The 72,089-nt window shown below is 43.6% G+C and overlaps 1 protein-coding gene and 1 non-coding gene across 2 annotated transcripts; both read right to left on the bottom strand.

The window, feature by feature from the left end:
• Positions 1-40,073: 40,073 nt before the first annotated feature.
• LOC126481523 (serine protease persephone-like) lies at positions 40,074-49,288 on the bottom strand. The gene is made up of 7 exons (XM_050105329.1): positions 49,183-49,288; positions 47,433-47,663; positions 45,010-45,098; positions 43,145-43,260; positions 42,150-42,400; positions 41,302-41,453; positions 40,074-41,172 (listed from the first exon to the last, which is right to left on the bottom strand). Exons 1-7 carry the CDS (start codon positions 49,268-49,270, stop codon positions 41,014-41,016), a joined length of 1,086 nt encoding a protein of 361 aa, XP_049961286.1. The 5' UTR covers positions 49,271-49,288; the 3' UTR covers positions 40,074-41,013.
• A 13,809-nt stretch (positions 49,289-63,097) lies between these two features.
• On the bottom strand, positions 63,098-63,172 carry Trnas-cga (transfer RNA serine (anticodon CGA)). Its single transcript has one exon. It is a non-coding gene; the product is annotated as a tRNA-Ser (tRNA).
• Between the last annotated feature and the right edge of the window lie 8,917 nt (positions 63,173-72,089).

The following is a 72,089-nucleotide window of genomic DNA, read 5'->3' as shown; positions in this document are numbered from 1 at the left end:
GGAGTGGAACGGTCAAGAAATAGTCTGAAAGTCATTAAATGAGTCCTCTGTCAGGGAATTAAATGTGGATTGCAGAGCAGTCATTTAGATGTAACACAAATTTCTGAATCGTAGAAATCAAACTAGCTTGCGTCTTCGGAGCTATCGGAGCTGGTCCTCAATAGCTTGCCAAGGATTTCGACGCAGTTTCTTATACATTTCAAGTTCACTTCGATTAACTCCCGTTTCTGCCAAGATAACTCCAGCTATGGCTAGACCTTATAGGTCCCATAAGATTTCACACACAATGATCAATGCTAGACCTTATGTGCATCTACATCTACATCTACATGATTACTCTGCACTTCACATTTAAGTGCTTGGCAGAGGGTTCATCGAACCACAATCATACCATCTCCCTACCATTCCACTCCCGAACAGCGCGTAGGAAAAACGAACACCTAAACCTTTCTGTTCGAGCTCTGATTTCTCTTATTTTATTTTGATGATCATTCCTACCTATGTAGGTTGGGGTCAACAAAATATTTTCGCATTCGGAAGAGAAAGTTGGTGACTGAATTTTCGTAAATAGACGAAAAAGTCTTTGCTTTAATGACTTCCATCCCAATTCGCGTATCATATCTGCCACACTCTCTCCCCTATTACGCGATAATACAAAACGAGCTGCCCTTTTTTGAACCCTTACGATGTCCTCCGTCAATCCCACCTGGTAAGGATCCCACACCGCGCAGCAATATTCTAACACAGGACGAACGAGTGTAGTGTAAGCTGTCTCTTTAGTGGACTTGTTGCATCTTCTAAGTGTCCTGCCAATGAAACGCAACCTTTGGCTCGCCTTCCCCACAATATTATCTATGTGGTCTTTCCAACTGAAGTTGTTCGTAATTTTAACACCCAGGTACTTAGTTGAATTGACAGCCTTGAGAATTGTATTATTTATCGAGTAATCGAATTCCAACGGATTTCTTTTGGAACTCATGTGGATCACCTCACACTTTTCATTATTTAGCGTCAACTGTCACCTACCACACCATACAGCAATCTTTTCTAAATCGCTTTGCAACTGATACTGGTCTTCGGACGACCTTACATGACGGTAAAGTACAGCATCATCTACGAACAACCTAAGAGAAGTGCTCAGATTGTCACCCAGGTCATTTATATAGATCAGGAACAGCAGAGGTCCCAGGACGCTTCCTTGGGGAACGCCTGGTATCACTTCAGTTTTACTGGATGATTTGCCGTCTATTACTCCGAACTGCGACCTTCCTGACAGGAAATCACGAATCCAGTCGCGCAACTGAGTCGAAAATAACAAAAACAGAGAAAATTTTGCTCTTTTCTTTTCTTTTTTTTTTTTTTTTTTTTTTTTTTTTTTTTTTTTAAGTATTACAATTTTGAGATCACAGCAGCAAGATAGCTGAGATTTTACAGAAAATACATACAAAAGTATTTAGATAACTATTTTCCTGTGTTACAGTAACGGTGTTACGCCTCGTTCTGCCCAGCCAACTGAGATTCAATGCTCATAAGAATTTCTTCTAGCGAAATTCACAGACAGTCAATTTACCAAACAGCTGTGTCCACTAAAAGCAATGAATTCTATTAGTGCGAGTAGTAACAAGTGATTTTGTTGATGTATAATTGTTTTAGCTAGCACACATGTCCCCTTATCCCCTCAACACTTGCTACGAAAACGCAGAGAACAAGACTTATAACGGTTTCAATTAGGAATTAAAAAAAGAACAGCAACAGCTCAGGAAAATACACAAATGTTGCGTATGCCGTTAGCATATCACTGTCGCTCGGAACCGAGACGTAGAAATGAGCGACGACCAAATTCCTTTACGTCGTCTACACATGACCGACGAGGCAGGCGGTACGGGGAGGGTGAGAGGGAACACCTGGGACAGCTTGGTAGAATGACGAGTGCCTGTTGCAGCCATTTATTAATATCAATCGCAAGGAAGGAGGCCATTTCTCCATCTCCTCAAGCGTTTGTCTTGCTGGAAACATTCGAAACGTGATATCATAGCCTGTTATAACCATAAGGTATCCTGAAAATATCATGTGTCTGAAACGGATATTCTCACAACTCGTCACAGTAGCCGGCGTTTGGTGTAACCACCCTTCCACTGTGTAAAACAAAGTTATTTGTACTTACGTATTACTGCTATTTAAACTCAGTCTTTTGTTATGGTATCGTCTTGAAATGCACAAGACGTGAACACCATTTCAAAAACAGAGAAAAGGTTTGCAAACAATAATAACTGAAAACAATAAACCGACTCTTTTCGAAAATGCGTTTAAAGCTCTACGGATGGTTATTCTGCCTTCTGACAACACTTCCCAATCCATTACACACGTTAAGGAAACTGTTGGTAATTATTACATTAACAGCGTCTTATTTGATTCTGGAACAAAACTCAGATTTAAATTTACCGTGAAAAAATGAAAAAGAAACTGTAAATATTATTTTGTAGCAGGTAATCAACCTGTACAATAAACTGCCCATATGTCATATTTGTGTTTTATTTATTTTTTTTTTTTGATGAAGTTACTAAGGGCACAAATATTTTATTCACTGCAGTATTTTCATGGCTGTGCCAGACCTGTTAATATTTTATTTTGTAGATGAGTACGAATATTTTCTCTAGCATGTTTACAGTAATATTTATATAACCTGAAGAATGCAGTTATGCTAGTGTCTGATATTACTGGCTTGTTTGTTTCTTCTGAGCAAGCCACCATGCTCCCACAGTAGCTTTTACGCACTCCAGCAGTGTGGGGCCCGGGAAGACCTCACGGTGCCTTAGGTGTGCCGTTTGCCCACTGCACCATCGGAGGGTTAAGTGTGGTGTACGTAAAAGTGATTAAGTACGAGAGACGTATTTGAACATTTGCTAAACGCTGCTGAGTGATGTAATTACATTAATAAGAATCAAACAGTTTAGATCACGGTTACACTATTTAGAAATATAAAGTCACTAAAAACTTTATTCGAAACCGCTTACTTCAGTGTCTAATCGACATGATGTAACCTATCTCATACGCCCAACTAATGATTGTGCGTCATTACGTGGGCATACACGTAACTACTTCACTCAACAGTTAAAAGTATACTTCCAAGTTCTCCGGACAACGTAAAAATGATAGGAGTGTGGCAGTGTTATAGTTACCTATTTTGGCAGAGGATTAACAAAGTGTTGTGTTACAGCTTCCATAGAAGCTTCTGTATTAAATGACATAATAGTGAGCTTATTTGGTGAGTCAGCAAACGACTTTATCTTTAAACTAGCTTACTATCTTTACCTATCACGGATGTTCTACGTATGCTGACAGCATGGACAACTATTCGTTTAAACTAGAGATACAGTTCTTCTTCTACGTGATCCTTCGTCTAGGCGGTTATTTCCCACTCCCTCCTTGAGTGCTAATTAAGTTTCAGATTATTTATTACCATTCTGGCAGAAGGGCTTAACCGTAAAAAACCCGTAAGCTGTTAAGTGGCTTTTGGTGATCGTTTCGCATCAGAAAACATAGCAATCTGAATGAGGGGTCATTTGCTGAAGGCGAAAACTCTCAACAACCACAGCACCGTGTCGCTCAGTTACGTCTGGCTTGATTCTAGAATGGTTTTAATAATGGGCTTTTTATCCTAGCAGGAGGCCTATTTCTGAACTCCGTTTGTTAGAAAGGATAATGGAAAAGGAATGGACTGTTTTTTTCTACATACTTATCGTCATCAATTCTTAAAGACGGGTTTGAATGTTTAGTAAATTGTCAATCTGTTACCACAGCTTCCCTTCGTTGCGTACCTTTCGTCCTTTTTGTTTTCGTTACTTATTTTAATATGAGGTTTGAACGATGATGTCTTTCTTGATGTTCAGTTTTGCTCTGTTTCTGTCTGAATGTGTACGGGAACATTACTGAAAGCAACAGTAAGAGTAAGTGCTATCGGCAATCACACTGAGACGCTAGTACTCCTATAGGGTTCTCAGTAACTCTGACTACACTCACCTCGCTGCTTCTGTTCAAGTGGTACGCACACTTCGGTAGCTCACCACAATAAAACCACATGATTCTCAAGTCCAATTGTTCTTCTCTTTTTCAGTAACACTAAGAAAAACTTTCTCCCGCGGTGATGTTTGAGCAAATGAATTAGTACAGCGCTAATATCAAGTGACCGCTAATCTGACAGAATACTATAAAGATATGGTGGATAATCACAAATCTGGTGCCTGGCAGCCAGAACTGAAGTGCAAACACAAACAGTTCTCTGCAATAAATTAAACCTCTGCACCTCATCGACACAGCAGCTACCGCAAATACTCTGTACTGAGTGAGTGTTTTTCGTCAAGAATCGATCCCAGATTGCTACTAAACACTATTCCAAACCATTGTGCCGTGGTGGTACAGCAAGCTTCTATTGTGATTAGTGTTAAAAGACAGTCCTAGATTGCAGAATGGCCTTTATTGGGAAAAAAGACGCATTTCACCCGGGTATGCAATCATCAGGTTATCTCTGAACTGTTGTTAATGGGATCAGACGTGCCAGTCAGCAGTGATTAGCCACTGGATTCCTGAAGTTATCAGCAGGAAAGAGCGGGACAATGAAGGTCTGTATTGCTCTTTGGAGCATAGCTGGTTGCAGAACATGCTGGCAGTGCTAGAGACCTGTACTGAACTCCAAATGTGATAAAACTTCAGTGCACCGCGAGTTGTGTTAGTCAAGTAATGGACTGGCGTTAATATCGCCCCATTCGGTTATTCATAATTTACTCTGCTTTGCTTCATACAGTCTGTATCCTTTTAGCAGAGGCGTGCATACACTATGTGTTCAAAAGTATCCGGACCCCTGACTGAAAATGACTTACAAGTTCTTGGTGCCCTCCATCGGCAATGCTGGAATTCGATATGGTGTTGGCCCTCCCTTAACCTTAATGACAGCTTCCACTCTCGCAGGCATATGTTCAATCAGGTGTTGGAAGGTTTCTTGGGGAATGTCAGCCCATTCTTCACGGAGTGCTGCACTGAGGAGACGTATCGATGTCGGTGGGTGAGTCCTGGCACGAAGTCGGCGTTCCAAAGGTGTTCTGTAGGGTTCATGTCAGGACTCTGTGCAGGCCAGTCAAATACAGGGGTGTTATTGTCGTGTAACCACTCCGCCACAGGCGGTGTATTATAAACATGTGCTCGATCGTGTTGAAAGATGCAATCGCCATCCCGGAATTGCTCATTCATAGTGGGAAACAAGAAGGTGGTTAAAACATCAATGTATGACTGTGCTGTGATTGCGCCACGCAAAACAACAAGGGGTACAAGCCCCCTCCATGAAAAACACGACCTCACCATAACACCACCGCCTCCGATGACATTGACCGGGCATTCGCCATACCCACACCCTGCCATCGGATCGCCACATTGTGTACCGTGAATCGTTACTCCAAACAACGTTTTCCCACTGTTCAATAGTCCAACGTTTACGCTCCTTACACCAAGGGAGGCGTCGTTTGGCATTTACCGGCGTGATGTGGAGCTTATGAGAAGTCAAGTTTTCTCACCTCCCACCTAAATGTCATAGTACTTGCAGTGGATCGGGATGCGGTTTGGAATTCCTGTGTGATGGTCTGGATATTTGTCGGCCTATTACACATTAAGGGCCTCTTCAACTGCTGGTGGTTTCTGTCAGTCAACAGACGAGGTCGGCTTGTACGCTTTTGTGCTGTACGTGTCCCTTGACGTTTCCACTTCACTATCACATCAGATACAGTGGACCTAGGGATGTTTAGAGTGTGGAAATATCGTGTACAGACGTTTGACACAAGTGACACCCATATCACCTGGCCACGTTCGAAGTCTGTGAGTTTCGCAGAGCACCACATTCTGCACTCTCATGATGTCTAATGACTACTGAATTCGCTGAAATGGAGTACATGGCAGTAGGTGGCACACAATGCACCTAAAAAACCTATGTTATTGGCGGTGTCCGTATATTTTTGATCACATAGTGCATATGTACGGGTTTACTTACGCTATATATGTACAATTGGCATTATGAGCTGGCTCTTATCCGATGTACTGACAATTAAGTCAGCTAATCACCCCCCCCCCCCCATGAACCATGGACCTTGCCGTTGGTGGGGAGGCTTGCGTGCCTCAGCGATACAGATGGCCGTACCATAGGTGCAACCACAACGGAGGGGTATCTGTTGAGAGGCCAGACAAATATGTGGTTCCTGAAGAGGGGCAGCAGCCTTTTCAGTAGTTGCAAGGGCAACAGTCTGGATGATTGACTGATCTGGTCTTGTAACATTAACCAAAACGGCCTTGCTGTGCTGGTACTGCGAACGGCTGAAAGCAAGGGGAAACTACGGCCGTAATTTTTCCCGAGGGCATGCAACTCTGCTGTATGGATAAATGATGATGGCGTCCTCTTGGGTAAAATATTCCGGAGGTAAAATAGTCCCCCATTCGGATCTCCGGGCGGGGACCACTCAAGAGGACGTCGTTATCAGGAGAAAGAAAACTGGCGTTCTACGGATCGGAGCGTTGAATGTCAGATCCCTCAATCGGGCAGGTAGGTTAGAAAATTTAAAAAGGGAAATGGATAGGTTAAAGTTAGATATAGTGGGAATTAGTGAAGTTCGGTGGCAGGAGGAACAAGACTTTTGACCAGGTGATTACAGGGTTATAAATACAAAATCAAATAGGGGTAATGCAGGAGTAGGTTTAATAATGAATAAAAAATAGGAGTGCGGGTTAGCTACTACAAACAGCATAGTGAACGCATTATTGTGGCCAAGATAGACACAAAGCCCATGCCTACTACAGTAGTACAAGTTTATATGCCAACTAGCTCTCCAGATAATGAAGAAATTGATGAAATATATGACGAGATAAAAGAAATTAATCAAGTAGTGAAGGGAGACGAAAATTTAATAATCATGGGTGACTGGAATTCGTCAGTAGGAATAGGGAGAGAAGGAAACATAGTAGGTGAATATGGATTGGGGGGAAGAAATCAAAGAGGAAGCCGCCTTGTAGAATTTTGCACAGAGCATAACTTAATCATAGCTAACACTTGGTTCAAGAATCATAAAAGAAGGTTGTATACCTGGAAGAATCCTGGAGATACTAAAAGGTATCAGATAGATTATATAATGGTAAGACAGAGATTTAGGAACCAAGTTTTAAATTGTAAGACATTTCCAGGGGCAGATGTGGATTCTGACCACAATCTATTGGTTATGAACTGCAGATTGAAACTGAAGAAACTGCAAAAAGGTGGGAATTTAACGAGATGGGACCTGGATAAACTGAAAGAACCAGAGGTTGTACAGAGTTTCAGGGAGAGCATAAGGGAACAATTGACAGGAATGGGGGAAAGAAATACAGTAGAAGAAGAATGGGTAGCTTTGAGGGATGAAGTAGTGAAGGCAGCAGAGGATCAAGTAGGTAAAAGGACGAGGGCTAGTAGAAATCCTTGGGTAACAGAACAAATATTGAATTTAATTGATGAAAGGAGAAAATATAAAAATGCAGTAAATGAAGCAGGCAAAAAGAAATACAAACGTCTAAAAAATGATATCGACAGGAAGTGCAAAATGGCTAAGCAGGGATGGCTAGAGGACAAATGTAAGGATGTAGAGGCTTATCTCACTAGGGGTAAGATAGATACTGCCTACAGGAAAATTAAAGAGACCTTTGGAGAGAAGAGAACCACTTGTATGAATATCAAGAGCTCAGACGGAAACCCAGTTCTAAGCAAAGAAGGGAAAGCAGAAAGGTGGAAGGAGTGTATAGAGGGTCTATACAAGAGCGATGTACTTGAGGACAATATTATGGAAATGGAAGAGGATGTAGATGAAGATGAAATGGGAGATATGATACTGCGTGAAGAGTTTGACAGAGCACTGAAAGACCTGAGTCGAAACAAGGTCCCGGGAGTAGACAACATTCCATTGGAACTACTGACGGCCTTGGGAGAGCCAGTCCTGACAAAACTCTACCATCTGGTTAGCAAGATGTATGAAACAGGCGAAATACCCTCAGACTTCAAGAAGAATATAATAATTCCAATCCCAAAGAGAGCAGGTGTTGACAGATGTGAAAATTACCGAACTATCAGTTTAATAAGCCACAGCTGCAAAATACTAACACGAATTCTTTACAGACGAATGGAAAAACTAGTAGAAGCCGACCTCGGGAAAGTTTGGATTCCGTAGAAACACTGGAACACGTGAGGCAATACTGACCTTACGACTTATATTAGAAGAAAGATTAAGAAAAGGCAAACCTACGTTTCTAGCATTTGTAGACTTAGAGAAAGCTTTTGACAATGTTGACTGGAATACTCTCTTTCAAATTCTAAAGGTGGCAGGGGTAAAATACAGGGAGCGAAAGGCTATTTACAATTTGTACAGAAACCAGATGGCATTCATGAGAGTCGAGGGACATGAAAGGGAGCATTGGTTGGGAAGGGAGTAAGACAGGGTTGTAGCCTCTCCCCGATGTTATTCAATCTGTATATTGAGCAAGCAGTAAAGGAAGCGAAAGAAAAATTCGGAGTAGGTATTAAAATCCATGGAGAAGAAATAAAAACTTTGTAATTCTGTCAGAGACAGCAAAGGACCTGGAAGAGCAGTTGAATGGAATGGACAGTGTCTTGAAAGGAGGATATAAGATGAACATCAACAAAAGCAAAACGGGGATAATGGAATGTAGTCGAATTAAGTCGGGTGATGCTGAGGGAATTAGATTAGGAAATGAGACACTTAAAGTAGTAAAGGAGTTTTGCTATTTGAGGAGCAAAATAACTGATGATGGTCGAAGTAGAGAGGATGTAAAATGTAGGCTGGCAATGGCAAGGAAAGTGTTTCTCAAGAAGAGAAATTTGTTAACATCGAGTATAGATTTAAGTGTCAGGAAGTCATTTCTGAAAGTATTTGTATGGAGTGTAGCCATGTATGGAAATGAAACATGGACGATAAATAGTTTGGACAAGAAGAGAATAGAAGCTTTCAAAATGTGGTGCTACAGAAGAATGCTGAAGATTAGATGGGTAGATCACACAACTAATGAGGAAGTATTGAATAGGATTGGGGAGAAGAGAAGTTTGTGGCACAACTTGACCAGAAGAAGGGATCGGTTGGTAGGACATGTTCTGAGGCATCAAGGGATCACCAATTTAGTATTGGAGGGCAGCGTGGAGGGTAAAAATCGTAGAGGGAGACCAAGAGATGAATACACTAAGCAGATTCAGAAGGATGTAGGTTGCAGTAGGTACTGGGAGATGAAGAGGCTTGCACAGGATAGAGTAGCATGGAGAGCTGCATCAAACCAGTCTCAGGACTGCAGACCACAACAACAATGGAATAGTTTGAAAAGCTGAGTACTGCCTTACATTTCTAATACTTTACGTGCTTTCAGTCTTCGTTGTTGATTTTGATTGATTCAAGGTTTGAAGCCGTCGATCGAGGAGTTGGCGACAGTCACTAATTGTCGGCCGTTGCTGTTGCAGAAGCTGGATGTTGGAGCCCCTTCTTCTCGACACGGTCACCAGGTGAATCGGGCTCTTGATGTGCGCAAGCTAATGCTTCCCGTCCGCGACACCGTAAGAAACTATCATAGCAAGTCGAGCGCAATTACATACTGCCAAACCCCGAAAGCGCGGCAACTCGCGGGAGCGTCACACAACACACCTGCTCCGCCGCCCTACCCCAGCCAGTCTCTGCTCTGCCCGCTCTCCATGCGGCAGAGTTAACACTACCGAAGTTCCTAAACACTTTGGTTCTCCACACGACCTGTCGATGTAATCGTTCGGTATCATAGTTTTCCCTAGACAAGACCCAGCGTAAAAAAACAAATAATATTTACAAAACAAACCAATTATAAATCGATATAAACCAAATACAATATATAAAGACACGGAAATGTCATATCTTCAGGTAACAAAATAAGGAAAAAAATTTATAGTACAATAGATGGAAATAGGAGGATATGGATTTCCGACGTTACACGGGCGGTGTGTGTCATACGCTTTCCTCGGGGATACCCATAAGAAATCCCTGTGATTTGAAAGCTGGGAGACGTACTTTTGATCTTCATTGCTGAGGCGTTAAAAGAAGTGCCGAGACGTCGGTGCGACAAATTTCGATCCGCCTGACACGTCCACGGTGGCGTTGGACGGAACTGAGAAGAATCTCGGCGCCACCTCACGCCTCACACGAACTCCTGAGTTGTGACCTTCATCTGCATGACTCGACGCCTTGCCGTGTGAAGAGTCATCGAGTCCGTGGGTGAGGTATCAGGGCGCCACGCTTTTGCACAGTGACAGAGGAACGTTGTAGGCACCTTTGTGCAAAATTTGAAAAGTGTACGTCGCAATGGCAGACCGTTGTGGCATTTCAAAAAACTGATCCTTTAACTATGATGCGTAGTGTAGCCAAGAGACGCGATTTTTTCGAGGAAGGGATCTTTCACTTTACAGTCGAGTGTGCTCAGGGGGGGGGGGGGGGGCATAATGCGTGCGCAGAACAGAGAATTTTCGCCGTACTGCGCATGACGTCCGCGGTCGAGAAACTCCGCTCAGTTCGCGCGCCCTTTCTTATGTGTTGAAGCAAGTAAGTTTTGTGTTGTTGCTGTTTGTTATCGTGTTGAATCGAGTTTATTCTTTCTGCGACACTTTAACAATGCCGAATTGTGCCGTGGCTGTGTGTGAAAACTATAATCAGGAGACTAAAGGGAGTAGTATTTCCTATCATAAGTTTCCGAAAGATGCTGTGCTCGGTGGGTTCAGCTCTGTAGAAGAAGTGACAGTATTAACATTAAAAATGCTACTATCTGTAGAGTACATTATAAAGAAGACGATTATTTACGGGATCTCCAAGCTGAATTAATGAAACTTCCGCCAAAGAAGATCTTAAAGCCGACTGCAGTTCCTTCATTGCACCTCATTAAAGCCACATCTGCAGCAGCTGCTGCTGTTTCATCTTCTGTCCAAGAAAGAAATGACAGAAGGAAAGATCGTGAAACACGTAAACGTCCACCAAACAGACTAGCTTCACTGTCACCGAAGAAAAAAAAAAGTGGATAAAAGCACAGAAACTGAAAAAGGCCGCATCGAGGATGAAATGAAGAGGCTTCATAAGGAATTATCGCTACAGACAGAAAAAAATAAGCGTTTGATAGCTGAAAACAACACGCTCAGAACGAGAAACAAATTACTGGCTCATGCATTAAGCAGACAGAGAAAGCTATGCCAAAGCCTTCAGTATCAACGAAGTACTAAAGTGCCAACTAAAAGTACACCAAGTTTAAAAAAAAGTGTTTACGAACGCACAAATTGAATGTCTTCTGAAATCAAAGAAGAGCACCCATTGGACCCTGGAAGATATAAACAAAGCCTTGCTTCTGCGCTCTCTGTCCAGAAAAACTTACATTTATTTAAGAAATATAATGGGAATACCATTACCTGGATTTTCTACGTTAAAACGATGGATATCCAATTCTTTTCGTTGTGTTCCCGGAATTTTGACTGATGTATTGTACTTAATGAATAAGCAAGCAACAAACTTACGTCAAGCAAAGAAGCTGTGTGTGTTAAGGTTTGACGAAATGAATGTGGACAGTCGCATATGCTACGACCAAGAAATTGACGCCATATACCGACCACATAGCCAGGTACAGGTTGTTGTGGCATGTGGTTTGTGTGGAACCTGTAAGCAGCCCGTATATTATAACTTTGATACTACGATGAATCGGGATCTACTGATCAGTATCGTCAGAGAGACGCAGAAAGTGGGATTTGTCGTAGTTGGTATAGTGTCTGATTTGGGGGGTAAAAATGGGAAAGTGTGGAAGGAATTCCACATCGACTACACAAGCACGTGCTTCACCAACCCAGAAGATGAAAAGAAACGTGTTTGGGTATTTGCTGATATACCACATATGGTGAATGGTTTCTCATTAAGTGACGGAAGAACGATAACAAAGGGCGTAATCGAGCAGCTAGTGTCGAATGATAATGGAGAACTGAAACTGTGCCCTAAGCCTACTGCTCATCATCTGACAGTTTGCGGAAGAGGTCGACAGCGCGTTCATCTTGCTTGCCAACTCTTTTCCAACACTGTATCAGAAGCAATTTCTTTTGTAACGCCTGAAGAAAAAGACACGGCAGAATTCTTCAAATTGGTGAAAGACACTTTTGATGTTATGAATTCGAGGGTACCTTTCGGCAAACGAACAATTTCAAGTGCTTTTGGATTGTGTAAGGAGACGCAGGAGGAAGTTCTTCAAGATTCTACTCCGCCTGTGAAAAAATGAGAGTGGGAAATCATAAAACTTTACTTCCTTACCAAAAGGGATTACTCACCTCGTTTCGGTCACTGCTGGGTTGTTTTACGGATTTAAAACATGGACACGGTTTGAAGTATGTATTGACCTCAAGGTTCAACCAAGACTGCCTTGAAAACTTATTTTCCCAGATAAGAGCAATTGGCAGAGCCTATGATCATCGCCGGCCGGAGTGGCCGTGCGGTTCTGGGCGCTACAGTCTGGAACCGGGCGACCGCTACGGTCGCAGGTTTGACAGTGCTAATTTCCGATTTCTCCAGTTCTGTAATCAGGTAAGTTGAATAAGATAAGAAAGAAGGACGGAACGTGATATTATTTGCGCTTTATTTTATTTAAGATTGATTGGTGGTCCGACCTTTGGATCACCAGATATTTACATTTCTATTAAGCGCTCGAATCGGAATCCGCTGTACTGTGCGACGGCCGAAGACGCTCTCTGTCGCGCTGTGGGGCAGCTGACCACTCGGAGTGTTGCAAGTCACCGTGACGAGGTTTCGGAACACGGCGTCAGGAAGTTTCTGGAAACTTCGTACAAGGATACCGCGGGAAAGAACTAAAAGGTAGACGCAGTTTGCAGGGGCAGACACCCGTTAGCAACAAGCAGTTGCACCCACCCATGCTCTGAACTCAGGAGAAAAACAGTCCACCCAAAGAACGTGTTATTAAGGGAGACGAGACAAAAATTATTTTTAGCAATGTTCGGAAAGAGTCTCCTGTGAATGAACAAATGTAGGACAAAATGTTAGAAAACGGTGAGCTGTTAGTTATGTGGCTTATCTGACATCACAGTAGGCCGAAAATTATAAAGAGGAGTGACAGACCATTGTGTGGAAGACAAAGCATCAGGTTTTCGATGAGGCAGGACATGTGTCAAACAGCAGATCCGCTTCAGTTCCGCAATAGGCTTTGCAATTGTTCATTTTACGTTGACAAAACCTGAATACGTACAGTTAGGTCTGAAGTGCTTTTAATTGCTATTTTGAAGTTATATTTTGAGTTATATTTTGGTGGTGATAATGTTTATATACATAGACACTGGATGCATAAATGACCAAAGCTTATGTTGCGTCATTGTGTCTCTCACCCTGGTGTTAACAGGTGAAACGTTGCTTATTGCCTAGTTGCATAGTTTGTCAGTGTCGTTTCTAACAGACAGAGAGCAGTATGTCGTCCTGAACGGGGTGACTTCAACATAAACAAGCGTATGTTCAGGTGTGCCCCAGGGCAGCGTAATAGGTCCTATGCTTTTTACGATTTACATAAACGATCTGGTTTATGGTATTGACAGCGGCCTTAGACTGTTTGCCGATGATGCTGTAGTCTACAGGAAAGTAGTATCACACGAAAGTTGTGAACAAATCAGTGAGGATTTACATAAAGTAAATGCGTGATGTAATGACTGGCAGTTACCTGTCAATATTAGCGAGTGTAGCCTACTGCGTATAACAAGGCGAACATCCCCATTAATGTACGAGTACAAAATAAATGCCCAGTCTTTGGAAGCGGTAACATCCGTCAAGTATCTGGGTGTGACTATTCGAAATGATTTCAAATGGAATGATCAGATTACACAAGTAACGGGCAAGGCGAACTCTAGATTGCGGTTTATTGGCAGAATCCTGAAATCCTGAAGCGATGCAGTCCTTCAACAAAGGAAATAGCTTACAATACGTTAGTTCGTCCAATCTTGGAATATTGTTCGTCTGTATGGGACCCTTACCAGTTGGGTCTGATACAAGAGATTGAGAAGGCCCAAAGAAGAGCGGCAAGATTCGTGATAGGTACATTTAGCCATCGCGAGAGCGTTACAAATCTCATAGATGGTTTGAAGTGGGACACACTTGCAGATAGACGACGCGCTTAACAGAAGTGGCTGCTCACTAAATTCCGAAATCCGATCTTCACCGAGGATGTAGAGCATATATGATTACCACCAACTTTCAAATCGCGCAATGTTCACCATTCAAACATAAGGGAAATAAGAGCTCGTACAGAGATGTTTAGACAGTCGTTTTTCCCTCGCGCGATCCGCGAGTGGAACAGAGGGGGGGAAATATGACTTTGGCGCGAATTGTACCCTCCTCCACACACCTCTTGGTGGCTAGCGGAGAATATATGTAGATGTAGATGTAGGTGTAGGCGGTCGCTGGTAACCTTCTGGTCGTGAATGTGAGGGCAGATTGATATTCATTGTGGAGAATACAGTGCGATGTATTTGCAAGAATATCCAGAACTATCCTGGCGTTTCGTTCACAAGTCCCGCGTGGCAGTCGCAGTGATATTGTAATTTTATATTGTACGAAAGACGTTGTTTAGCTAAAGGTGGAAGTTTCTTGTCAATCGTTGTTAGCGTCAGTCGTATAAACTCTGAGAATTATGACGAGTGTCACTTGTAGCTTGCCGGCCGGAGTGGCCGTGCGGTTCTAGGCGCTACAGTCTGGAACCGGGCGACCGCTACGGTCGCAGGTTCGAATCCTGCCTCGGGCATGGATGTGTGTGATGTCCTTAGGTTAGTTAGGTTTAATTAGTTCTAAGTTCTAGGCGACTGATGATCTCAGAAGTCAAGTCGCATAGTGCTCAGAGCCATTTGAACCATTTTGAACTTGTAGCTTTGCGTATTTGTTGTAGTTAATGTACAACAAACAAAGTGAGTGACGTAGGGCTTATTTTACCAGCTTTGCCTGTTATGTATTTTATGGTGTACCACACTCTCCCAGATTTAACTACAGAGTTAAAACAGGTCACACAAATCCAAGTTCAGTGTATGAACAATTACACGGCAGGTAAGTACAGGTAAGGTTAACTGGGCGAGCATTGTAGATGTACTATAAGTGCACAGACCAAACAGTTAGGTCTGTGTCATCACCCAGTGACGTACCTCTCTTAGTTCACCGCTTCCTACCTCAGCAGTTCGTTCTGCCTTGCACTGCAGGAGTGGTTTTGGGGCATTTACTTCCTCTCTTGCTAAACCGATGTATAAATGCCAGTAAATTCAAGGGAGGGAATGTAAAATATTACAAATTGTTGTACCACGTTTCCAGCACACGCTTTGGAAACTTCTCCCCGTCCGAACAGGCCTCGGAAGGCCAAAAGTACCGACCGACCGCCTTGTCACCCTCAGCCGATGCAGGGGCATATAATCAACACAAAGGGCTGACTGCACCCCGCTGGCCAACAGCGCCCGGTATATCCGGTCGGTCACGCGTCCAATTTCTAGCCAAGCCCGACAGCGATTAATTTCGGCGTTCTGACGGGAACCGGTGTTTCCACTGTGGCAATACCGTGGGAGTACTGTTGTGCAGTTAATAGGTGAAGTAAGTTCGTAGTGAATTTCTCATCATTTTGTCATCAGAAAGGGATAGTTACAGCAGTCCGTGCACTTCTGTCAGGTGTATATGAGACCGCCATCCACTCATAAACTTGCCAGCATGGATTCCGGAGACAGCCTGCAGCAAACGCACTGGCGATGGAGTCTTGCGGGTGTGGTGGCACGTAATGGTACAGCAGAAAGAATTAATTGGGAACTGAGAAGCACTGAAATTTTTGCTTTCGATGCAAGTATACTATGGAGATGAAACAGTGGTACCATCTCCTAGTGCGGTTTCAGAGAGCAAGTTGAAACTGAATCAACTGTACTCGATCTGAGAGATTCAGTACCTACTGGTCGTAATAAAATTGAATCAACTGTATTCTATCTGAGAGATTAAGTACCTACTGGTCGTACTGATATTCACATAATGGCTGAATCAGTACAGGACCAATTGCTTGTGGTTATAAAGTCTGATTGGCAAAATGTTTTGATATTGTCATTAATTGAGACGTTAAGAAACTTCATGTGCGGATACAAAAGGACAATGGCAATTTAGGGTTGAGTTTTAAAACAGAGTCTGAGAAGGTAAATTTCAGGCTATAAACGAAAACTGAGGAGCAACCGACTCATGTCTCTAGCGAAATTTCTAAACTAGAATCGGAGGTGAAACAAGACTTTGAATACCAGTTTAAACAATACAGCGTGCAACTGGGCGTTGCTGTTAAAATTCAATTGAAAAACTTTTCTTGGCGGTAGTTTAGTTCTGTCGTTGCAACTACAGAAATGCGTGCTTCCTTCCACCAGATGCGTTTCGCTTTAGTGATGTAAAACATCATGAGAAGTGGTGATGTTCACTTGATTTCTCGCTTACATCGAGTTCGTTATGTGTTTCCTCCTGCCAACAAACTGTCCCTTTGGAGATGCCTCAGAGTAAGAAAAACGCGAAAGCCGTCAGAGAAAAATAAATTAAGTTGCAGCAAGAAAAGGCGGTTTTATTTAAAAAAAAAAAAGTATTTCTGGACTTGCTGCGGAGGATGGCCACGCAAACAAACTTGTTAACTCCTATTGACTCAGTGGACCATTCTGAAATATGAGGCCATGAATTGCCCACAGAAAACTGTGATTCCGGTGTCTGCGGCAGGATATGCTGCGATCTGCGGCAGGCATGCGCAAGTGTTTCGGAGCAGCCCGCCTGGCACACGTTGTTCAACATGGGGCTGGACAGTAGGCCACTCACGTGTTCCCATGTTGAGTCAATGACATCGCAAGTTACGACTGAAGTGGCAACGGGACCATCGGCATAGCGTTATCGACCAGTGGAAATGTGTAATCTGGTCCGATGACGTTTCTTGTCACACTAGATCGAACGTCGTGTGCGGATACCCCATCATGGGTGCAAACGGTCGCTCCGAAACTTGCACCACATCATGGACACAGGCCGGTGGGTGCAGTATTATGCAATAAGGCGCGTTCTTCTAGGATTCCGTGGCATCTGTGGTTGTAACTGAAGACACTGTGACATATGTCGATTACATAAACGTAATTGTGGATGATCTGCATCGTTTCACGTTTGTCCTTGCACATGGCGATGGCATCTCCCAGCAGAACAGCTGTCTGTGTTGCAAATCCAGAATCGTTCAACAATGGCGTCTTGGCCACCAGGTTCGCCTAACCTGAACCAGCTAGAGTACACATGGGACGTTATTCGGAGCCAACTCGGCACACACAAACAACTGGCGTAAGTTACGCGAATTGCGTGACCTACGTGTAGACACCTCAGTCCACACACTTATCGCGGATTAGGGGAGGTAGTGTCACAGACATCATACGTTAACTGGAGTGGAAGTCATTGAAACAAAGGCGTTTTTCGTTGCGACGGAATCTTGTCATGAAATTTCAATCACCAGTTTTCTCCTCCAATTGCGAAAACATTCTGTTGGCACCCACCTACATAGGGAGAAATGATCATCACGATAAAATAAGAGAAATCAAAGCTCGCACGGAAAAATTTAAGTGCTCGTTTTCCGCGCGTGCCGTTCGAGAGTGGAACGGTAGAGAGAACTTGAAGGTGGTTCATTTAACCCTCTGCCAGGCGCTTTATTGTGAATAGCAGAGTAATGACGTAGATGTAGATGTAGACTTCCGTAAAGCTGCCAATGAGCTGTCTAGCTCATAGTACGTACAGTGCTTCTCTCTGCTGCTATGAAGCAGGTAATGATAATGTTTTCGCACATCGTTGTAGGAGGAGCATAGAGTAAGTAATGCAACACATTTTTTTCTGGTAGCAGTTTGGTTTTATTCAGTATTCCAGTGCACCATATTATTCCCCACTCTGCTGGCTACAAAACCGAAGTTTTCAATATAATCTCTGTTCAGTTCGATGCCCTTACTGCACCTTACCGGGAGGGCCTGCATGTTACTACTCCACTCGTCGACGTCGAAGCCGAAGTCATGCTGCATCGATAACCTCCCAATCGTATACGTACTGCTCCCTGCGGGCTGCGCCTTCCATTGAGCCAATTTCCTGAGTGTGTGTGCGGCTGGCCGGATAGGCTTACGCGACCTCGTTGCGATGGCGACGGACGCGTCACCCAACGACTCACCGCGCTTTTGTTCAGTGACAGGTCTCCACAGACATTGTGCAAGAGCGTACGAAATCTGCGATGCTCTGTTTTTCTGCCGAAAGAAGCTCAGTGTCTGCTCTCTCCTTGGAACGCAGCTCCGCTACAGGCGTCATTTTCATTGCTACGTACGCCGCTGCCGTGCATCGGTACTTCATGAAACTATAGAACTGAAGCGGGATTATTCCACAGCGACAAACAAAAAACTCTGCATTTTTTCAACAGAGGCTGCCCGCGAAAAAGTATGTGTTCCATTACTAATTGAACGCCCCTGATGTACAGTTATCTGATCTGAGTGAACTCAAGTCGAACTACAAGATAGAGCTAGGCTAGCTGTGGAAAACGCAGACGTCTGACAGGTTGGTCCGAATAAGTCGAGGCCGACGTACTTGAAACACGAAGCAGGTCGCTAATAAAACATTCAGTCGATCCTTTGTTGACTATTATTCAGTGGTTTGAGATAGTCATCAACTTACCGTAAGGGAAAAGATGCAGGAGATTAGAAGAAAAGATGTACAGTTTATGACGAATTTGTTTACACTTTGGGAGGACAGCACAGAAATGCTCCACAAATTACGGTGTAAGATGCAAAAGGAAAATCATTGTGTATTCTGAAGAGCTTTGGTTTCGTGATTCAGACAGCTCTCGTTCCTATATGGATAGAGAAACACGTTACTTTCTTCAAGATACGCCTAAAGTAACGATCGATACGATGGTGCTCCGGTGTTCTGAAGGTACGAGGATGGGTAGCAGCAATCGTTCTGTACGGGGACCGAGCAACAGAACAGGCGGTGAGTGATTTTGGTTCTCTGTCTACCCTGTAACACACACCGCACAGTAATTTGCAAAGGTCATTTGGAATCAACTTACGTACGGTACATAAGTAGATTTTGGCGGATGGTTGAGTACACAAGTGGGCTACCAGATGTTCAAGTGAAGCCGCACCATCGTGCGTCAGCGGACCCTTGGTCCACTGCTCGCGCCCTCGATTCTGAGTCTCAAATTCCACGGAAGTCTGATTAACGCTTAGAGTGCACGCGTGAATCACTGCGGAGACTCCCTCTCATCTGGGCTAAAACCACAAGCGCCTTACTCAGCACTGGCATTACACAACGCGCAGCACGCAGCTTCCACATTTTTCCACCAACGTCAACTGGCAGTCTAGGGTAGGATCAAGTCAAACGAGTACGATGTTTTTCACAGACGCCGAAAAATGATTTTATGAAATACGAACCCAACTTTGATAACGTTCCTTCTGTCTCACTGTCGAGGAATTTTACCTCTTCTTTTTTAAGCAAAATTGTGTAAAGGATAGGGTCAAACGCTTTTATTGTATACACTCTAGCTGATAGGCTTCCTGTTTTCTGATATTCAACTGAGAAATGTATATGCTTTTTCTGTGGCGTACCAAAGACTTCCGACAAGAGGGAAGAAAAGTGACCTACAGTTCCTGAACACGTGAATCTGTGACATAGTCTTTAGATAAATCACGTTCTTGCAGACGATCTACATTCTTCACACATTATGCTGACGAGGAGTACGACTCCTGCCTTAGAGTTTCTGCTTGCTTGAAGAGCGCCTCGAAAGTGGGTCGAAATTCGGGATTCGAAATAATTTGCTGAGCAGCGTTAGCAACTGGACCAGAATTTGCAGACAATAGAGTTCAAACTCTAGTCCAGTCTTTCTGACAGCGGGAGTATTTTGCAATGGGATTTTTGTGACTTTTTTTTAAATTTATTTATGGTGCACGAAATTCAGACTTCAAATATGGATCTGCAAAAGCAGTTACAAGAAACTCTCGAAATTGCTCGACAAAATCGACTTCAAAGAGTTTTCCTACCGTCTTTAATACGCTAAAGGAAGATCGATGTTCCTCGGCTGTGTGGCCATCTGGTAAGACGCTCCGCTGCCATGTATGTGGCGCGGGTCCCATTCAGCCCGGGCAAACTCTTAAACAAAAGATCATGTTTCATGAACATTTACCAGAAGCGTAAAATACATGGAATAGACTTTAATTTGTATAATTTGTAATGTTTTGTATAATTTAAACCATCTTTTTTAAAAGATCAGTAATGAAGAATTTTACACTGAAGCGCCAAACAAACTGATATGCGTATTCAAATACAAAGATATGTAAACAGGCAGGATACGGCGCCAATGCCAGTATAAGACAGCAAGTGTCTGGCGCAGTTGTTAGATCGGTCACTGCTGCTACAATGGCAGCCTATCACGATTTAAGTGAGGTTGAACGTAGTGTTATAGTTGGGTGTCCGCAGCTCGTGGTCGTGCGGTAGCGTTCTCGCTTCCCATGCCCGGGTTCCCGGCTTCGATTCCCGGTGGGGTCAGGGATTTTCTCTGCCTCGTGATGACTGGGTGTTGTGTGCTGTCCTTAGGTTAGCTAGGTTTAAGTAGTTCTAAGTTCTAGGGGACTGATGACCATAGATGTTAAGTCCCATAGTGCTCAGAGCCATTTTGTTATAGTTGGCGCTCGAGCGATGGGACACAGCACGTCCAAGATAGCGACGAAGTGGGGATTTTCCCGTACGACATTTCGCTTGTGTACCTTGAATATCAAGAATCTGGTAGAACATCACATCTCCGACATCGCTACGTCCGCAGCTCGTGGTCGTGCGGTAGCGTTATCGCTTCCCACGCCCGGGTTCCCGGGTTCGATTCCCGGCGGGGTCAGGGATTTTCTCTGCCTCGTTATGACTGGGTGTTGTGTGATGTCCTTAGGTTAGTTAGGTTTAAGTAGTTCTAAGTTCTAGGGGACTGATGACCTTTGATGTTAAGTCCCATAGTGCTCAGAGCCAGTTGAACCAGTTGAACATCGCTGCGGTCGGACAAAGATCCTGCAAGAACGGGACCAACGACTGAAGAGAATCGTTCAGTGTGACAGAAGTCTTTCATCTAAATAAAACTGCTGAATCCAAAACAATACCAAACATTTTGTCCAAAAATCAGAGATTTATAGTGATAAGCACGCCCAGGCGTTTCTGCCTGCAACAGACCTGGCGTTCGCCGTGCCTAGCTGACGTGACGTCACGAACAAGTGCCAAGGCCTTCCTTTGAGTCGGTGTTGGTTGAACTCGGCACGCTCAACGTTAACGTTCGACAGCACGGTCCGTGTGCCGACGGCTTACCGAGAGGGAAGACCACTGTGTTCGGCGTATGGGTCTGGCGCTCGTACTGCATCTGCAGTCTGCAGCAGCTGCAGTCTGAGCAGCAGTTGGCACCACTGTGACACAACGAACTGTCACAAATCTGTTACTTCGAGGACAGCTCCGAGATAGATGCTCTGTAGCGTGCATTCCATTGACCCGAAACTACCGCCATTTGTGGCGTCAAGCCAGAACCCATTGGAGGGCGGGGTTGAAGTCTATTGTGTTTTATGACGAAATCTAGTTCTTTCTCGGTGCCAGTGATGGCCGTGTGTTGCTTACAAGGAGGCGAGTTGAGAGCGTGCAACCATCCTGTCTGCGTGCTGGACCAACACCGACTCCGAGGAAGGCCTCGGCGCTTGTTCGTGACCTCACGTCAGCTAGGCACGGCGAACGCCAGGTCTGTTGCAGGCACACTCATAATGGTGGTGTCTCCCTCTCTGACACAGGAAAGTGTGAAACTATTGGTGGTAGTTGACCAACACACATTGTTCTGAGAGGTTTCTGCAATCAGTTAATCGCGCAATTCATTACACTTCTTAACAAATAGTGTACTCCTGAACTTAAATTTCCACCTGTTTTAAGGATTGACATACAAAAACAACTTCATGGTCCAGCAGCAACAGAATTCGTGCTTCTTCACCTTATTTGTAAATCTGAGGAAGTTGCGTTTGTACTGGGTTGCTTTTACAAGAAACTGTGAAGATATTGGTGCTCTTCTTTAGGCATCTTGGTTGACTGTGGGTGAGGAGCACTGAATGTTAATGAAATATCTTACGATTGTACACGTTGGGGGAGGTGGTGGGGGACAGAAGAAGAGGGAAAATAAAGATACTTGTTTTATAAAATAAAATTTTTCTATGTTATAAAGTTTCTCCTTTCAGTTGCAAGGGGGGAATATTTATCTTTCCTAATGTGCATGTTTTAAAAAGTTTAAGCTCAGCAGTATTTTCGATGTATGAAGCTATTTTGTTTCCTGTTTAGAATTCCTTTCGTTGAAAACGACTGTAATCTAATGATTGGCAACAGTTGGACATTTACACATGTAAATTAGTTCACATTTCCAGTGACGATGTCAAATAGAATTCAAATAGAATAACTCTATTTGACACGAAACTCTCGAAATTAGAATAGAAAAAATAGAATAAATAAATAAAAGAAACGAGTTAATTGTAAGGGGGTTGGGGTAAGTTTCGATAACAAAATGGATCAATGTAAAAAAGGGATGAATGTAAAATTTCCGAAGCTTGCAATGGGGCAAAGCATCTTCTATATTGATCTACGTTTGTTTCGACAGGATTCAGTAATACAGAACTATGATCTCCATTTCTAGCTTTACGGTAGTAAGAAAACCTTTCATCTAAAAAAAACTGCAGAATCGAAAACAATACGAAACATGTTGTCCAAAAATAAGAGATTTATAGTAGTAAGCACGCCGAGGCGTTTCTGCCTGCAACAGACCTGGCGTTCGCCGTGCCTAGCTGACGTGACGTCACCAACAAGCGCCGAGGCCTTCCTTTGAGTCGGTGTCGGCTAGACACACTGGACTCACACCTGGAGTTGTGGTCTGGGGTGCGATTTCGTACGACAGCAGGAGCTCTCTCGTGGTTATCCCACGCACCTCAATTATTTGTTGATTATATCCATTCTGTACCTTCCTCTACAGTTTGAATGTTAGACTGATGATTCGGCTGTTATGCTGCCATTCACGAAAAGCATTCCAGCGGGTGTTTCCCAACAGGATGACGCTAGTCTTCATATCGCTGCTGTAACCCAACATGCTCGTGGGGAGTCGACATGTTGCTGTGGCCTGCTCGATCATCAGATCCGTCTGCAATCGAGCACGTATGGGATATCATCGGACGGCAAATCCATCGTCATCCACAACCAGCATTAACTGAACTGAACTGCCATTGACCGACAGAGTGCAACAGGCGTGGATCTCCGTCTCATAAACTGACATCCGGCACTTGTACGACACAGTGCACGTACGTTCGCATGGCTGCATTCAACATTCCGGCAGTAATACCCGTTATTGCCGGACCAGCATTTCACATTTGCAATGGCTTATATGGAAATTTGTCGTAAGTTCCTATAGGACCAAATGGCTGAGGTCATCGGTCCCTAGGCTTACGCACTACTTGATCTAAAACTAAATTACGCTAAGGACAACATCCACACCTATGCATGAGGAAGGACGGCGTGGGGATCCGCGAGAACCGTGCCAAGGCGCCTGAGACCGCGCGGCTACCCGGCGCTGCTGCAATGGCTTATCTAGCGCTTACATTAACGTGTATTCTTTCTATGTTAATCACTTAAATATGTTACTTAGACAAATGCATTACACAAATTTCATTATTCTACATTAATTATTTTTTTGGATCTGCGCTTTTTGCCGTCAGTTTGTTTTGGGTGGTTAATACGAGGCGTGTTTTTTAAGTAAGTACCGTTTTGAAATTTAAAAAAGACGTGCTAAGCTATCTCAATAATTTTACTTTTACATGAAAGCCTGTACCTTAATCTACGCACTGACGCCATTACAGTCTGATTCGTCCTTGTTTGCGTAGTGTTTAAGATGCCTCCGATAATCGTGAGTCCCGCCGACTGTGAAGTACGGGCTGTTATAAGATTTATTAGTGCTAAAGGTCTAAAAGCGATCGATATTCATCGTGAGATCTGTGCAGTTTACGGAGAAAACATTATGAGTGGTGGGATGGTATGAAAGTGGGTGAGGACATTTAAAGATGGCCGCACAAATGTGCACGATGAACAACGGAGTGGGCGTCCTTCGCTCGTTAATGTAAGTTTCGTGCAGGAAGTGGACAATAAGGTGAGAGAAAACAGACGCTTTACGATTTCCTTCTTGCGGGATGACTTTCCTAATATTTCTCGTAGTGTTTTGTATGGCATTGTGACGGAGCACTTGAGTTACCGAAAATTGTGCGCACGTTGGGTACCGAAAATGTTGACGGATGTGCACAAAACCAAACGTTTAGACAGTGCATTGACTTTTCTTGAACGGTACCACAACGACGGTGATGATTTCTTAAGCCAAATTGTTACGGGCGATGAAACATGGGTGGCCTACGTCACACTAGAATCAAAGCAACAGTCCATGGAAGTTGAGCAAGGGCATCGTTTTGTTGCAAGACAATGCCTGACCGCATGTGGCGAATCAGACCAAAGATTCTCATCACATCTTTTCGATGGGAAACTCTAGATCATACTCAGTACAGCCCCGATCTTGCACCCAGTGACTACCATCTGTTCCTGCACTTGAAGAAACACCTGGGTGGTCAGCGTCTTCAAGACGATGGCGAAGTGAAAACAGTGGTGATGCAGTGGTTAACAAGTCAGGCAGCAGACTTCTATGAGGAGGGTATTCAAAAACTGGTACAACATTATCAAAAGTGCCTCAATATTGACGGAAATTATGTAGAAAAGTACATTAAGGTACAGGCTTTCATGTAAAAATAAAATTATTGAGATATCTTAGCACATCTTTTTTTAACTTCAAAACGATACTTACTTAAAAAAACACGCCTCGTAGTTGAGTTCTGAACTACATGTACCATAAACATACAAATTTACAAAAATCCCTCCCGTATCCTTCTCGAACAAAAGCAGTTAGTCATCTCTAATGAGCTTTTTGACGACGATACTTCAAGACCTGTCTTTATTTCATTTCATTCTTTCGTACGAATGAACACGCTGTCTCATAGGCAATGTGGTGGTTTGATCTAGACATTAAAGACGTTTTAGGTAGTTTTGTACCTTGTTTATTAAGAGGAAAGATCAATCATATGACACTGTTCGTATGTTTTGTAATATAATCAGCGCTTAAATTATGTGTAAAAGTGCAACTGCTTTTAAAACATAGGCATGACATGTCCCCTATCGTATGTTCCTCCATATTGACTTGACGCTAAAAGCCGGTTCGAGGAGGATGAACGGTCTTCATGAAATAGGAGCGTTGGTTTCGTGATCTCCAACCCCGCTTTTACTGACGCTCACAGCGCTTGACTCACTCTTCCTTTCTTCTTCATAATGACGGTCATTAAGACGTTATGATAAATCAGTTGTCACTGTGTTCAACAGCCACTGGAACGTGCTGCTCAACGACGACTTGATCACAAGAAGGAAAATTGAAGTCTCGGTTTATCTGGCTTTTGACGGCAGCAGTGCCGACCACAAAATCAGTGCCCGTTCTAAGCTGTCAACAAGGGACGGTAATTCCCCAAGGCGTTGTCGAAGCAAAGGTCAAACTGGCGGACTGAACCGGTGGTGCTTCGCAACAACAGACCACAAAACCAGAGTTTTCTCGTCACACTTCATCAGTAATGACAAATCACAAGTGCTGTAGTGAAGACTAATAACACTTCATTCGTGGGTTTAGTATCGATGGAGCAGTTATTCTGATGAGATCGTTGGTTTCCGTTCCTCCAGCTAATGAAAATCGTGTACCCTGTTAATTCTTCCCGATTCACAGTAACAGGAAAAAAAATTCTACTTGGCAACAAACAAAGAATGCCGTTCACACCCAGAAGATCATTATCTGCAGCTCAGTATCTTCAAGAGGCACTGCACTGCCTTTAGTCGATCACATAAAACGTCCCATCATAAATTTTTACACTAGCGTGAAGTGCATGAGTAGTAGCAACATACATAAAAGATTGAAGTATCAGATCAACATGTCACTACTATGTGAAGCCGCCATAATCAGGTCCCTGTGCATGACACCGTCTGTGAAGCAAAGTGCTGAGAATTCGATGCTGCATCCGCAATGGCAATGGCAGTGACATCTGTGCGCCTTCGCAGACTGCCAGCAGACTCACTGACGCGAGTGACAGGGCCACACTTTCAGCAAGACCGTAGACCTAGCAACCCTCAAACCTGCTGGACACAGTGCGACTTTATAACACAGCATATGCAGGCACCCGCTGCGTCTTCTGCTTCCACGTCGACACTGATGGCCGACTCCACTGCAACATGTGTAATTTGTAGTGCTACCAGGAAAGTTTATCATACCAGAAGAAAAAAATCTCAGCACAACAGCAGCAAGTCAATTTTTTTTTCTTTTTTTTGCCGTATGTCTTGCGACTGGTTTGATGTTTGATGCGGCACACCACACACCACGAGGGCTCTTCCGAGCCAACCTCTTCACCTTAGAGTAGGTAAAATATTCCGGAGGTAAAATAGTCCCCATTCGGATCTCCGGGCGGGGACTACTGAAGAGGACGCCGTTATCAGGAGAAAGAAAACTGGCGTTCTACGGATCGGAACGTGGAATGTCAGATCCCTTAATCTGGCAGGTAGGTTAAAAAATTTAAAAAGGGAAATGGATAGGATAAAGTTAGATATAGTGGGAATTAGTCAAGTTCGGTGGCAGAAGGAACAAGACTTTTGGTCAGGTGAATACATCAAATAGGAGTAATGCACGAACAGGTTTAATAATGAATAAAAAAATAGGAGTGCGGGTAACCTACTAAAAACAGCATAGTGAACGCACTATTGTGGCCAAGATAGACACGAATCCCATGCCTACTACAGTAGTACAAGTTTATATGCCAACTAGCTCTGCAGATGATGAAGAAATTGATGAAATGTATGATGAGATAAAAGAAATTATTCAGGTAGTGAAGGGAGACGAAAATTTAATAGTCATGGGGGACTGGAATTCGAGAGTAGGAAAATGGAGAGAAGGAAACATAGAAGGTGAATATGGATTGGGGGTAAGAAATGAAAGAGGAAGCCGTCTGGTAGAATTTTGCACGGAGCATATCTTAATCATAGCTAGCTAACACTTGGTTCAAGAATCATGAAAGAAGGTTGTATACATGGAAGAAACCTGGAGATACTAGAAGGTATCAGATAGATTATATGATAGTAAGACAGAGATTTAGGAACCAGGTATTAAATTATAAGACATTTCTAGGGACAGATGTGGACTCTGACCACAATCTAATTGTTATGAACTGTAGATTAAAACTGAAGAAACTGCAAAAAGGTGGGAATTTAAGGAGATGGGACCTGGATAAACTAACATAACCAGACGTTGTAGAGGGTTTCAGGGAGAGCATAAGGGAAAAATTGACAGAAATGGGGGAAAGAAGTACACTAGAAGCAGAATGGGTAGCTTTGAGGGATTAAATAGTGAAGGCAGGAGAGGCTCAAGTAGATAAAAAGACAAGTGCTAGTAGAAATCCTTGGGTAACAGAAGATGTATTGGATTTCATTTATGAAAGGAGAAAATATAAAAATACAGTAAATGAACCAGGCAAAAAGGAATACAATTGTCTCAAAAATGAGAACGACAGGAAGCGCAAAATGGCTAAGCAGGGATGGCTAGAGGACAGATGTAAGGATGTAGAGGCATATCTCACTAGGGGTAAGATAGATACTGCATACAGGAAAATTAAAGAGACCTTTGGAGAAAAGAGAGCCACTTGTATGAATATCAAGAGCTCAGATGGAAACCCAGTTCTGGACAAGGAAGGGAAGGCAGAAAGGTGGAAGGAGTATATAGAGGGTCTATACAAGGGCGATGTACTTGAGGACAATATTATGGAAATGGAAGAGGACGTAGATGAAGATGAAATGGGGGACATATGATACTGCGTGAAGAGTTTGACAAAGCACTGAAAGACATAAGCCGAAACTAGGCCCCGGGAGTAGATAACATTCCATTAGAACTACTGACGGCCTTGGGAGAGCCAGTCCTGACAAAACTCTACCATCTGGTGAGCAAGATATATGAAACAGGCGAAATACCCTCAGACTTCAAGAAAAGTGTAATAATTCCAACTCCAAAGAAAGCAGGTGTTGACAGATTTGTAAATTACCGAACTATCAGTTTAATAAGTCACAGCTGCAAATACTAACGCGAATTCTTTACAGACGAATGGAAAAACTGGTAGAAGCCGACCTCGGGGAAGATCAGTTTGGACTCCGTAGAAATGTTGGAACACGTGAGGCAATACCGACCTTACGACTTATCTTAGAAGAAAGATTAAGGAAAGGTAAACCTACATTTCTAGCATTTATAGATTTAGAGAAAGCTTTCGACATTGTTGACTGGAATACTCTCTTTCAAATTCTAAAGGTTGCAGGGGTAAAATACAGGGAGCGAAAGGGTATTTACAGTATGTACAGAACCAAAGAAGGTCGGTATTAGAGTCGAGGGGCATGAAAGGGAAGCAGTGGTTGGGAAGGGAGTGAGACAGGGTTGCAGCCTCTTCCCGACGTTATTCAATCTGTATATTGAGCAAGCAGTAAAGGAAGCAAAAGAAAAATTCGGAGTCTGAGGTATTAAAATCCATGGAGAAGAAATAAAACTTTGAGGTTCGCCGATGGCATTGTAGTTCTGTCACAGACAGCAATGGACTTGGTTAAACGGAATGGACAGTGTCTTGAAATGAGGATATAAGTTGAACATCAACAAAAGCAAAACGAGGATAATGGAATGTAGTCGAATTAAGTCGGGTGACGCTGAGGGACTAAGATTAGGAAATGAGACACTTAAAGTGGTAAAGGAGTTTTGCTATTTGGGGAGCAAAATAACTGATGATGGTCGAAGTAGAGAGGATATAAAATGTAGACTGGCAATGGCAAGGAATGCGTTTCTAAAGAAGAGAAATTTGTTAACATCTAGTATTGATTTAAGTGTTAGGAAGTCGTTTCTGAAAGTATTTGTACGGAGTGTAGCCATGTATGGAAATGAAAGATGGACGGTAAGTAGTTTGGACAAGAAGAGAAAAGAAGCTTTCGAAATGTGGTGCTACAGAAGAATGCTGAAGATTAGATGGATAGATCGCATAACTACTGAGGAGGTATTGAACAGAATTGGGGAGAAGAAGAGTTTGTGGCACAACTTGACAAGAAGAAGGGACCGGTTGGTAGGACAAGTTCCGAGGCGTCAAGGGATCACAAATTTAGCATTGGAGGGCAGCGTGGAGGGTAAAAATCGTAGAGGGAGACCAAGAGATGAATACACTAAGCAGATTCAGAAGGATGTAGGTTGCAGTAGGTACTGCTTCTTCATTAAGAAGCTTGCACAAGGTAGACTAGCATGGAGAGCTGCATCAAACCAGTCTCAGGACTGAAGACCACAACAACAACAACATTCCAATTGCTGTCCAATCTCTGCCTTCCTCTGGAGCTTTTACCCTCTACAGGTACCATGTATACCCTGGACGTTATTCCCTGATATCTTAACACATATCCTATCATCCTGCCGCTTGTTTTTGCTTGTCAGTTCACCTAATTTCCGAAATTATTTCATAGCACATCTCAAACGTTTCGATTGTCTTCTGTTCCAGTTTTTCTGTACTTTATGATTCACTGCCATACAATGCTGCGCTCGAAACATACATTCTCAGAAATTTCTTTTTCAAATTGGAGCCTGTGTTTGATACTAGTAGACTTTCTTCGGCCAGCAGTGCCCTCTTTGCCCGAATTCGTCTGCTTTTATGTTTTCGCTGCGGCGTCCGTCATGGGCTATTTTGTTTCTGAAGTAGCAGAATTACTTCGTCTACTTTGTGGTCAAACATTTTGACGTTAAGTATCTCTCTATTCTGATTTCTGTTTCTTCTCATTACTTTTATATTTCTTACTCTCAATCCATATTCTATATTCATTAGACAGTTAATTCCTTACAACGGGTGTAGAAATTTTTCTTCAGTTTCGTTGAGAACAGCAATGCCATCGGTCAATTTTGTTACTGATATCCTTGCACCTTGGATTTTAATCCTATTGTTCAACCTTTCTTTTATTTCCGTCATTGCGCCTTCGATGTTTGGATTGAAAAGTAGGGACGAAAGGCTGAATCCCTGTCTCACTGACGCGTTACTACTCGGTAAATGGATTTAAAAACTGAAATTTCTAAGATCTGATGCAAATTGTAAAATAATTTGTAATAGGCGTAGACTTCATCGGATGCTGGTTTCGCGCGTATTGTCGTCCAAAATACGTAGGACTCAGCAGAAAAAAAAGTGTTTGTCAACCCTTCGTGTCGAGTTCAGCGAGAAACGGAATGCAAAAGATATTAAACTCACCTTCAGATTCAATTAATCATGGGTGCCTGTGTTTGACCGGTGTAGGCAGTACGACAACATCACTGTTAGAGGAGAAATGGCCGAATCATCCAATATACGGCTTACAAGAAAAAATCCACAACATACAAGAAATGAACGGTACAGATATCTAGGGACGTACTGCGAAATACGCAATGAAATGTAATGACGGTACACGGCGAGTGTTGAGTCCTTAACGTCCACCAACGATGTGCCGTTGACTCCCGTGTTCCAGCCGCGCCTCTCCGAGAACACATCATATGAATTTAAAAAAAATAAAAATAAAAATGGTGAAATGAAGAGGTTTAAAATATAATTGAAAGGCAGAACAATGTTGCCGTTGTACTATATTAAGAAAACTTACATAAGATTTTCATAGGAGTCTTCATAAAAGCGCAGCAGAATGTCTGCGGTATTTTACCAATCTAACACACGAAAGACAACTCTAACAAAATTATTCGAAACATCCGAAGAAACAAAAATAGCGGACGAACGAATATCTTGTAGATATGAGGTTTTAACGATCGACGGAGCAAAATGAGTAAATTCAGAGAAAGTACGCATGTACATCGTTTACGTACTTATTGTATGAACAATACATATGTGTAAATTCTGGCAGACAAAATGTAGCAGTACATTACCCCCTTTTTAATGTGAGCACTGCATTCTTCGTTTTCCAGTCTTATTGCTCCCTCAGTGTTTCTCGTACATATTGCAAATTACTCATATTTCCCTACAGCTTACTCCTTTTTCTCTCCGAATTTCGAACATCTTGTATCACTTTACATTGTCGAATGCTTTTTCCAGCTCGACAAATCCTATGATTGTTTCTGGATTTTTCTTGAATCGTGCCATTATCAAGACTGCCTCTCTGGTTTCTTTATCTTTCCTAAAAACAATCTGATTGTCATGTAACAGATTCTCAATTATCTTTTCAGTATTCCTGTACGTTATTCTTGTCAGCAGCTAGGGTGTGTGAGCTGTTAAGCTGACTGTGTGATAATTTTCGCTCTCATCTGGCCTTGCTATCTTTAGGAGTGTGTGGATGACATTTTTCCGAAATCATGATACATCACCAGTCTTATGGATTCTCCAAACGTGAATAGCAACTTGATTGCCACTTCAACTAATGATTTTAGAAATTTCAATGGAATGTTATCCATCCCTTCTGCCTTAGTTAATTTCATGTCTTCCAAAGCTCTTTTCAATTCTAATACTGGATCCCCTATATGTTCCTTATCGACTACAATTTACTCTTTTATGACGTGATAAGACAAGTCCTATCCCTCATAGATGCCTTCGATGTACTCTTCCAATCTGTCCGCTTTCTCCTCTACGTTTAACAATATAATTACCATTGTACTCTTAATGTTGCCATCCTTGCTTTTAATTTCACCGACGGTTGTTTCGATTTTCTATATATAGAGTCAGTCTATCCAACGATCATTTCTTTTTCGATTTCTTCACATTTTTCTGCAGCTACTTCGCTTTGGCTTCCCTGCACTTCAGATTTTTAGCATTCCTCAGTAATTTATTTTGCTGCATTCTAGTATTTATCTGAACAATTTTATTTTGCCTTCTGTCATCAATCAGTAGAAGTATTTGACCTGTTATTCTATGTTTTTCCACAGTTACCTTCCGTATGTCTATGTCTGACTGTTCCTCACCTGTGATTGCCATTTTTAGAGATGTCCACTCGTCTTGAACTGGATTACCTATTTTGGTGTTCCTTATCACAGTAGCCACATTTTTAGCGGATTTCCAACGCATCTCATCATTCTTCAGTACTTCAGTGTCGCACTTCCTTGCACACTAATTCTTCCGGACGATTCTCTTAAACTTCAGTCTACTCTTCATCTTTGAGAAGTTGTGATCTATCTGTACTTGCTCCAGGTACGCCTTACAGTCCAATATTTGATTCGGAATCTCTGTCTGACCACTCTGTTAATCCATCTGGAATTTTCCCGTGTCTCTTTTTTCCATGTGTATCTCTTTTGAACAGCATCTTTACTATCACTAACTAAAATTTATTGCTGCATTCTATTAGTTTTTTTTCTGCCTCATTCCTACTACTAAGCCCAAATTCACCCACAAATCTTTGTTCGGTTCCTTTCGCTACCACCGCGTTACAATCCCCCATGATTATTAGATTTACATTTCACTTTGCATACTGAATCACTCGTTCAATATTGTCATATCCTTTCTCTGTCTCTTCATTTACTACTTGCAACGTCGGCATGTTTACCCGAACTATTGTTGTCGGCACTGATTTGCTGTCGATTCTGGTGAGGAAAAACCTATCACTGAACCGTTCGCAGTAGCTCACTCTTCTTGCTGCCTTCCTATTCATAATGAATGCTACTCCCGTTATACTGTTTCTGCCGCTCTTGATATTACCCTATTCGCCTAACCAGTTATCTTCTTTTCATTTCACCTGACCGGCCCCTAGTGTATCTAGATTGAGCCTTTGGATTTCCCTTTTTACATTTCCTAGCTTCCCTAGCACGTCCAAATTTCTTATATTCCACATACCGATTCGTAGTATATGACCCTTTCGTTGATGATTCTATATTTTTCTCATGGTCAGCTACGGTTCAGTGGAAGGTAAAATACGTTGGTACACTTAGATACATTGATCACGTATAGATTCTAGAAGCATCTCTCATGCTAAAGTCAGCTGTGTTTATACCTGCACAGACGGCAATCCGTGAAGCTTGGGGCGAAATTTGCAGTGGCGGTAACATGAGCCACGGTTCCTGTGACAGCACAGCGGGCAGTTGGCAGCCGTCATTAGCCCTCAAAATCTGGTGTCGACGTCTTGTAATCATAAAAATCTAAAGTGGAGTTATTTCATTTAAGACAATAAATGTAACATGAATGTAAAATAACATGTTTTTTTATTCTGTACATTTTCTTACCATTTTTCTCTTGTTCAACTATCGTTTCAGTCCTTCCTTCGGCGAGAGACTAGTGGTAAGCACACGTGATATACGACTGTAATTTCCCTGTTGCCTATTAGAGACGCCGATAGCGGCTTCTAAATGCTCGGTTAACTTCATAAAACTGCAACTGGGACGCGACCCAGTCGCTCGCGCCAGTTGATACTGCAGGGGAATTTCGCAGAAGAAATTACCTTACCTATAATTACCGGCGTTCAGCTTTAATCACACAAGTAATTTCAGTAACAACTTGTCAAAAGCTTCGCGACCACACGGATGGGGCCGTCCTACGGCTGGTGGTGATAGAGTTTTAATTACGACCTCGAAAATATAGATTTAGGTAACTATTTTGTGATGTTAGGAAGAACTCCGCTTATGGCTGGTATAACTGTTCTTTATTAAAACACAACCGGTTTCGTGGCTTAAAGCCGCATCATCAGGTGCAACCTACACGGTAAAAAGTAAAGTACACTGTCAGCACCTTTAGTGGATATCAAAATTAATAAAGGAATATCTGAAATTTACTCGCAACGTCAAAGGACCGTAGCCATACCCATTACTCCCAGTTAAAATTTGTTATTCAGAGAATATCATCAATATTATGCCGAGGCGTGCTGCAGTCTTTAAAATTTGTCTGCCTCTAAAAAACAAAGAAGATAATATTTTATAGTGAGCACACGATAAAAGTTTTTAAAAAGGGGCCCGATTGGCGATAAAAAATATGGTCACTGCTTGGAAAGGCAGCAACCCAAAGCTCGTAGTAAATGACGTCACACTGTCCAGACGGATAGTTTCCGCTCCGCCAGCCAGCTGGCCTCTGTTTGTCGTTCGTGCGGACCGCTTTTCCCTTGCCCTGCACTAAGCCGGCCTCCTGTTACACTGGTAAGACACTACCACCTGCTACTTTACACATAGTAATATTCATAGTGCAGTGACTAATCATGATAGCAGCGATAATTGTTTATCTCCAATACTGCCTATGTTTAAAAACTCTTAGTATCTGTCCATTATAAAATATTTTTCTTTTTTCTTTTTAGATGCAGGCAAATTTTATGGAATGCACCACGCCTTCTGTACCTTTCGTTCGACATAGTATTGACAATATTCTCTGAATTGTAAACTTTGACTAGGAGCGATGGGTATGCCTATGATCTTTTGACGTAGTGAGTATATTTGTGAGGTACCTTTATTAATTTTAATATCCACAAAATTTGGTGACACTGTACTTTCCTTTTTACCGTGTAGGTTGCACCTGATGATGTGGCTTTAAGCTGCGAAACCAGTTGTATTTTAATAAACAACAATTGCACCAGCCGTAAGCGGAGTTCTTCCTAACATCACGCCTTTCAACAGCTGCATTTTCCGCGAGTAAAGAATAGTTTGTAACTATTTTATTTGTGCTTCTGCAGGCACTCGTCTGCAGCCGTGGTTCACGTTGAAATACACGCGTCACAGTACCGTAGTACGCCGCTAGGAGAGCAAAAACTAAATGAATGGCTCTGAGCACTAGAGGTCTTAACATCTGAGGTCAACAGTCCCCTATAACTCAGAACTACTTAAACCTAACTAACCTAAGGACATCACACACATCCATGCCCGAGGCAGGATTCGAACCTGCGATCGTAGCGGTCGCGCGGTTCCAGACTGCAGCGCCTAGAACCGCTCGGCCACTTCGGCAGTCGTTTTGGAAGACGGGAAGATCCACAACAAAGAGGGCACCGTCTGGTCACCGAGATCGGCGTCATTCGGCAGCCTGGATAACTGGGTCCACGTCGTTGGCACCAAAAACACTCTCAAATCAGAATGGCGTCAACTCTCTCCTGAATGTACGTTGAATGCCTCATTGGGGTGTTGCTGCACTGGACAGCTTGCTTCATTTGAGAACAGGCAAAATCGTGACTCGTCGGATGGTTCTACAAGCTCCAGACAGTGACTGCATTGCTTCTGTGTTGTCTGGTGCATTGAAGGTGTCGCTGCGAGCAGTGGCGTTTTGAGAGGTACTCAGTGTCCAGTGCAGCCCGTTCCCTTCCCAACGCTCGCTCGGTAGTGGATTAATATGGATCGGCATTCGCTGACAGCAGCGATTCCTGTGCAGCTGCAAACAGACAGCCGCCTCCGGCCACTGCCGCCTAGGATGTTCACTCACCGTTCCTACGCTTGGCTACTCACGTGTGGGTGGTACACCACCCCTTGTACAGGGTGTGGCGCTTAAATCCAGACAAATCTGAATCTCCCACCATACCGTGGTTCTGCCGGCGGTTGCGACTGGTGTTCTTGAAACTCACAGGCATCTAGTGAACAGTCAGAACCTCAAAATGTCCGAGATGTTACGGACAAATGCGGAGTACAAACGAAGAGCAGCGACTGTCGCAAGTCTTCGCGCTGGGCGTTCCCCCACTGGAATAGATCGACTCTTCGGGCAACGGAGACCAGCTGTTTACGATATTATGGGGAACTATAATGCTTCGGAGATGTCTGGGGTTTACGCCCCAGGTGTTGAGTCCAGCGAGAGTGATATCATCCCGTGATATTTCTTTTAAAAAGGACAAATTGTCACGAAATAAGTTTATCTGCAAGTTTTGACGAATGTGAAGCCGTGGATGTTGGCTTCGGTGAAACAATATCTCTTTCAGCAGGGCGGTGCACTGGCTCACACGAGTCATTTCCTCCATAAACGGCTCTCGGATAACGTCGACATGTTCTGGTCAATGGAGTTCTGGGCACCCAATGGCCCTGATTTGAGCCCCTCGACTTCTATGTTTGGAACGTAGTGGAAAGAGTTAGCAATAAGACGCGGCAACCTTACGTCTACGGATCGCTACTGAAGCAGCATTCACTGTTTCGAAGAGTGCGTGCGATCGCTTCAGGACAAGACTGGAGGTGGCCATTGCGTCTGAAGGGAGATACATCGAGTAATGTTGCTCTTGAAAGATACCACCACTTATACACTGAAGTGCGAAAGATACTGCTACAGCCATGCGTACTCAAATACACAGATATATAAACGGTCAGAATAAGGTTCTGCGGTCGGCAATGCCTATATGAGACCGAAAGTGTCTGGCGCAGTTGTTAGATCGGTTACTGCTGCTGCAATGGCAGGTTATGAAGATTTAAGTGGGCTTGAACATGATGTTATAGTTGGCACACGTGCGATGGGACACAGCATCTCCGACGCAGCGATGAAGAGGGGATTTTCGTGAACGACCATTTCGCGAGTGTACCGTGAATACCAGGAATCCGGTAAAACATCAAATCTCCGACATCGCTGCGGCCGGAGAAAGATCCTGCAAGAACAGGACCAAAGACGACTGAAGAGAATCGTTCAGCGTGAGAAAAGTACAACCCTTCGCCAAATTGCTGTAGATTTCAGTGCTGGGCCACCAAAAAGTGTCAGCGCGCGAACCATTCAACGAAACATGATCGATACGGGCTTTCGGAGCCGAAGGCCCACTCGTGTACCCTTGATGACAGAATGACAGAAATTTTTACATCTCGCCTTGGCCCGTCAACACCGACGACTCGAAACATGTTGCCTGGTCGGACGAGTCTCGTTTCATATTGTATCGAACGGATGAACGTGTACGGATATGGAGACAACCTCATGAATCCATGGACCCTGCATGTCACTAGGGGACTGTTCGAGCTGGTGGAGGCTGTGTAATGCTGTGGGGCGTGTTCAGTTGGAGTGATATGGGGCCCCTGATACGTCTAGATACGACTATGACAGGTGACGCGCACGTAAACATCCTGCCTCATCACTTGAATTCATTCATGTCCATTGTGCATTCCGATGGACTTGGCCAATTCCAGCAGCACAATGCGACACCCCACACGTCCAGAATTGCTACAGATTGGCTCCAGGGACACTCGTCTGAGTTTAAACACTTCCGCTGGCCATCGAACTCCCAGACATGAACATTATTGAGCATATCTAGGGTGCCTTGCAACGAGTTATTCAGAAGAGATCTCCACCCCTTGTACTGTTACAGATTTATGAACAGCTCTGTAGTATTCATGGTGTCAGTTCACTCCAGCACAACTTCAGACATTAGTCGAGTCTATGCCACGTCGTGTTGCGGTAGTTCTACGTCTCGTGTGGGCCTACCACGATACTAGCTAGCTCTACCAGTTTCTTTGGCTCTTCAGAGTAGAAGGAACTTGTTGTTTTCTAAGCCGGCTGGGCTGCGCCTGTTGCATCGCTGCCTCACCAGTACAAGTAAGTGGGTCTACGACATTGGAAGGCCGCTAAGCTTGAGCCGAACTGTGACTGATGCACCTATTTTGCCTCCAAGAAATTTTTTTCTGATTTTAATACCTTTGCTTGTAAATCATGTTTTTGCTGTTTTAAACTATTCAGACAATTTCAACCCCTTTCGGAGCCGCCAGGTTTATTAGTCCTGTGTCAAATAATCTTGCTTACGTGTTTGCATTGAACAAGTAAAATGTCTGTAAAGTTTTTTTTTAAAGAAAAACGAAACTATTTTGAAAAATAAGTTTTTTCGCGTAATAAAGCATAAGCTCAAAGTTCTAAAAAAATCTCTTACTCAAGGAAATCACTGCCAGTTGTCTTAAAGTGCATATTCTTAAACGTTACACACATTGCTTTGCAAGAGTTTTCTGAATTTTTGACGTCATTTATTATTTGAAGAATTAATAACTTGTAATAGCATCTTGTCTCTGTGCTATTACCAGTGTTGGTTGTTTCGATGCCTGTAAATAAAGTTTGTTGTTGAGAATCCTCTACCGACTTGGCGCTTTCACTGCTCTCAGCCTTGAAAGCTGCTGTCAACATATCAAAAGTGGTACAAAATAGTGGCTGCCAGCCCAAACGCTTACATTTTGCACTGATTATTACCGAGTATACACACAAAAAGGTCATGTTTAAGAAGGAATTAGTGATAAATTTATGGAATTGGTGATAAATTTCTAAAGCAGATGAAATGCAAATACCAGGTTTATAACAGCAACTCTTCTGTGGGCTGTGTAGCCGTAGCAAGTGTGCCACCTCTGTCACAAACAACGATCCCCTTTGTTAAGACTTTTTCATATTGTCCCTTAGAGTGTGAAATGATTTTCTAATCGCGAAGCTCTTATAATTAGGGCATCCCATTCCAATATTCACGAGCGTGGTTTTCTGCCTATGACTTGGAATGTAAATTAAGAACAGAACGAACACTTGCTTTCAAAGTAATGTAATTGTACAGCATCTGTAAACGACCTCTAACAGCTTCAGTAACGCAGCGTGTATGCGTACCCGTCCTCAGACGCTGTGGCAGCGCGTTACTACGGCATGGTGGACAGATATCACCATTACATTCTAATTCCTGCATTTTTCTTATTACAACTGAGTCTTTGAGCATTGTAATAAAGTACCGTTGTAGCTTATTGTCGAAACAAGCATATGCCGGAAGTTATTTAAACACGTGATACTGCATTTTGCTGTTAAGTGTATTAAACGGCACTGCGTTCGTAGCCTGGAGTAGGCGAATTTTGTGTTTTGATTGAATGGAGATTGTAGAAGCCGTCAGAAACCACCATAGCCGGTGAGCTGCACGCATTACTATCACCCAAAGTTCAGTCAGTAATAATGAATTACGGGTCAGATATCTGCGTACGACATTAGATCTCCGTCTGACGGTATTTGCAGTCAGCTGCGTTTGTAAGCAGCACTACGACCAATGAAGCCTTCCGCTCCGTTGCCTTATTTGACCTCACATCTGAAAAGCGTTCTGCTTTTGTCTCAATTTGTTAGTAGACATCTTCCAAACCCAGAAACTCTGTAGCCCATTGTAACTATTATCTCCAATTTATACGTAACTAGCTAGTACATTCCTGTCCTGCATAAATTCTGGTTGCGAACAGGACAAAGAACATGCGGAAAAATGAATAAGAAGAGGGTGATACACATTTATCAAGAGCGGCTGATACACATAACGCAAAAGTAAACCAAAAAAGGAAAAAAATCTAGATTGAATCAGTATGCATTTAAATACAATAGCTCGTGTGGTCTGTGTTCGTCATATTTAAGACTTTGTGTTAACCTATGTACTCAAAGCACAGACTTTTAGCAAGATATTATTTCTATGGGTACTACTTTTCGCACTCAGCATTCATACATCAGTTCCATTTGCAGAAAAAAAGAAAAGAATGGATAAAATTTATTTTTATTACAGAAGTTGATAATAGATGAACAATAAAATTTGCTACATCATATCACGTAACCAGAATATGATAACGATATTTTAATACAAAATTAATTTTAATACAAAATTATAAATATATATAAAACGTAATAAACCTTTTTAAGGTTGAAACTGTTCATTACATAAAGCTTACCACAAATTCAGTTATATCACTGATTTTGACCAATAAATAACAATAATTTAATGCAAATGCAATCAGAATGTGATGATGGCTAAACAAATAATTAAGCTACGTCGCATTATGTAAGCATAATTTGATGATGATATTTCAATACAAAATTCTAAAAATATGTAAAAGTTAATAAATTATGTCAGTAATGTAGCTACAATAAAACAGGGTTTATCTTTTCAACGTTTAAACTATTCATTAAGCAACGATTTCTAGTGTAAAAATGATGAAAAATGGGCAGCTAGCAAGATGTCATCATTCTTTTTTCAGTACTTTAAAACGTTATATATTCATTTATATCACAGATTTTATACAATAAATAACAATTTAAATACTTAACATTATTATACCTCGAAGGTATTTTCTAGCTTATTTTTGTACTTTAAGTGCAATTTGCACGATACACTTTTTGTTAGCTTTGAATTTGTGTATACATCGAAATCAGTTGGATCTGACGTTGATACAATGGTCATAAATCGGACACACATTTAAGTTTCACGAATTTTACAAGCAAACCTTATTAGAGTATGATACAGTCATGTTAAAAAACTGTCAGTACTCTTTAAGTGAAACGCAAACCTAAGAGCTAATTGAGCAAGTTGTTTAATACGTTTAGAATATAATTCGACTTCTGTAATACCTACATTATTACAAAACAGACTTCTGGGAGCGCAATTCTCAACTAACAGATAACTTCGTATAAATACATCGACTTATACCACATGTAACTTATCACAGATTCACGGACTATGGAGTGCAGGTGAGTTGAGGTTCCGAGCCGTCCTTCGGCCATGAGCGTAGCGGTGGCGCACTATACTTCTAAACACTTGTCACAAATATGATGAACTATCAAATTATGCTAGCGAAGTACATCAGGAAATGATAGCCTCAGTATATAAAAAAAAGTCAAAACGTAAGAGAGAGCTGTAGTGAGCTGTAAAACTAAGTGATAATCGGGCAGCAATTACTTGTAGTAAATATTATAGAACAGACTTTCTGAAACATGATTCTCAACTAACAGGTAACGCAGTATAAAGACATAAATATATCACATGTAACGTATCACAGATTGGCAGGTGCTGTGTACTACACAGGCTACGAAGTGCAGACGAGTTGGATCTCCGGGCCGCCCTTTGGCCAGGAGCGCAGCAGTGGCGACGCGCCGCTAGGGAGGGCCAGTGGCTAGGGCCAGACGCGGCCCTCCAGCCAGCCGAGGTGTGTGGAGACGCGCGTGTAGACGCCGGGCAGGGCGCCGCCGCAGGGCCGGGGACCCACGCTGGTCACGCCCACCGCCGTGTAGGGGGCGGACCTGCCAGTCACCAGAGGGGCGCCGGAGTCGCCCTGGAAAAAGTAAACACGCCGTACTGAGGGGCGGTCTGTGGGCACGGCTTACTGGAGGAGTCTCCAGTTGTCTGTTACTGTGGGATGCATCAGGTACGATGCGTCTGGTGGTAGAAAGTGAGTACTTACAACACAGGTGTCAGTCTTCCCCTGTGGGTCTCCGGCACAGATCACTGACGAGTCCATTCCTTGTGGAAATCTGTCCTTGTAGGCATTTTGGCATTGGGATAACGCACGTGGGTAGATGGTGGTCTTCAGAAGCACAGAGCTCAGTCGCGTTCCTGGAACAAAGGGAGAGTGACGACTTTGTTTCTTTGTTTCAAATTATGACATGCTAAGCGTGTGGCTTGTACCAAGTATGTTGTGACTATCATATATTCAGCAGAGGAAGAGTCAGAAAAGGTAGAGAAGGATGAACTGAATGGATGTTGAAAAGTTTTTGCATATGAAGATATTCTGCTTTCAGTCTCAATGGATAGTTCTGCTTATAATGACAATGGATCCACATGCTACGAACACTGAATGTTTTCTGATATTCCTTCATTTTAGAAGTTTTTAATCATACTGACACAGTATTTCGGGTATGATATGAAGAGTTTCCTTTTGAATTGAGGAAGCGCAAGTGACGATTTTTAAGGTTTAAAACAATAAATGAAAGATGATAATTGAAACTTCCTGGCAGATTAAAACTGTGTCCCCGACCGAGACTCGAACTCGGGACCCTTGCCTTTCGCGGGCAAGTGCTCTACCAACTGAGCTACCGAAGCACGACTCACGCCCGGTACTCACAGCATTACTTCTGCCAGTACCGCGTCTCCTACCTTCAGTCTGGAAACATGATAATTGTTTGGATACGTTGAACTGGGAAAGATACAAGGAAAGGGATATTTTGGAGCTCACGTATTTGAGAAAATATTCATTGGCATACAGTGCTGCACAGTGACAGGACTTCAGACAAGACGGCCTCCTTCGCTTACCGGCAGCGTTCGTGGCGCCCCAGCCGGCGGCAGTGAAGCTCGGCGGGTCTCCGTCCTGCGTGTTGAGACAGGCGGGGAAGACGGCGTCGCTGAACTCCACCCTCCTGTCCAGCCTCAGCAGCGCTATGTCGCCGTAGGACCGCCGTTTCCTGTAGCTGGGGTGCAGCACGATCTCTGAGATCCCGTAGTCTGCGCCGTCTGCTGTCGCTGTGAGGTTGTTCACTCCCAGGCGCACCGTGACTGGCCTTCCCCTGGAATACACGTACGTGGCGGTTCTCACAGCTGCTTTGACCGCTCTTGACCTACAGTTACTGCATACTTCCAGCTGAAATACTAAGCTATAATGTTCGTTCCTATCAAAGGGTCAGAGCGAAGACGTAAACAACAGAAATTTGAACCTCCAGTTAATTAATCAACACATGCTTCGTAATTAGAGGACACTGAAGATGGGCGCACCATTGTCCATAATATACCAAAATAAAGATCCATGTCTTCCCTAAGCTCTGGTATCTCAATCGTCACATTTCTGACCCCGAAATCGTAACAGAGAGCAGAAGTAGGTCTCAAATAACAAACTCTGTTCCGAGACGTGTGTGGTATTTGGTGGATATGGGCATCAGGCTCTGAATCTAATACAAGTGTAACTTTCTTTAATGGGGTCCGTTTTCTGAGGACTAATCTGTGCTCCCTGTTCGAAACTTCCTCCGTCTGTCCTTCCACCTCTACATTCACTGTCTTTACAAGATGTGCTAGGTTTGTCAACTATGCCAGAGTGCATCATGGCAAAGTTCCTCGTACTTCTAAATTAGTAAAATTGACATTTTTCGTGAGACACTGAACCAGTCATGCGATCGAGTCGCGAGTCCTTGTCGCAGTTCAGTGAACTACCAAACATGAATGTACGCGATCGTGACAGGAACATTATCTTTTTACGCGTGCGGAATTAGAAGTGCATTTCGGTTTGTTTGAGGAAATGTGTGGAGAAGGCTACTCACGTGACCCTGTTGGCGCAGCAGTGGGCCGCGGTGAGGACGAACTGGTCGCTGATGAGGGTCCCTCCGCACAGCCAGCTGAGGCCCTCCGTGTTGGGGACGTTGAAGCCCAGCGCCGCCTGCAACACAACAGGTTTCCCTCCTTGTGCTGCCAGGCAAACAGAGAACTCACACACACACCTGTGTTCATGTGTCAGAAGCACTGTACAGGGTGGTTAGAAACAGTCTGGAAAGCTTGTAAGGCTATTGCAGGGGGGAGGCTGTGCTTAGAAACAACTCTTAAGAAAAAAATTCGATACGTTGCGTCGTTCACGAGCTATTTAGCACTGAAGCTAGGTTGTTGCTCTTGGATATTCAAGCACTTGCACGCGCTAAGTTGCGGTAATGCAATGACATATGTGGATCTGTTAGTTACTACGTGTCGAAACACTCATTACTAGTTCAAATGGGCCTTTTTCAGAAGCGATAAATTTAAGCTAGGTAACCAGAAGCTACGATTTTTTCATTTTGAGTACGCCAAACGAAGAACACGTTTCCCGACATCGCCTCTGTCAGGATGCTTGAATTTGCACGTGCGACTACTTGCTTTGCTAACGTCAGTGTTGAATAACTCTGAAAAGGCGCAACGTACCGAATTTTGTTGTTAACAACTATTTCTCAGCAGAACCTCCCCTGCTTCACATTTAGTAGCTTGTCGGACTGTCAGACTCTGCATTCGCATTTGGAGTATGCCGGATCAAATCCTCATCCACTCATACTGTCAGAGTTTCTGTGGTTACCCCAAGTCACACAAGGCAAATGCCAGGATGAGTCGTTTAAAAAGGACACATCTTTGTCCAGCTCGAACGTGTGTTCTGCGTCTAATGAAGTTTTGAAGTCAGCAGTAAGTCAAACCTTAACCTCAATTATGAAGTATTAAGAAATCGTACAATAATTCTGACGTTTGCGTAACGCTCACTATAGTTACCCCGTCCATAATCAAGCGTTCCTCGCTTCCCTCCTGTACTCCAGAGTCGTCGATTGTTGCCGACACCTCCCACGCCAGAGCTAGTTTACCGCAAAAGTGAACCATTGAGTGTTAAACTTACATTGCATTCAACGAGAGTTTCAGTATACAAGCTTTTGATAAAATCATGGGTCGATCAAAAGACGTTGTGTTTAAGATTTAGCAACACTAATATTAGATCCAAAGATGCTAAAATGTTTGGCACGGTGACTCAGATTAATAATCGTGTGGTTCTTCTGAACGCAGTCACTTGACGTAAGACAAATTAGTCGTTTGTTGACAACAAAGCTTCAAATTATTTTCTCTGATGAACGACGTTATATTATTATTTAAGGTAAACATATATAATATGATAATTCTTTAAATGCAGTGCATCGGGAAGGTCGGTGGATCACCTGTGTTTTGGTTCATAATGCATGATGAAATTAAGATTCCCATAAAATGGGCGTATCACTAGCGAGAAACGCTTTCTCTCAATATTTTATAGAAAGTGTACAGGCTTAATCACTAAGGGGACGCACAGCATTTTTAACTGCAACACGTAGCCTCATTCTTGCTTAAACAACTCCCAAAGAATAAACAAGTGTCTCTCACATACTTCATTACAGAAACACAGTCTCTTAAGAGGCCCAAGTAAAGAAAACATTGGACACCATTGCATAGCTGCTGCAGGAGAACTGCTGTGCTCTCCTTAACAGATACTCGCTACAGTTGTACGTTCTCTATTGTACAAATGAGGATTCATTCGTTCTGAAAATTTATCCTTGCATCACGTTATGTAAAATAAAATTGTTTACGACGTCATTCACACAATGGTAGATGGCGACGCACATTTTTGTAAGAGTTTTCAGTCTGAACTCACCATGTGTGGAAATTCATGCGGCCCAGCCAGTTTCCCACGAAGAATGTAATCTTCCAGACCATCCCGCATTGCTTTGTAAGAACTGCAGGCTGTAGATAAAAGAAAAAAATGTAATGTAATACATGCTGCATATATCGATTCCACTCATGTAAGCGGCCTCATTATCATTATGGAAAAAATTGTTGACGACTTACGATAAGGCATGCACTGTTTTCGTAATGCGCTAAAATGACTTCACAAAATAACTGAATACAAAAGTTTTTAGAAAGTACGTGTTCCATTTCTAAATGGATAAGTTAGACTTATTGGTTTATGGGAAATACATTTGATGTACGCTACGACCCTTCTTTTGTGAAATGCTTATCACTTGTGGAGTTCCGAGCGGTGGTTCAAACTGTGATGTCCTTTACCATAAATGGACGAATGCCGAGGAGCTAAGCACTTGTCTCACAGAAACTATGTGGTTTATGTGATTACAGTTGTCGAATTCTTATATATATATATATATATATATATATATATATATATATATATATATACAATATTGGTTGGGTTCAGGTGCGCTGTAGTCTGGAAGTAACTGTAGGCTGTTTGGTCACTAATATGATGCTTGCATTGTGCCAGGGAGGCGAGATATTTGCCAATGCGGGCTGCATAAAATTCGTAGAAATAATGAGCTTTTCACATTCTTGTTTGAAAATACGGTGACGTTAATTTTTGCTGTATCCTTTGGTGGTGTTCTTATACACGGATGACGTTTGTATGAGGGATAGAGATGTTACTCAATGCAGCAACGCGCTTTTCACGGCGACACGATAACATAAGTGCTGATCAAGCGTGGGAAGAAAATGTATGACCTTCTGAAGCGAAGTTAATGAAGTATTCGGAGAGAACACGAGAGATTATCATTACACGTGTCTGCGTCAGAAAATAGCTATACATTAGAGAGTGATATTAGACTGTAGGAGAGGGATAGCAATAGAGAATAGCAAATGCCACCCTTTATATTAGACGGGAGGAAAAGAACTCAACATATGTGTAGGGCCATGCCATTTGTGGGCGAGAGGCTGAAGGCATTACAGCGGTCTTTGCTCTTAGGTGGCGAGTTGTAGTAGATCGTTGTGCCTACCCTGAAGAAAGGGGTCAGTGACTCTGTGAGGTACTCCCCCCATGGATAGCATTGGTGGAGGCAGTGTACAAATCTTAACTCTTTCATGCAATACTATTCTCGTATCTTCTTAATACTTAAAGTGGGAATTTTAAGCATTTACTTTCCATAATTAAACGCTTCAACTATATAAAACTGCAAGTTTTGTAAAAGACTAAGTGTTGTGTACATAGTTCCGAGTAGTCAGCGCGTACACAACTTTCCCACTAGAGTGCGCCCCGCTAAGCACAACAGCGCAGGCGCAGCGCTCGTCCGTCTCCGCACTACGAGATGGCGCTGCCGTAGAGATGGACCAAGTTCTGCTTCCGCCGATCCGCGTATTAATATGTAACGCGGCCAATGAGATTGCTGCTAACATAGAACCTTTTCTCCTCGCGGATCACACTCGCACAGTGATACATGAACGCGCGAGGTATTATAGAGTGTACAGACCTCTGATGTATCAGTCTGCATTTGTCTGCACCAGTCTGTACCAGTCTGCATTAGTCTGTACCAGTCTGTAAGAGTTCTACATTTGTCCGTACCAGTCTATAGTCAAGTTCCAGGCTGCGCCTAATAAGATTACCATATTCCTGTACATACCTTCGAAGATAAATGTATAGACACTTCTGTCAAGTATCAGAGATGTATATGAGAATAAGATTAACGTACCAGTACCAAAGGAACTTCAGATTGTCAATAGTAAATAGCACCCTGAACCAAGTAAAGTATTTTTTATGCTTGTTATTATTTTATTAAATGAGTGGGAAAATTAATCAAACTCTGTTTAAAGTTGGTCACCGTCAATCTGCTACTCTAAGCGTGCAAGTGGCATTTCTATCGTCTGACCTAACGGCAGAAAATAAATATGCCTCGATAAGACCACGAGACTTACTGCTGACACTCACCTACTTCGTTAGAGCGACAAGTCAAATAATCTGATGGTGTGTGTACTGAAGGTCTTACAGTACGCTCACCACACTGAGAAACCAAATTTGTAAAAAGAGGCAAAAAACAGTGTTTGTTTAGTTAATGTAGAATGTTTCACCAAGAACCCACAGTTGATTCAGTTACGATGATAAACAAATTAGCTCCATTTGTAGTATATATACAATATGGTATAGTGAAAAGACGACTTTTATTAGTAAGAAGGTAGTGAGTCAGATGTAAATGATAACAAGTAAAGCAGCACGATTGGGCAGTGCTGGTCCACTGTGTGAGTCCAGAGGAGTGGTGGGGGTAGAGCAGGGCAGGGCAGAGTGTGCGGCGGACTCACCTGCCTCGCTGGGCCGCCGGTCTGCCGCAGGGAAGGCCCAGGCGTCGCCGCTGGGGATGTCGTTGGAGTCTCCGGCGGCCGTGTCCGCCCCCGCCTCCGGGCAGCAGACGACCTCCTCCAGGCCGGAGAAGCCGCAGCGCGGGGGCAGCGGCCGGCGCTGGCGGATGGCGAGCAGGGCAGCCGGGCAGTGGCGCACTCGGAGGCAGCTGCCCGAGGGGCAGGCGGAGCCCTCTGCGGACACCAGGGGAGTTACCTCCACTGTCAGGTGGGTCAGCTGAGCTGTAGCGGCCGAGTTAAGTGACGAGCACACCGGACCGGAGGACACATACTGCGCGCTGAACACCTCATTCGGCCGTCGGCGGACAGGACGCCCTGCTCCATTTCAAAACTCGGAAAATGACTCGTCAGTGCACACGAGATGCCTCTAGCGAGCTACTGTCCAGTCTTTGCGTTCTCTGGCCGACTGAAGTCGTGAACTACGAGCAAGGACATTTCCTAAAGTAACCGACTCAGACGCCCATACGACGCAGTTCTCGTCGCAATGTTCGCTTGGGAACTCGTTCATTAGAGCCAGCATTCATTGACAGCAATGCTGCCGTGTTTGAAACCGTTTGTTAATGACAAGGCGTGGCGCTCGTCTCTGCTGTCTGTCGAATACGCTGTTTTCACAGCTACTGTTCATACGCCGTGTCACCTCACTCTGTGTGGTACACCGTTCCTCGTAGGCAAGTTAGACAGCTCGCGTTCTTTGACAGTGTGATCGAGGACAAGTGTACACACGACAGCTCTCTGGAATCTACTGGCACATTTGCGCCACTACGCTGCCATGGCCTACGCCACTGGTCAAGGCTCACGCAAGCTCCTCATACCAGTCCTGCACCGCCTATAGCGTTGGGAGGCAACCAGTGTCCTCTTTTAAGGGACAGACTAATACTTTTTCCGCTGACCTTCAATAAATTTGACTTCACAAAACAAGTTCTTCTCTTTGATGTGGAAAAAGTCTCCTGGACCTCTATACCTCTGACATTAGTAGCCGCTGTACAAACACACAGTACTGACTCTGAGCAAGCACTTCCGTTCTACGTCAGCACTTCCAATCTGCTGAGACTGTGTGTTAACTCTGTGAAAGTCACCACCCTTCTGAATGGTTTGTTATTGGTATCTAGCGTTCATTGTTCCACGGAAATACTTTTTCTTCCGCCGAATTCAACAACTTATTAATGGAGGTGCTACAAGCTCACGAAGTTCGTTACTACGATCACGGCGTAGCACCTGGAATCACTACCGTTTGTACTGAACATTTCACCCAGACAAGCTACAACCAGCTAGTTGTTCAGAAGTACTCTAATAAACAGTTCTTGACCGGTATGCTGTAGTTAACTCTCACTGAATGCGACAATCTGTGTAGTATCACAGATGTTCAGCCAACCTAATAACTCGTTGTCTAGCAGTGGGAAAGTCTTCGCAATGCTACTACAGCCGTTTATTAATATTTCATACCCTGTAGCAGCAGGGGAGTGAAGACTATAGTTTTCTAATAGGAGACCTATTTGTCTTTAGGCTGTCTAATTTTCGTATCAGTTATGAGAGTAGTTGGAGCAGGTATCCAATCATACAGTCCAACACTCCAGTCCTATAAACTTAGCATGTACGGAGTGGGAAAAATATTCCCCCCACTGTCTTGTTCGCAAGGAATAGAAAAACGAAACAAAGATCAATATAGAGGAAACAAACTCGTGCATAGACTCACCTTGCAGGAAGAGAGGGCTAGACGTTGCATGTTCCAACAGCAACATCAACACGCAAAACACAGTAATACGCATAGCTGCAGCCGCCATTTTGTGTGTGCTCGACTGTCAAACTTCGCCGACTGAGTTGCAAGTGGCGCCGAGACGCGTTATATAGCGGCGGTGGAGCAGGTGAAGAGATCGAAGGTGGTGGCAGATGACGCGGCGCAGAGGGAGGGGGGAGTGGGGGGAAGAGCCCCAGGCCGCTGTCCCCGCAGCAACACGCCGCAACATGCACGCAAGATTCGCGCCGCACACACGAGGAAGGAAGCTGTTGCCGACGTCCGCCGTTCCGGGTCCGCATCCCGCTTTCCGTCTATCCTTAGATGTGCTTCTTTCACCGCAACTATGACGAAAACACAGGGTGACTATTATTCAACTGTACGAAGAAAAACGTGAATTAACTACAAACTACTGAACGCACACACTGTATTCAACATGTAAATGACACTACAGACATTCGGATTTAGGTTATGACATGTTCGACATGCCTTCCATCATTGGCCATGATGTACCTCAGACGAACAGCGAAATTCTGTGTGACGCAGCTGAAGTGTCGGAACACCGATCCTGTCGATGACCTCCTGAATGGCTGTTTTCAGCTCAGCAATGCTTTTGATGTTATTGCCCTACACCTTGTCTTTAAAATAGCCCCACAAAAAGGAGCGGTATGTGTTCAGATCTGGAGAATCTGGCGGCCAATCGAGGCCCATGCCAGTGGCCTCTCCGTACTCCAGAGCCAGAATGCGGTCCCCAGAGTGCTCCTCCGCGGCATCGTACGCACTCCTGCTCAGATGGAGTCGAGCTCCGTCTTGGATGAACCACATCTTGTCGACTTCAGGGTCACTTTGGATAGTGGGGATCAAATCATATTTCAAAACCTTCACGTACCGCTGGTTATTCGCCGTACCATCGAGTAATATCGCATCGATTATTCCGTGAGACACACCACGTTGAGGGTGAAGAGACTTCTCGATCGCGAAATGCGGATTCTCAGTCCTTCAAATGCGCCAACTCTGATTACTGACGAAGCCATCCAAATGAAAGTGGGCTTCGTCGCTTTTCACGTGACGAATTCTCGACTGTTGTAGCTTCATATTATTATTAATCTCGTAGCTGGTATCCAGCTTGGCACTCAGTAATGTTAGTTGTACCCCATGGCACACCGTAGGTCCCGCACTGCTATTCCAGTTTAGGCTGTTGCAGGTCATGTCAGCAGGTATGACCATTCTTCATGCCGTCCCGTTTCGAAGCTGCTTTGCTCTGATTGATTCACAAATGTGAGCAGTGAATAACTCAGGGAAGAGTCAAGTATATTGACATCGACATTCATTGATCATCTGCACATAAATAAATGACACAGGCGTCAGAAAGTATTTTCAGAACTCATTAGTATCAAGTGACCAGATTGTAATTTGGGGATGAGCAACAAATGAATGCACATAAACAATGAAATCTAAAGAGGCAAAAAATAAAATTTGAATAAAAATAAATTACTTTTATACAGCACTAAAATAACCACTCATAAATGTCGATAGTATCTTTACGAAACACCTTTCCCTTTAATAGCAAATTTTGGCTCTCTTAACATTTGATGGAGAAACTAATAGTAAGGGACAGACAAAGAAATAAACAATTTTTTTGTAGCAAGATGCGTTTCATAATGGAGGTCTCTCCTGTGGAACAACTTATGATAAGATTGATATTATAGTTGTATCAAGAATGGCTTTTCACGTATTGATTAGAAATATTTTAACAGTTACGTTTAAATGCGAATGTAACACTATCTCTGTTGGGCAGTTGCAAATCAGATTTGCACATTTCCGACATACGTTTCAGTTTAATTCATGATCAGTTCCTGCCACAGATTTTTCTAATGCCGCTCTAGAAACAGAGAATAAAACCCATTCCTATGGTATCGATGCTCTTGAGACGTATACACGATTTATATATTACCATATGCACACACACACTTAATTGAATTTTCTCATTATGAGAGTACCCAAGGTCGATCTGTTTTAATTGTTAAAAACCATTCAAAAACCAAGATCACACAAAATATTTTTTGTTCAAGACAACAGGTTTCAGCACTCATATTCAAGTCTTAAACATTTTATTTTTAGTAAAACATGTTCATTTTAAGCTGAACCTCATACACAAGATGTCAAGTCGATAAGGAGTACATATTGTGCATGAGGTTCAGCGTAAAACGAACATGTTTTCCTTAGATATATGTTTAAGACCTGGAAGATTATAGCCAAGACTGTTGAAACCTGTCGTCTTGAACAAAAAATATTTTGTGCGATCTTTCGTTATCAAATAGTAGCTTCTTCCGGTTACAGCACTCTGCGATTGTGATATATTCTCGTCATTATAGGCCTATAGGGCGATCACTGCTTCTGGTCTAATTTCCCATGGAATGCAATGACAGAGAGGTGTGTACGAGGTGCTTCTGAAGCTGACAGTGACGCAACAAGCGTGCAGGAGCACACTTGAGACCGGCCAGGGGTTCCCCCCACACACGCGAGTCACCGCTGGAGGCTGCCGCGTGTCTACCGTCGCCACTGACACACGGTTACGCCACTCTGCTGTAACCGTCTGCGCGCCTGCTCATTCGTCAGGCAAAATTCGTTTTCACCGCTAAAAGTGAGTCACGTGACAGCCAAAGCGGATATAATTCCGGGTCACTTGCTTCCCTTCCCGGCACGCTGTCTTACGTTGGACAAATCTTGTGCAAGAGTCCGGATGCCTGGCTCAGTGGTCAGCGACCCTGCTTGTGTCCCGGAAGACCTGCACGTGGGGTCGGCCAGAGTGGCCGTGCGGTTCTAGGCGCTACAGTCTGGAACCGAGCGACCGCTACAGTCGCAGGTTCGAATAGTGCGTCGGGCACGGGTGTGTGTGATCTCCCTAGGTTGGTTAGGTTTAAGTAGTTCTAAGTACTAGGGGACTGATGACCTCAGAAGTTGAGTCCCATAGTGCTCAGAGCCATTTGAACCATTTATTTGCAAGCGACTGTTTCGGCTCTTGGATAACTCAGTGGCTACATGGGCATGTGCTGTTTAATTATGGATAAAACCGAAGGCCAGCACGGCGCCACTGCGGCATTCGTTTCTTCTACGAGACGAGAGAATCTGTCAGTATTTCCTACTACAGTTTCAAGCGGCATCGCAGAAAGTAATCTGTTGGCATGACGAGGAGGTGAAGTGAGCGAGTGAGGCACTGACTCAACCTTGCTAGTTATACAGGTATCTCAAGAACTGAAGAGAGAAAGTAACTTGCGCATGACGTGTCAGAGTCAAGTTACATAGCGCGGTGAAACTTGGATCATGCACAGAGATAACTGATAAAGCCTAGCAGAGAAGGTAACTCAAAATAATACGTACAGAAGTGACACTTTCATTCGAAGACAACAATTAAGTGAAGTCACCGCGATTTCCGACGGTCGGATGGACAATACAAAAGGCGCGACGGTTGTCAGTAGGTTGAGTGATCACCACGAGTGGCATACGTGCTCCAGTGCTGGCCAAAAAGCGGGTCAGCGGTTGTTCTGGTAGGGCGTCCCACACCTCGACCAGCGCCGCTGACAACTGGGAGATGGTCGCTGGGTGCAAGTGGACTTCCCGCCAACGCATGCCACACGTGCTCGGTGGAAGTCGGGGGAACGGGCAGTCCAGGGCATTAGCCGTATGTTCACTCGTTTCACGACCTCCTTCGCTTGCGCTCTCAATGAGGTCACGCATTGTCATCCATAACAAGAAAGTTGGGGCCGAATTCACCACCGAAAAGGCTCACATGGGATGGGGTACAGCGTCACAACAGCACTGACCGGTCAGAGTGTACAGCGTTCAAGGATTTGACATCGCGCCGAGAGCGTAGGAAATGGACCAGCGAGGAGTGCGGTCGTGTTGTATTCTCGGACGAGAGCAGATTCAGTGTGCGCAGTGATTCCGGACATATCTTCATGTGGCGAGAGATGCGAACGCGTAAGACGCCCAGGAACATTGCTGAACATCACGGTTTTGGTAGTCCAGTTAGTACAGTGTGTGGAGGCATAATGTTGCGTGGGCGTAACGACCTCCAGCGCGTCCTCAATTACCAACGACCATCGAAGGGGTTGTGAGCCATGCTTGTGGGGGGAATGGAACGACGGACCGTAAGAACTTCTTAGCAAACTTGTGGGCAGCATGTGAGCACGTTTCAGAATAATTAGTGTCTCTGAATAACAGTCTCACTGTCTATTTCTGTCAGTTACCTTCTGCGCTGTACTGTACCAGTTCTTTCTATGTATTATCAAAGTTCCACCGAGCTGTGTTACTTGACAGTGACACATAACGCAGAAGTTGCTTTCCTCCGTAAGTTTAGCACTCCAGTGTATTTAGATGGCTGCTAACACGAACTTCAGTCAGTACATTGTACGCTACGAGTTTAAACCAAAAGCATTGTCTAACTTGTAGTAGGACATTCTCCAGTGAGTTTGGTAACACCTCACACACTTAAGACCGGACTGAACACATTTTTGTAACATAAAAGAGTACAACATTCTTTTCTTAGAATCCTGAAAGGTTTGGAGTAAATATTTTTGACTTGCAAACTACAACAACACGCCACTTCCAGTTCTACTACATCTTACTCGGTGTAATATAAGAACATATGGAAAGAAGAGACGGCACTGCAGTGCGTTGTGCGAAACGAATTGTACTGTCAAATGGCATAAAATACGTAACATTATTGGAGAAATGAGCTGTATCTGCATGACGAAACGTTCTACATGCAAGTGTGATTAGAAAACCTTCCGACTCTAAATGCCTTTTTTAGCGGTAGAAACATTTGCATTGTTACCACACACCCTGAATTCAGTTTATCATTCAGTTCTAAGCGGCCTTTCTGTAGACGTAGTTGCGAAACAGACTATGACGTACCGACGGGGCTAACAGGGGAGAATAGAGGTAGTCGTTGCCCTCGGTTGCACGTCATGGTGATCTGGCAGTGAGGGGACAGGAGGCGGAATCGACGAAGATAACTTCAAGCTCACCGAAGCACGTGACGATGACGTCAGTCACATATCTCGCACAGAAATCGACGTCACCCGAAATTTGTAGCAGAGAGAAGTTCTGCTGTCGTTCCCTATGTAGAAGGATGCCTACATCACCGACCGTGTTGGCGACATAGTGGGAGCCGAGTGCGGGCGAACCAGCAGCGGAGGTCATGTTGATACGCCATTGTGAATTTGGTGCCGGTGCTGTTTAACATTTCGCTCTCCACAGTTATTTTTGAATTCTGGTGAAGGCAGACGTTTTCTCCTCGCCGCTGGTCGCGGGAGCACACGACCGCATGACAGGCTGCGACGATGCCCGTGCTAACTTCTGAAGAAGGGCGCTAAGTGCCCGAAACCGGTAATGAAATTAAATTTCTTGTATACACGTGGTTGCTGATTACTTCGATATATTTTTTAGAGTACACTTGTACGACTTTCCTCAAGCCATGTAAGACGTACTTTCGAAGTATTTCATCTCAAACAATAATCTGAAGCATGCCCTTTCCTACCTAATTGATAAAACGAGTCGCCCAGATTTCGCTTGAGGATTAGGTAGTGCCAGAATAGAAATAAGGGATGGTCCCTAATAGCAGATAGTTGCACTATTTCTTGTACACGAAGTTTTGTCGTTAATTTAAACAATAATATGTTCTGAATTTTATTCCAGACACCATTTTTCCAGTGTTTGAGAGACAAAAGGCGCTGGGCCATTGATGGGTTGGGCGTTTTGCTGAGCTGAAACAATGAAAGTGGCTGCAAATGGTTTCAAAAAATGTGGCATCAATTGTTTTGATGGTACAAATGGCTCTTAACACTATGGGACTTGACATCTGAGGTCATCAGTCCCCTACACTTAGAACTACTTAAATCTGACTAACCTAAGGACATCACACCCATCCACGCCCGAGGCAGGATTCGAGCTTGCGACCGTAGCAGCTGCGTGGGTCCGGACTGACGTGCCTAGAACCGCTCGGCCACAGCGGCAGGCTAATCGTTTTGATCTCCTGGTTTCTTCATCTATGAGTTTGCCTCTTCAGCAATCTTCAGAAAATGCGAGTAAGGTCCCAGAAGCCACAGTGGGGCCATTGTCCACTGCAGTTACTGAAAAGGAAGAAACAGCGGTTCCTACTTTTGAAGTAAGCCCAGCTCCTGTACTTCCACCGTCAAACCCAACACGAAGAGCAGGTGAAGCAGCACTGCTGACGTCATCTGCTTTTAAAAAGGGTTTGGTGGACTCCCTGGCTACGTACCAACACTACGGGAAGGAACCACCCTCAACAAAATCTTCTGAAGGAGGTTCATTTGAGGCATCTGGGGCTACCAAACTGAAGCTAAGAAAGATCCAGAGAACCACTAATCGGCGGGATCATGGCGAGAAACACTCCTATTGGAGCTTCATGAAACCACGTTGAAAGAATCATCACCTAATAGGAAGAGGGCGGGAGGCTCGCATGTTGCAACCGGCAGTGATCAACAAATAACTCTAAAGAGACCTGGATTAACTGCATCGGTTGCTTTCGCTGGTGTTTTGAGTTTCGTGCTGGTGTCGACGATGATGCCTGGAAGGTTTTTAAATGTGACGTCGGAATCGAGAAGCAAGAAGTCAAGCATTTTTCTTGTTATAGCTGAAACGTCTGCAGAGTAACCGACAATTATGTACAACTTTACTTTTGGAACAATCGTTTGATACGAATAAAGGCTGAGTTACTAGTTCACTAAATTTTAGAGTTTATTTACAAACAGTAATTAGGAAACACGAAAATCCGGAAATGAGGAACCACACAGGGTGACAATTATTGAACATATGAAAAAAAACGTAAATTAGTTTCACACTACGGCATGTGCATACTTTAATAAACACGATCAACGTGTAAGCGCCACTACAGATACTCGGATTTAGTAGGTTATGGCTCGTTCGATATGCCTACCATCATTGGCGATGATGTGTCGCAGGCGAATAGCAAAATTCCGCTGAAGTATCGGAACATCAGTGCTGTGAATGACCTCCTGAATGGCTGTTTTCAGCTCAGCAATGGTTTTGGGGTTGTTGCTGTACACCTTGTACAACACCCGGAGAACGTTTGGGTATGGAGAATATGGCGGCCAATAGAGGCCCATGCCAGTGGCCTCTGGGTACCCCAGACTCTGAATGTGGTCCCCAAAGTGCTCCTCCAGGACATCGAAAACCCTCCTGCTTTGATGGCGTCGAGTTCCTTCTTGCATGAGCCACATCTTTTCGAAATCAGGGTCACTTTTTATAGAGGGGATGAAGTCATCTTCCAAATTACAAATGATTCAAGTCCAGTTCAGTCGTCACCGTGCCATCAAGGAATGTTGTTGTTGTTGTGGTCTTCAGTCCTGAGACTGGTTTGATGCAGCTCTCCATGCTACTCTATCCTGTGCAAGCTCCTTCATCTCCCAGTACCAACTGCAGCCTACACCCTTCTCAATCTGCTTAGTGTATTCATCTCTTGGTCTCCCTCTACGATTTTTACCCTCCACGCTGCCCTCCAATGCTAAATTTGTGATCCCTTGATGCCTCTGAACATGTCCTACCAACTGCTCCCTTCTCCTTGTCAAGTTGAGCCACAAACTCTTTTCTCCCCAATTCTACTACAAGGAATATCGCACCGATTATTCCGCCACTGGACATTGTACATCAGACACTCACCCGTTGAGTGAGGAGATACTACTCGAAAATGCGTATTCTCAGTCCTCCAAACGCTCCAATTTTGCTTACTTTTTGACATTTTCACGGGCAAATTGCCGACAGCAACAAGGCGCTTGCGCTTACAAATTCCCGTCATGTCCCCCAGTGAACGTCCTAACAGAAGCTATTCAGAAGTTATGACGGCTTTACTTTATATACATCAATAATTGTCACCCTGTATTTTCCAGAGGTATAATTTACACATTTTAATTCTTTGTTCTGCAATTACAAAATGAGAAAATATTCGAAACGTTTTTGCAAGGGTAATATTTAAATAGTTCCCAGTAACAGTAGAACACACTTTACAACATAATTTAAAGACTTCTAATTGACGGATAATTTTAAATTTAAAAATCGGTACTTCATATAGGACAGTATTCCCTACAGGCAGAGCTAATACATCGGTGAGTCATGGGCTGTTGTTCACTCACAGACAGACACCCACGAGGGTTACTAAGATACTTTGTTACTCGAGAATTCAGCCTCCATACCTGTTGTCAGAACAGGTATGCGTCTATGTACTCCCTGGGTGTGGTCTCGGGTCGGTAATTTAAACGACGCCTCTTCCTGCCTCAGGAGCGTCGGTACGGAGCGAGCGCCCACTTGGTGTACGCGTTCCGTGCCGCCACTCCCCTCCCAAACTTGCTGCTCCGGCGCCGCCCCCTCCTCGGCGTGTTGTCTGCTGGTGTGCAGAGCGGCCGCGGGGATCCACCGGCCGTTGCCGCTGCCGCCTGCCAGTGGAGAACGCCCCGGGCGGCTGCCGCAGCCTTGGCCTCGCCTCCGCCACTTCGTACGAGAGGCGCAGAAATTCTGCGAAGCTCGGCTGTAACTGACCTGCGCAAAGTTGGCTACACATCCGACTAGAATACATTTACTGCCGTCTCGTTGCTTCTCGTCACGGTGTACGACGTAAGGTTCTGTGCGAGTGATTACAGACCCTTCTAACCTGTAACTCAGATAAAAGTGAGAAACATTGCTATTGAACACTAGTCACATGCTAAAAGCAATGTGTCTACTGTCTAAACGTCAGGTGTTCTGCTCAGTATTTTTTTTAGTTATAAAATTTTAATTATCGCCTCGAGAGAATATAGTTACGTGGCAAATATTTTGCTCGTTTGTTTACAGCTACAAGTCCGCAGTTCTGGTACACACTGAACTATCCGCGCCACAGTGCCGTCACACAGTACTAGAGGAGTCAAGATCAAAACCGTGCAGCCCACTCCTTTAGCGCCGTTTGTTCTCCATTGCTCTGGCGGCGTGCTTCTGTGCTGTGGAGCGGAGATTTCAGCGTGTGTGAGCGGCGTGGGTGCTATTCTCTCATTCCGCGCAACGGATTAATCTGAGTTGTACCCTTTACCATGTGACTCCTGCAAGATGCAATTTCCACCCCCACACTACTACAGAAGTCAGTCAGACGCTCCTAACGTCCTAAAGAGAAATGCCTGAAAAACTTTCAGCAATAAATATATCCTGAAGTCGTCCGCTGTAAGGAAATGACACAAAAATAAACAAAATTTCTTACGTAACTAGTGAGATACTTGGGTTCTGGAGTAGTGCTAGTTAGTGTAAGAAAAACACGAAACTAACGAAAATTATTATTTTTTTTTTGCAAAAATTCTGAGAAATCAGAATGGCACTTTTAGTTATGAACTGAACAAGTTATTTCCGGGTTCTTTTCGGAATGTCAAGTTACCCCTTAAAGATAGGATTCGCTAATGAAATTTCTATACAAAGTTTTTTTCTACACAAAGTTTCTATACAAAGTTCAAAGTTCCCCCCCCCCCCCTCCGCCACACATTAACGGTGGACCTTGCCGTTGGTGGGGAGGCTTGCGTGTCTCAACGATACAGATGGCCGTATCGTACGTGACACCACAACGGAGGGGTATCTGTTGAGAGGCCAGACAAACGTGTGGTTCCTGAAGAGGGGCAACAGCCTTTTCAGTAGTTCCAGGGGCAACAGTCTGGATGATTGACTGATCTGGTCCTGTAACACTAACCAAAACGTCTTGCTGTTGTGGTACTGTGAACGGCTGAAACCAAGGGGAAACTACAGCCGTAATTTTTCCCGATGGCATGCAGCTTTACTGATTAAGTGGTGATGGCGTCCTCTTGGGTAAAATATTCCGGAGGTAAAATAGTCCCCCATTCGGATCTCCGGGCGGGGACTACTCAGGAGGACGTCGTTATCAGGAGAAAGAAAACTGGCATTCTACGGATCGGAGCGTGGAATATCAGATCCCTTAATCCGGCAGGTAGGTTAGAAAATTTAAAAACGGAAATGGATAGGTTAAAGTTAAATATAGTGGGAATTAGTGAAGTTCGGTGGCAGGAGGAACAAGACTTTTGGTCAGGTGAATACAGGGCTATAAACACAAAATCCAATAGGGGTAATGCTGGAGTAGGTTTAATAATGAATACAAAAATAGGAGTGCGGGTAAGCTACTACAAACAGCATAGTGAACGCATTACTGTGGCCAAGATAGACACGAAGCCCACGCCGACTACAGCAGTACAAGTTTAAATGCCAACTAGCTCTGCAGATGATGAAGAAATTGATGAAATGTATGATGAGATAATAGAAATTATTCAGGTAGCGAAGGGAGACGAAAATTTAATAGTCATGGGTAACTGGAATTCGGCAGTAGGAAAAGGAAGAGTAGGTTCAAATGGCTCTGAGCACTATGGGACTTAACAGCTATGGTCATCAGTCCCCTAGAACTTAGAACTACTTCAACCTAACTAACCTAAGGACACCCAGTCATCACGAGGCAGAAAAAATCCGTGACCCCGGCGGGAATCGAACACGGGAAGCAAGAACGCTACCGCACGACCACGAGCTGCGGACAGGAAGACAGGGAAACGTAGTAGGTGAATAGTGATTGGAGCTACGAAATGAAAGGGGAAGCCTCCTGGTAGAATTTTGCACAGAGTATAACTTAATGATAACTAACACTTGGTTCAAGAATCATGAAAGAAGGTTGTATACATGGAAGAATCCTGGAGATACTAGAAGGTTTCAGATAGATTATATAATGGTAAGACAGAGATTCAGGAACCAGATTTTAAATTGTAAGACATTTCCAGGGGCAGATGCGGACTCTGACCACAATCTATTGGTTATGAACTATAGATTAAAACGGAAGAAACTGCAAAAAGGTGGGAATTTAAGGAGATGGGACCTGGATAAACTGAAAGAATCAGAGGTTGTAAAGAGTTTCAGGGAGAGCATAAGGGAAAAATTGACAAGAATGTGGGAAAGAAATACAGTAGAAGAAGAATGGGTAGCTTTGAGGGATGAAATAGTGAAGGCAGCAGAGGATCAAGTAGGTAAAAAGACGAGGGCTAGTAAAAATCCTTGGGTAACAGAAGAGATACTGAATTTAATTGATGAAAGGAGAAATTATAAAAATGCAATAAATGAAGCAGGTAAAAAGGAATACAAACGTCTCAAAAATGAGATCGACAGGAAGTGCAAAATGGCTAAGCAGGCATGGCTAGAGGACAAATGTAAGAATGTAGAGATTTATCTCACGAGGTGTAAGATAGATACTGCCTACAGGAAAATTAAAGAGACCTTTGGAGAAAAGAGAACCACTTCCATCAATATCAACAGCTCAGATGGAAACCCAGTTCTAATCAAAGAAGGGAAAGCAGAAAGGTGGAAGGAGTATGTGGAGGGTCTATACCGGGGCGATGTTCTTGAGGACAATATTATGGAAATGGAAGAGGATGTATATGAAGATGAAATGGGAGATATGATACTGCGTGAAGAGTTTGACAGAGCACTGAAAGACCTAAGTCGAAACAAGGCCCGGGAGTAGACAACATTCCATTACAACTACTGACAGCCTTGGGAGAGCCAGTCCTGACAAAACTCTACCATCTGGTGAACAAGATGTATGAGACAGGCGAAATTTCCTCAGGCTTCAAGAAGAGTATACTAATTCCAATCCCAAAGAAAGAAGGTGTTGACAGATGTGAGAATTACCGAACTATCAGTTTAATAAGCCACAGCTGCAAAATACTAACGCGAATTCTTTACAGACGAATGGAAAAACTGGTAGAAGCCGACCTCGGGAAAGATCAGCTTGGATTCCGTAGAAATGTTGGAACACGTGAGGCAATACTGATCCTACGACTAAGGAAAGGCAAACCTACGTTTCTAGCATTTGTAGACTTAGAGAAAGCTTTTGACAATGTTGACTGGAATACTCTCTTTCAACTTCTGAAGGTGGCAGGGGTAAAATACAGGGAGCGAAAGGCTATTTACAATTTGTTCAGAAAGCAGATGGCAGTTATAAGAGTCGAGGGACATGGAATGGAAGCAGTGGTAGGGAAGGGAGTGAGACAGGGTTGTAGCCTCTCGCCGATGCTATTCAGTCTGTATATTGAGCAAGCAGTAAAGGAAACAAAAGAAAAGTTCGTAGTAGGTATTAAAATCCATGGAGAAGTAATAAAAACTTTGAGGTTCGCCGATGACATTGTAATTCTATCAGAGACAGCAAAGGACTTGGAAGAACAGTTGAACGGAATGGACAGTGTCTTGAAAGGAGGGTATAAGATGAACATCAACAAAAGCAAAACGAGGATAATGGAATGCAGTCGAATTAAGTCGGGTGATGCTGAGGGAATTAGATTAGGAAATGAGACACTTAAAGTAGTAAAGGAGTTGTGCTATTTGGAGAGCAAAACAACTGATGATGGTCGAAGTAGAGAGGATATAAAATGTAGACTGACAATGGCAAGGAAAGCGTTTCTGAAGAAGAGAAATTTGTTAACATCGCGTATTGATTTAAGTGTCAGGAAGTCGTTTCTGAAAGTATTTGTATGGAGTGTAGCCATGTATGGAAGTGAAACATGGACGATAAATAGTTTAGACAAGAAGAGAATAGAAGCTTTCGAAATGTGGTGCTACAGAAGAATGCTGAAGATTAGATGGGTAGATCACATAACTAATGAGGAGGTATTGAATAGAATTGGGGAGGAGTTTGTCGCACTGCTTGACTAGAAGAAGGGATCGATTGGTAGGACATGTTCTGAGGCATCAAGGGATCACCAATTTAGTACTGGAGGGCAGCGTGGAAGGTAAAAATCGTAGAGGGAGACCAAGAGATGAATACACTAAGCAGATTCAGAAGGATGTAAGTTGCAGTAGGTACTGGGAGATGAAGAAGCTTGCACAGGGTTGAGTAGCATGGAGAGCTGCATGAAACCAGCCTCAGGACTGAAGACCACAACAACAACAACAAACAAAGTTTAAGATTGTTATTGACTTTGCAGAATGGCTGAGAGCCGCGCCTACTCAACTTGAATAATTATCCATTAGACTGCTGCTAGGCACGGTCGAGGATGTCGCATGTGAAATGCAGTGAAGTGTACTGTTGTGGAGGAAATATGGGGCTTGCAATAACTGTAGCGCACAATACCATAAGCTGCGATGACTGCTGTCTGCGCCGCTCGCTGCTGGCAAAAAAGATAACTCTTGTTCTATCTGGATTGACCTTCACCAATCAAACTCTCGCTACGCCTTGATGAAGTAAAGAACTTCTATTCGCCCCCTAGTCCAAGTACTGGCGTGGTACGCCAGTCAGATAACCAGTCCACCGCGATGCCACTCTAAAATTCACTCGCAGGCGTTCAACTATAACTCTGTCAATTCACAATGCACAATAAGTGTGTCGGCCAACACGCTTAATCGCAAGCACTCTATATAGAGTCGCACTCCGCTTCGCTCTCTACCGAGGTGCTGTCCCTCTGAAGTACTGAGGAGAGACCTGTTCCTCGCTCTTTGAGTACACGTACAAGTGCACACACTCTCGTTACGTGTTCTCGCTCCAAGAGCGACAACAACTGGCCCCTCTCCACGCTGTCTGCCGTACGGGCAGTCGCCGGCCGACGTAGATAGGTTGACTCGTCCTCTGAAGGGACCGGCCTCCTGGCGTACAGTTTGCCTCTCCCGAACTAAAAGCTTTTGTGACCGTCGTGTCTTGAATGTGTGTGTGTACGCCAGCCTCGGGTATTTCAATCTCGGTGCGCACTTGCGATTTACTAGTTATTTGCATATCAGAATGAGATTTTTACTCTGCAGCGGAGTGTGCGCTGATATGAAACTTCCTGGCAGATTAAAACTGTGTTCCCGACCGAGACTCGAACTCGGGACCTTTGCCTTTCGCGGGCAAGTGCTCTACCAACTGAGCTACCGAAGCACGACTCACGGCCGGTACTCACAGCTTTACTTCTGCCAGTACCTCGCCTCCTACCTTCCAAACTCTACAGAAGCATATCGTTTACATGAATTCATACAACATTGACTTTCTCTTATAGACTTTGAGTTCGAATGAAGCGTCTTGATGTGCGGAATATGATTGTGAGGGCGGAATATGTAAGCAATGAAGGTCAGGAGACCACGAGGTCTTACACGTGTAACAGTACCTGCAAACAAATGAGCAAAATATTTATTACGTAACTTGATTTTTTCAAGATGATGATTAAAACGTTGTGACTCACCTGTGCAAATTGCGTCTCCAAACTTAGTTTCCCCGTTTAAAGACGGCTTTGTGTGTCAAAATGGTTCAAATGGCTCTGAGCACTATGGGACTCAACTGCTGAGGTCATTAGTCCCCAAGAACTTAGAACTAGTTAAACCTAACTAACCTAAGGACATCACGAACATCCAAGCCCGAGACAGGATTCGAACCTGCGACCGTAGCGGTCCTGTGGTTCCAGACTGCAGCGCCTTTAACCGCACGGCCACTTTGGCCGGCCGTTTGTGTGTCGTCCGACTGTTTAACTACGTGCGTCACCAGTTAATCAGCTGTGGACTCGGGATGATAATTGGAAGAAGACACAGGCGCTACAATATATCACAGTACACAAGAATTCCGTTCGTTGTCGGTGTTGAAAAAAAGGCTCTGAGCACTATGGGACTTAACATCTGAGGTCAACAGTCCCCTAGAACTTAGAACTACTCAAACCTAACTAACCTAAGGACATCACACACATCCATGCCCGAGGCAGGATTCGAACCTGCGACCGTAGCAGCAGCGCGGTTCCGGACTGAAGCGCCTAGAACCGCTCGGCCACTTCGGCCGGCGTTGTCGCTGTAATCCGAAGCAGACATGCAGGATGCCTCGCAGATAAATGCGCGAACCGTAAAGTGAAATCAGTGAGTTTGAAAGAGGAGGCATTATTGGCATGAGAGAATGTGAGGCATTCATCGGGGAAATTGCTTGTCGTGCGAAACTGTTTCGGCAGTGCAACAGGTATGTGTAGAGTCGTACACGGAAGGCCGTAGAACACGACGAGATGGGTCAGATCGCGCCACCCAGACCCCCACCCCCTACGAGGAGTCGACACCTTATCCCAATGCACTGCAGGACAGGTCTGCGCCCTCCTCGGCTCTGACGCAACAGTGGAACGGTGTAACACACCGTACGCTAGCAGGGGTGACAGACCATCGCCGTTTGTTACGGCGTGGGTTACGTGCGCGTCGTCCACTTCTCTGCCTACTTTGACGAATGTAGACGTCAAATATGTATGGAAAGACATCATTGGGGACAGGAATGGCATCAGATACTGCTTTCGCATGAACCCATGATCTATTTGTTTCAAAATGATGGCCACATTTTGGTTCGCCACAGACAGGGGAGGAGGCATAACAGTGACCTATAATCGTACGAGATATACAGCGCCAACTCAAGGACTCACGGTGGGGGTGCTAGAGAGAACAACCTCAAATCACAGTTGTTGCTTCTCCTGGGCACTGTGGCCAGAGTGGCCCACGCCAATGACGTCCTGCGACTCATGGACATAACCTTCCTGCACGTCATCCCAGACGCCATTTTTCAGCAAGTCAGTACACGACCACATGTTGCTGCTCTCTTTGTGCCACAGTATGTCAGCCTTTTACCCTGGTGCGCCAGATCACAAGACTTGTCGCCAGTCGAAAATGTGTGGGATATGGTGAAACCATGGGTGTAGCACTTTGAACCAATGCCAACCACCACAGGTGAGTTTTGCAACCAGGTGAATGCAGCATCCATGGATATACCGCAGGACACCATTCGCGCCTTATACGCGTCGATGACATCACGCGTGGAGCACGTTATAAGAGCGCATGGCAACAGAAGACGTTCTGAACCGAGATGACTGGAATGCCAATCATTTCTGCAGAACATGCTGATGTACGTGTCCTTTGAATATGAACGTCCTGTCTCTAGTCGTTCAAGGTGTTCTGTTTTTTCTGAACATGAGTGTGTCTCTGAGGTTAACAGTGTTCGGATGGCATCTTCATCACGAGCCAAACCACGGCTAAAGTTTGCAATAAAAATAATCAGCAATGGCCGCTTACACTTCCGACATAAGAAGTCATCCTCGCTATGCCAAACGGGCGTATCAAACAGACCGGAGGAGCGGACAGAGGTTCAGGGCACTCTTTTGCACTTGGGTTGGGGAACTGTCCCTAAAAGTTGGAAGAATCTGCTATGATCAACGGCATAAGGATGCAGAAGGCCATGTATACCACTGCATTAAAGACACGTAACACGGATTCTGTACAGACGAATGGAAGGACTGGTAGTAGCCGACCTCGGGGTCGGCTTCGTTATTAAAAGCAGGGGCGGCGACTTTAAGGGCACAATGTGACTTCCACTGTTAATTGCAGAGGAGAGAGCGGGTAGATGGAAGGTGTACAACGAAGGTCTATATGAGGGGAGGAATTGTCTGACATGATTAAAAAACGAAGATTGAATCGTTGTGGAAGAGTCAGGGGATCCATAAATAGCCCTGGATGACTTGAGATCAAACAAAGCAAAAGGGGTGGGTAACATTCCATTGGAATTCATAAAATCGTTAGGTGGAGGGACAAACAAACGAATTTTGAAGTTGGTGTGCAGAATCTGTGAGACTGACAACGTACCATCACGGTATCGGAAGAATATCATCCACACTAATCAAGAGATGATTAGGGAAAATGGGTGAGAGATCCATCGCACAATGAGCTTGACATCCAACATGCTCAGAGGAGTGATGTACGGGAGAATGGGACAGAAAACTGAGGATACGTTAGGTAATCAGTTTGGCTTTATGGAAGGTAAAGGCACCAGCCTTGACGTTGCGCTTGGTAATGGAAGCAAGACTGAAGAAAAATCAAGACACTTTCATAGGGTTTGTCGACCTGGAAAAAGCGTTTGACAATGTGAAATGGTGCGTGATGTTTGAAATTGTGAGAAAAGTGGGAATAAGCAATAGGGAAAGACGGGTAATCTATACTACTATATACAGACAAGACATTGTTTAACGCTGCAACCAACAAGGTTCTTAACCGATTTACTTCAGATTTTTACATGATGCTCTGGTAAACACTGGAACGGACATAGGCTGTTTTATATATATGAGGTTAAGATTTACTGATAACACTGCTCCCTATATTAAAATTATTTAAATGATGTTTTGGTTTTAAATATCGTTTTGTGTTACTGTCTGGGAGCCATCGCGTAACATTTTCTTGGTAATGAGGACAATAATTTATAACAAGTTTCTTGAAGTGGCCAGTTTCGCAGCAGCTGTATATAAATTGCAGTTGTTTCAAAGAAATGCCTTTTGCATGCTGCACATGGAAATTTTCATTTTTATTTATGCACCCAGAAGCTTATCGCCTTTTTTACGAGGAATCTTCAGTGGGTGTCCTGAAATATTACATGATTTGTCCTTTTACATGGTTTCATATCTAGGTTATATATTTAAAAACAGTTCCTTAACCTTTTTTTGCGAAATGGAAAGGAACTTGCAGGTAACTTCTAATTCACTGGATCTAAGCAAACTGCTTTTTCTCATCTGGCAACCAGGTGGACATCTTACAGTTCACTTTCAGTTCACTGTTCTCGTTACACATGACTGGAGCTACCATCTTTTTAATACAGAGATTCATTTGTTTTTCTAAGTGTTACCAACTGATTTGTGAATGTGTGTGTGTGTCTGTATTGGAGAGAGATTTCTTATATATAATTAATTTTTATTTTTATTCTTAAAAATAATAATAATTATTATTGTTAATATTATTATATTTCCCTGTATATACTTATGAGAAGAATCAGATGTGTAATCATTTGTTGGGATTTCTGTCTATTATATGATCAATCAGTGTAAACAGTGAGTTGTTAGTCATATTTACTTGGTCATTTAGTAGTTGTTTCTTTTCAGCCTTTGTTTTGTATATATGATAATTTTCCCTTTAATGTTAGGAGATGTCTTTCATTATTTATTCTAATTATATTCATATCATTTTCTCTTTTAGTAGGTTTGTGGTTATTTTCTCTCAAATGTTCTGCAAAAGTTGAGTGGCTCGTTCCATATTTACATGTTGTGATATGTTCTTTGTATTGGGTGTCAAATGTTCTGCTGGTTTGTTCTATATACCTTCCATCACATGCGTTGCACTGTAGTTGCTATATTCCTGCTTTTTGGTAGATATCTGTGTTTTTTGTTATTTTTGGAATGTTCCTTTGGACTGAATTGTCTGTTTTGAATGCTATGCTTATCCCTTGTGTTTTGAAAATGTTTGTTATTTTATGTGTGAGTTTGTGTTTGTATGTCATTGTGTACCATCTTGAATCTTGTTTCTAGTTTTCCTGTATTCTTTGTGTCGTTATTGCTATTCAATAATTTATGCTTACACATACCTTTTTATTGTATATCATACATTATCAGTCATATTATTTATAGCAAGTTGGTTCTGAACCATTAAAATTTATAAGAAACAATGGGAAAATAAATCAATGACACTTTCAGGTTTCAGCTGCTTAAGGAAGAAATATTTTTCGTTTAGCCATTTTACCATAACTTCATGTGTGGGTGATGCCACTTTTCAGAGTCCAACTAGTCGGCCATCATATTAACCATGCGACCTCCGTAATATCTTTTTCAAACGTCCTTTTAACTCTGGATGAAAGCGTTCACCATGTTCCTCGCCGTAAACTCCAAGAATATGAGGGAAATGGTCTATGTGAGAATGCAAAAAATCCAGTTCGACTCTTACGTTGGGTCTATGAATTTTCAAGTTTTACAACAGTTCCTGAACCATTTCTTGGCACTGTTGAGCCACGCGATTACTCGGAAAGTTTTCAATAGCGTTTCTTCAATTTGTTCACTCTTGTTTCTCAACTTGGGTCTTTGTATTCTCAAACTGTGGGTAACACTTTAACTTTCTCGTCTCTGGTCCAGTAAATACACCAGCTGAAAGTTTTGCACAGCTGACAGTTGTAAATACTGTGCAGATGTGTTTGAAGGCATTGCTATTCTTATCCATTTCACACACGGACATAGTAAGTAATTTAATAAGCAATGCCGTGAGCAATATTTTGGACCATTATACAAGCAGCTCATGTTTGACACTCGTAGAGCCAGCAGACGGATATAATCAGAGTGGCCATTCTTTCCATCGCCTGCTCGCTCTTAGCACAGGTGATTGGCGTAGTCGTATAGCGCGCCTTCCTTTTCCTTCTTACACGCAGGTGTATCTACTGTAGCAGGGCATTTAAACTATTGCTCAGATGTAAACTGAAAGGGGATGGGGAAAAAGGAAATGAAATGGAAGGAAATAATAATATCATCCGCATAGGGATTTAAGCGGAATCAGCTGTGATGAGTGAAAATGTGTGCTGCACAAGTACTCGAACCCGGGATCTCCTGCTTACTAGCTAGAAGATACAACCACTGCAAACGCGGTGACTGTCTCGGCACGCTCCCCGGCTGACTCACATTCCCATCCACTGCCACCTGTGTTCGAAAGAAGAGATACTACTCTGTATTTGCGGCTGTGATACATACTGTGTAAACAGGAGGAGGAGTGGGTAGAAAAGAAAGGAAACGGATGTAACTATTGACATCAGCTGTACTGGAACTTTGTGTGGAATGAGCTGCGATGAGTGAAAATGTGTGCAAGACGAGGGCTCGAACCGGGGATCTCTTGCTCACTGGGCAGATGCGTGAACCACTGCGGTACCCAGGCACAGCATGTATTGTAGTAGCGCTGGCTACCTCTGCGCACTCCCACCAGGCGGCACCCGTCCACAGTCGCCGTCCACGTCCTCCATACTCGATAATTTTAGATTCCGGCTGGAGGTCGAGCGTAAGTGTGCATCCACACTGAAGGTTGTAGATTCATTGCCCATTAAGGAGAGTCGGTTACATGACTGTGTCGTGCCTGTTGTTTTAGACATGCCTCAAAGGACATTCACATATCAGATAAATGGCTTCTCCCAAATATATTATTTCTCCTTGTGTTAATGTCGAATAATTTTGTAAAGTACAAGTGCTGTGCAGCGGTACGATCGGTATGGTTGTAAGCGAACACACTTCGTACACTGTGATGACAATATAGACACTTTTATTATTCGAAGATGAGCGGTTTCAACAGTCGTATGCTGCCATCACCTGATCTACGGGGAAAACATAAAGCTAATGAGGGGAAGGGAGGGAGACTGCAATTCATATCAAGGACTATATAGAATGTATAAAATTCCAAGCGCCTTAAGGAACTTGTTATTAAACTGCCGTGTTACATCACATGAAGTCAGACAGCTCCCCATGTATATACGTCTTCATAAAAAGCCAGTCGATAAAATGCACGTAGCAGATAAGATCATCAAATCGTCCTCGCATTTTGTTGGCGAAGATGTTTCTCACAAGCGTGCCACCCAGCAGTACGTAGCTGGCGGAGTGTTAACACAGCGGTGGCAGGAATGCTACCTGGCCACACATACAAAATTACCATGGACTTAAGCCCCATATAAAATCTGTTGTAATATCAAACTGTGTGCTTATCGACACTGCCAAAACAACGATAATAATAACAAAATTTTTAGCAGTTACATGTTTTATTAACAAAGGAACGAACATGAATTCTTTTATTTGCCATGGTTCTTGCATTTCCCTCTGTGTCTACAGTAGAGTTCTGTAGCATGTGTCAATTGCCCTTGCTTGTCTGTGTAGTGTAATTTTCCACGCTCTTTAGTATAGGTAGGGACTGTGATTGCTGTGTGCAGATGCGAGCCGAGTTGGTGACTCTTTGCTCTCAGCTCCAGGCTGAGGTGACTTCGGTTACACAGCTTGAAGCTGCAGTGGATGGGCATCACTGTTGTGGGCCGGCCATGGCGATCTGAGGGCGTCCGGCGCACCTGAGTCTGCCAATCGGTCCTCACCGGTGCCCAGCCCAGTTACTGCTCACACTGAGGTTGACCCCTCACCTGTGGGCCATTGGGAGGACGCCACAGGGCGTGGCAGGTGGCGAAAGACTTCCGAGGGGGCCAAATGTAAGGCCTTCCGGGTTATTCTGACAAACAGGTTCCAGTTACTGTCTGTGGCTGGAACTGTCGCTCAGCCAGATACAGTCGCTTGTTCTGTTCCAGACAAAACCTCTCAGCCTGAAAGATCTGGGCAATCACAGAGGGAGGGATTATTCACAACTGGGAGCTCCAATGTGAGGCACAATTTGGGGCTGCTTAGGAACATGGCTACCAAAGAGGGAAGAAATCCAATGTGCACTCAGTGTGCATACCAGGTGGGGTCATTCCAGAAGTTTATCAGGTCTTTCCAGATGCCATGAAGAGCACAGGGTGTAGCCAGCTGCAGGTGGTGACTCATGGGTGTGATGGGTGTCACTTTGGATTAGAAGGGATTGTCTCTGGTTTTGAGCGGCTAACAGAAGTGGTAAAGGCTACCAATCTTGCTTCCGACATGGAAGACAACAGGACCAATTGCAACCTCTGGTACAGAGCCAAAGGAGTGTAGTATCTCTTTATGTTCGATGAATTATTCTGATACAATTCTACCCTTGAATGACGTTCACTAATTTTCTATCTTCATACTGGCAGAATCCATGTGCAAAGTAGTTTCATACAATAGCTATGCCATGAGCGCATAATTATTCTTTTAGTACTCTCTCTCTGGTGGTTGTTAGAAAAAAGCTTCCGAGATTGTCTTCGTGCCGATTAGCCTGAGCATTGTTTGAAGAATTGTAATCTGAATATTGAGATTTATGACAAAAGATAAATGATACGAAATTGTACGATTAAAAGGGAAATATATATATATATTGCTGCATCATTCAAAAGGCGTGTAACAATTTACATTATTTGACATTTGAGAATTGATGATATTCATCGATATATTGCGTAATTGTTAATCAGAAGGGAACTTCCGAAAGACTGGATACGAACCTGCATTTAATAATCCAAGAGCTCCATTACTTTTTCGGAAGGTTAAACTTCATAAAAGCCAAATATCCGCTTGATCTGAGGTTTCCCGACTGATTATACAACGCTCCCAAAAATACGAGGCATTTTATTTGTACAGATTAGCAGACTGCCGCAAAGCACGAGCCTGCAGAGAAGAAGAATCATCGCCTGATTTCATTCTGACAAGTAAAATTTCTGAATCATTTTGAGTGACTGAGTTATGACTGTGTTTCCTATTATGAATGATTGATTGCTCGAACGAACTGAGAACTACATAACTACATAATTACATAGGTAGGAGGAAAAAGTACAGGAGGGTTCGAATCGGAGGCTCAGACGGTTCTGCCACCGTATAGGCTGGAGATTCCTCGACTTGTGCCATAGTGTGGTTGGGTTTCAGGTTCGGCTGAATAGGTGAGGAGTCCACTACACGCAGGAGTCGGAAACAGGGTAGCAGGGGCTATATAGAGTGGACTGGGCGGTCTTTTAGGTTAGAGAGTCTCTGGGAAATACAAAAAGGGCTTCAGTCTCAAAGGATGCAGGTCGACCACAGGAAGAACGTAGACACAGGAGCCACCGGTATAACAGTTGTAAGTAGTCGTAGCTGTGTTGGGAAGGTACCAGAGCTCCAAGTGCTAATAGAAAGCATGACGTTCAAATTGTAATAGGCACTGAAAGCTGGCTGAAGCTGGAGATAAGTTTAGGCGAAATTTTTTCGAAGAACCTAACGATTTTTGGAAAGTATACGCCAAACACAGTTGGCGGTGGAGTGTTTATTGCTATTAGAAGTAGCTCATCATGTAGGGAAACCGAAGTAGATAGTTTCTGTGAGCTAATATGGGTAGAGGTCATTCTTGGGAACCGGAATAAAATAATAATTGGATCCTTT

Source organism: Schistocerca serialis, chromosome 5, assembly GCF_023864345.2.
Source record: "Schistocerca serialis cubense isolate TAMUIC-IGC-003099 chromosome 5, iqSchSeri2.2, whole genome shotgun sequence".
NCBI classification, from domain to species: Eukaryota; Metazoa; Arthropoda; class Insecta; order Orthoptera; family Acrididae; genus Schistocerca; species Schistocerca serialis.
The sequence above is the reverse complement of the archived record's forward strand: the minus strand, read 5'-3'. Positions and strand labels throughout refer to the sequence as shown.

What these genes read in the sequence shown, in the direction of transcription:
- LOC126481523 (XM_050105329.1), bottom strand. Translation starts at nt 49,270, where the DNA reads ATGGCGGCTGCAGCTATGCGTATTACTGTGTTTTGCGTGTTGATGTTG. An exon ending in TAGCCCTCTCTTCCTGCAAG is followed by an intron (nt 47,664 to 49,182) that starts GTGAGTCTATGC and finishes TGGTGTCCGCAG; the next exon opens with AGGGCTCCGCCTGCCCCTCG. An exon ending in CGCATGAATTTCCACACATG is followed by an intron (nt 43,261 to 45,009) that starts GTGAGTTCAGAC and finishes GTTGTGTTGCAG; the next exon opens with GCGGCGCTGGGCTTCAACGT.